General features: G+C 55.8%; 1 protein-coding gene across 1 annotated transcript; it reads right to left on the reverse strand.

Annotated features, from left to right (window-relative positions):
* Window positions 1–16,932: 16,932 nt before the first annotated feature.
* Window positions 16,933–55,448, reverse strand: LOC126285039 (uncharacterized). Its single transcript, XM_049984362.1, has 3 exons — window positions 54,298–55,448; window positions 17,702–18,752; window positions 16,933–17,073 (listed from the first exon to the last, which is right to left on the reverse strand). The coding sequence occupies exons 1-3, from the start codon at window positions 55,446–55,448 to the stop codon at window positions 16,933–16,935; spliced, it is 2,343 nt and encodes a 780-aa protein (XP_049840319.1).
* Window positions 55,449–68,975: the final 13,527 nt, after the last annotated feature.

Consider the following 68,975-nt stretch of genomic DNA (forward strand, 5'->3'; position numbering starts at 1 on the left):
AGTGCGAAGCGCGAATGTGCGGCGTTTGGCGGTTTCGGTGTGTTTTCTGTTTTTGCGGCGTGAGAGTGGGGCTGGCTGGCTGGCTGGCTGGCTGGCTGTTGTTGGTTGCCTTGTGTGTGTAGGTTGATGGCGCGACGCGGAGGGGACGCCGTTTGCTGCGTGCCTTGCCTCGCGTGTGTTGGCGCGCCGTGCATGTGTTTGGGTCGTGGGGGCGGTGTTTTTGTTTGTATTTGGATTTTCACTTTTTGGCGTGTTGTGTCGTGTATGGCAAGGGCGAGAGGAGTAGTGCGGTAGTGGTAGTGCAGTAGTGTCGTTGCGGCACGGGCGTCTGGTGGGGCTGTGCGTCGTGGCGGGGAAGGTGTGTAGGTTGCGGCGATGCGGCGAGCCCAGCCCGTCGTTTGACGGTGTGCCGGGTGAGTTGCGCTGCGAATCGAGTGTGGCGGGAAGGGAGCTGCGTGGCGCCTGCGTCCGTTGGCAGCAGGGGCTGTGCTTTTGAGAGTTTGTTTGATTTCGGGACGACGACGACGACGACGACGACGACGACTGGTTGGTTGGTTGGTGGGTGGGGTGGCGTGCGCGTTTGTCGTACTGGGCGAGTCGATTGCCTGCCGGCTGGCGAAAGGTGCGCCGCCGCCCGTCTCGCGCTCTGTGTTTTTTTTTTTTCTCTCTGTGTGTGTCGGCTGCGTTTTGTTTGCGGTGCGCGCGAAAACGGTGGTGCCGAAAGTGTGCCGGCGTGGCGTTGCGACCGCGACGGCGACCGCGACGAGCCGCGGGCGCGCCATTTGGCTGGTGTTGCGTGAAGAGCGGCTGTGTACGGGTAGTGGCTGTAGCCGTACGTGTACGTGCATCCGGCCCGGCCGCCAGCCCAGCCCAGCCCAGCCCAGCCCAGCCGAGTCGGGTGAGCGGAGGCCGACACGTGGTGGTGCTCTGTGCTCTCTCGGCTCGGGGGGGTTTGTGTGTGTGCGTGCGTGTCTCGTTCGCTCTCCGGAATCTGCTTGTTCTGCTGATCCCCGCCTGTCGGCGTCGTTTATTTTTACTTATTTATTTTTTACCTGTTGTTTGTTTTTCGACGTCGTCTTGCAGTTTTGTCCTTTGCGGCGTGCCGACGACCCGCCGCGCGACCTTATGAAACCCCAAAGCGTGGCGTGGCGTGGCCGAGCCGCAGCAGCTAAGGGGGTGCGGCCGCCTCGACGCCTTAACCTCCTAAACTTCTTTAAGCCCCCCTTAACGCAGCCACCTAAAGTAACGTAACCTAACCTAAGCTCTTAGGCCAACCCCCAAGTCGCCTTAACCTAACGTACGTGACCGCAACCTTAGCTTAACGCCTACGTTAAGACGTGACGTCACGTCAACGCTTAACCTAACCCTGACGCCTTCTTAGCCTAACCTGACGTAACCTAAGGTAAGGTAACCGTTGAAAGAAAGAAACCACCTTTGTTTTGACGTTGAGGCGTGTAAGGTCGGCTGTGAGGGCAGATTCGGTGTGTCTGTAGTTGGGGCTGGCTGGTAATTTATTTTGTTTGTTTGTTTATCGTTGTTTTGTTTTCGCCTGTGGCGGGGGGGTTGGCGCTCCGTCGGCCGGTGCCATGTTGCGCAGGCGGCGATCGTAAAAAAGTAAAAAAAAAAAAAAGAAAGAAAAGAAAAATGTGTTGGAAGGGCTGTGGGTGTTGGCGGGCGAGGCGAGAGGAGGAGGACGGCCCGCGGCCGTGGCCCGACGGCTGCGGGCCGATCGGGAAAACGGCGGAAGGCGATGGGGCGGCGGAGGTGCGTTTGTGCACGGCCGTCATCGCCGCACGACTCGGCTCGTGTGGCTGTGGCGCCGGCCGCGGTGGCCGGGCTGCCGCGGCGACGGTGTGGGAGTTTTGACGAAGGTTTGGCCATTGTGGCGGGTCGTCGGCTGGGGCTGTGGGGGCGGCATTTGGGCGGGGGCGGCGATTCTCGGCGGGCCGACCCAGGCTGTGGCGCGCGGTGGCTGCAGTTTGGCCGTGGTTTGCGGCGCCGCCGCGGCGACTGGTTGGCGACCGTGGTGTCGGTGTGTGTAGCCCCATCCTCGGTGGTTTGAATGGCGCGGGTGGTTGCGGCGCAGGTTGGGGGCTGCTCCGCGCAGGCTGTCGGACGTTGGGCGGTAGCAAGCGCGGGAGGCGCGGCGCGGCGGCGCGGCGGCGCGCCGAGTGGCGGCCGCTCTCTCGGCCGTCCGCGCCCGCCCGCGACACTGGCTGGGCCAGGCGCGTGCGCGGCTATTCTCTGCTGCGCGCCCCTCGCTGTTGTGCGTCGTCGAAGGAGAGAAGGAAGCGAAACCAAGGGGAAAAAAGAAAAGAGAACAAGCAAAAGATGGCAGACCAGGCGGCTACGAACGAGACTGCCGCGGCACCCGCCGCCACCGGCACTACGAAGAAGGCCAAGTCTGCGTCGTCTGCGAAGAAGCCGCGCGCCAAGCCTGCGCACCCGCGCACCTCTGAGATGGTGACGGCCGCCATCAAGAGTCTGAAGGAGCGCGGCGGGTCGTCGCTGCAGGCGATCAAGAAGTACATTGCCGCGCACTACAAGCTGGACGCGGAGAAGCTGGCGCCCTTTATCAAGAAGTACCTCAAGTCGGCCGTCGTGGCTGGCGAGCTGGTGCAGACGAAGGGGAAGGGCGCGTCGGGCTCTTTCAAGCTTGCCGGCGCCGGCGGCGGGGCGGCCGAGGGCGGCAAGGCTCGTGGTGGCGGCGGTGGTGCGAAGAAGAAGCGCGCCGCTCCGGCCAGCAAGGAGAAGAAGGGGGCCCGTGCGGCCGGCGCAAAGAAGGCTGGCGGCGTGAAGGCGGCGACCGGTCGGAAGGCGGGCGCCGCCAAGAAGGCGTCTGCGGCGTCGGCCGCTCCCGCGGGTGCGAAGAAGGCGGCTGCGGCCAAGCCGGCCAAGGCCAAGTCGCCGTCGAAGGCGAAGAAGGCCGCCAAGGTTCCGACGAAGAAGCCGAAGGCGCCGCGCCCGAAGAAGGCGACGGCGACGCCGTCTAAGGCGAAGGCTTCGCCCAAGAAGAAGAAGTAAAAAGGGCAGGGAAGGGTTGGCGGTTGACACCGTCGCCTGGTGGCCGGCGCGCAACCAGAGGCTGTCGCGCGGTCCCGGACAAAAACAAAAACGGCCCTTCTCAGGGCCATCAAAGCACGTCGGGAAGGTGTTGATTGTCGTGTCGTGGTCGGTCGGTTGCCTTGTTGTCTGTCTGTCTGTCTGTCTTGCTTGCTGGCGTTTGTTTGTTTCATGTGTGGATGGTGGTTGGATTGTGGGGTCGTTGGCGGGCGTGGGCGGCGGCGCGCGGTTGGTGTTACATAAAGTGTATTTTACTTTTATTGTTTTTACCTATTTATTTTGCGCCGCGTTTGTTTGTTTGTCTTGGTGGTGGTTTTGGAATAGTCTTTTTTGCTTTGCTTTGCTTTCCGGGCGTCACGTTTTGTGCCGTGGCCTGTGTGGGTGGCGCTATTGACGCTTGCGACTTGGTTCGGCCGGTGCGGTGCTTTTTTTTTTTTGGAAACGGCGGCGCCGGGCCGGGCCGGGGGTGGGACGACTGGACTGGAGAGTGAGTGGGGAACTAGTCGTTGCGACCGACAAAGTTTTGCTCGCGACGGAGAGACGTTAGTGGCCCTGAAAAGGGCCGTTTTGTTTGTTTGGCGGTGTGCGGGTTTAGGCGCGCTCGCCGCGGATGCGGCGCGCGAGCTGGATGTCCTTGGGCATGATGGTGACTCGCTTGGCGTGGATTGCGCACAGGTTGGTGTCTTCGAAGAGGCCGACGAGGTAGGCCTCGCTGGCCTCCTGCAGGGCCATGACTGCGGAGCTCTGGAAGCGCAGGTCGGTCTTGAAGTCCTGGGCGATCTCGCGCACTAGGCGCTGGAATGGCAGCTTGCGGATGAGCAGCTCTGTGCTCTTCTGGTAGCGCCTGATTTCTCGCAGGGCGACGGTGCCCGGCCTGTAGCGGTGGGGCTTCTTGACGCCGCCGGTGGCGGGCGCGCTCTTCCTCGCCGCCTTGGTGGCGAGCTGTTTGCGCGGCGCCTTTCCGCCGGTGGACTTGCGGGCCGTTTGCTTTGTCCGGGCCATGGCTACTGCGGATGCGGATGCGGATGCGGCGTGGAGGATATGCGTGCGCGACGGCGTCCGGTGCTGCCTTGACAACGGGCCCGCGCGTTTTTTTTTTTTTTTTTATTTTTTTTTTATTTTTTATTTTTTTTTTTTTTATACTTTTCATTCCCACACCTGAGGGGTGTTGGGCGGGCCACTTGAGAGCGTCTGGCTCTATTTGGCCTTAGCTTAACAATTTTATAGGTTTCTTTATTTTTCTTGACAATATACTTACAGCTATATCTTACATCTAATTACACATTTATATATATGTATGTATATATATTTTTTTCTGTTATACATTTACAGTTCACATTATCCATTTTGCGGATATTGACATTTTTGGTATTTCTTGTATATATATATATATATATATATATATATATATATATATATAGCAATTCGTATTTTTTTTAGTACAATTAATGATTACAATTGAGAATTAAAGATTAACAATGAAAATTGGGAATTAAGATAAAATTATAAAATTTATGACATAGGTGGCTGTGGAACATAATAAGATTAAGATTATGCGTGTTTCCGTGCAATGTGTAGCTTGCACGGGTTTGTGGGAGTTCACATTGGGTCAGGATCTGGGTCCAGTGCCAGAAGGTGCGATGGAGTTGGTGTCTCTTCTGCTATTACTAACATCTGTGCCGCAAGTTCGTGGTTGTGTATGGTGTCTGGTTGTGTTGTCAATATGTTATGTATTATTGTTCGTGGTGGATATGTGTATTTAAACTTAGGTTTGTTTTTATGTCTAGGTCTGTTTGTAAAGAGTTGTGTGAGGTCAGGGCGGCTTGTCAGTGTGCGTCTCCCATAGCGTGCGCGGAGAACGGCGAGTCTCGTCTGCAAGGGTGTGACCTTGGCTTCGTCGTAAGCTTCTTGTCTGGGGGTGGTGGGGGGGAGTCTTAGTGTGCTGCGTAAGATGCGTCTTTCCGTCTGATACAGTCTTTCTGCTTTTGCCTTCGACATACAGGCTAGGGGGGCCGCCGCATACTCGAAAAGGGGACGTACAAATGTTTTGTAGGTGTTGATAGCTGTTTTGTCGTTGCAGCCGCGGAATTTTCCCTGAACTCGTCTTATTAGGGACTGACGTTGCCTTGCCTTATTCAGTGTTTGCTTGACATGTTCGTCTAGGTTTAGGTACTTGTCCAGAGTCACTCCTAGGTACTTTGTTCTGTCGGTCAGGTGCAGTCTGGTTCCCCACAGCGTTAGTTTGATGTTTTCGGTATCATGTCTCGTCTTTTTGGGTATGTCGCGATGTCTGAAGAGGATTAACTGAGTTTTACTTGGGTTCGGTTTTATGCGCCATTTCTGCATCCACTGTTGTAGTTTGGTCAAGTATGTCGTTGTTTCTCGGTTGATTGTGACGGTTGAGGGTCCTGAGTTCCAGTAGGCTGTGTCGTCTGCATAGAGTTGTACTTGTTCATTTGGTCTGGTGGGGGTCGGTACGTCCGTGGTGTATAAGGAGTAGAGCAGGGGGGAGATTATTCCACCCTGCGCCACTCCCGCTTGTGGGGAGAAGGGGGATGATGTTTCGTCATTTACGTGTACTTTGGTGTGTCTGTCTTTAAGTAGGGAAAGTATGAGTCTAACGGTCTTAGGTGGAAACCCTAGTTTTAGTAGTTTGTACAGTAGTCCGTCGTGCCAAATCTTGTCGAATGCGCGCTCGATGTCTAAGAAGACAGCGAGAGTGCATTGTCCCAGGTTTTGGTGTCTGGTAATGTCTGTGGTCAGTCTTAGTAGGGGGTCGTTTGTTGAGTGTCTTTTCCTGAATCCTGACTGTAGGTGGGGGATTATTTGTAGTTTGTCTGTGTAGTTGGTCAGTCTGTCAGTGATTATTCTTTCGAATGTTTTTCTGAGTACGTCTATTAGGGATATGGGACGGTAGGATTTTGGGTCCGTTTTCGTTTTTCCCTGTTTATGTATCATTATGGTTTTAGTTTTCTTCCACGCTGTGGGGATGACTTCCTGCGTCATGCAGTAATTGTACATTAATGTCAGCAGGGGGACTATCGTTGAGAGGGGGCATTTCCTTAGGTGAATTCTTTGGATGCCGTTTTCGCCTGGGGCAGAGTTCTTGCCGGACATGATGGCATCGGCTACCTCGTTTTCTGTTATGTCCTTGAGTAGGTCGTGTTCGTTTTCAGAGGGCGCGGTGGGCATGTGGAGGAGGAGGGGGAGTTCGTCCGTGACTGTCTGTCGGAATTGATCGTCGAAGAGGTTGTCTCGGGGGAAACTGTGGGCATCTACCAGCACTTCTTTGAATGCCTCCGCAATTTCTTTGTCGTTGGTTGTGGGTGTGTTGTCAACTGTCAGCTTGAATTTCCTGTCTGTGTTTTGTCCTGTAAGTGTCTTGAATTTTGTCCAGAACTTGCGTCCTTGTCTGTGGTCAAGTTGTTTGCAAGTGTCGTCCCACTGTTTTTGGCGATGTTCTGAGACTTGTCGTTTTACTTTAGCGTTCAGCCTGTTCCATAGTGGTTTGAGTTCTGGATTATTTGTCCTTACTATTTCTGTGTGTAGTTGTCTTTTGCGTCTAATGAGTAGTAGTACGTCAGGTGGTAGATGAGGTTTCCAGTGCTCAACGGTCTTGGTGGGTATGGCTGTCTCAATGGCAGTTTTTATGGTGTCTACTATTCTGTCGTTTATTAAGTCTAGCTCTGAGTCGTTGGTGATCGTCAGTGGTGCCAGTAGTTCGTTGTTTATTGTCTTTTGGTATACTTTCCAGTCTGCTTTTGAGTATATTCGTATCGTTCTGGAGGTCTGTGGGGGAGGGGGAGGGTTGATGGCTGTAGTGCTGAAGAGGATAGGGAGGTGGTCGCTCGTAATGCTGTCTCCTACCGTCGCTGTGGTGAAAGTGTCAGTCAAGCTGGGACTATGTAGGATGTGGTCGGGAAGGGAGTTACCACCGTGTCCTATGAAAGTGTAGGTCGTCATCGGTAGTCTCGTCATGTTTTCTGTGGTCAGGAAGTCGAGGAGTGCCTCGCCGTTTCTATTGTTGCCAGTGTCCCCAAGGAGTTCATGTCTTGCGTTGAGGTCACCCATTACGATAAATTCTTGGAAGGTGGCTACATAACGGAGGAAGGCTCTCGGGATTTCTGAGCCTGGGGTGACGTAAAGGCAAACTATGAGTAATCGGCGGCGTCTGGGTCGTGGGACGGTGATCATTACCGCTTCAAGGTTATTGAATTGAATGGGGAGCGGGGTTTCTTGTGTCGCGAGAGATTTTTTTGCGAGTATTGCGACACCTCCCCTGCCATCTGGTCGATGTTTCACGTAGCAGTCATAGTCCCTGTTAATGTTGGTGTTGTGTGTCTCTTTGGTCCAGGTCTCGGCTACTCCGGCGATGTCTATGTTCTGTCTGGTTAGGGTGTCATTAAACATGGTTTTCTTGTTCCTGATGCCTCCTGCATTTACGAACATCAGGTTTGTGGTGTGCCTGTTGTGTCGTGTGTCCATAGTGCGTCTCGAGGGTGGGAGAGTTTCAGTCGGAGTCTTTATGATCTGAGTGACTGCGCGTACGAGCGGCGTGTTATGGTGGTCGTAACTTGTTGGCCGGTCTGGTTGTAGATTATGTCTTTGTCAAAAAAACGTTGGGCCACTTGTCTGACTGCATGTATTGCTTCATCTTTGCGCCCTTGGAATAGGTTTGTCAAAGTGAAGGTCATGGCCTTAAGGAAATCGTCAACGTTCAGGACTTCACCTTGTGAGGTGGGGGTGTCAGCGAGCTGAAGAGGCGCCTGAAGTGTCTCCTTTAAGGCTGTTGGAGGCCTCTCCTTACATCTGAAGGATCTCGCTGAGTGGGGTCCTCCGCAGTTTGCACAGGTCGGGGTGCATTGGTCGTCTGAGGGGCATACTGTCAGATGGTGGTTGCCGCCACATCGGCTGCATTTCGGGGTGGATGTGCAGTCCTTGGTGTGGTGATTGAATTGCTGGCATTTCTGGCACTGGATTGGTTGAGGTTTAGGGGGGTTAGAGGGCTCGACCCTGTGGTGTGATAAGAAGATGTGCACGCCATGCTCCAACATGTGGTCGATGTGGTTTTGGTTCTGTGAAACGACCCTGAACATCGGCCCATATCTCCCTGTTCTTCGGGACTTGATGCGCCAAGCTGCCTTAACCTCTAAACCCTGAAGTTTTAGCTCAGCTATGACATCGTCCTTATCAACGTCGAAGTAAACGTCTTTTATGACTGCGCTGAATGAAGGGGTTTTCGGTTTCAGAATAGGGCCAGCAATTGGCCGACTCGTCTTTCTCTCTACTGTAACCTTGGTAGGGAGAAATTGCCTTAGCGTCCTTTGCAGGTAGTTGACATCATAATGCCTATCTGAAGTTAGTTTCGCGGTCCTTCCGTCCCTGAAGACATTTAGGGAGCCGCTGAAGTCTCTGATGTGTTCCCTTATATGTAAGGACAGACTTTTGTTGGTCGAATTCTCAGGCAAATTTTTGAGAAAGTAAGTCACGATTGTTGGTGTTCTTCTCGCTACAGTATGCCTTTCCTGCTCGTTGTCCTCCTGACACCCGCTTTCGGGTGTGGCCGGTGCTGAATTTCTCCTGTGATGGGTTGCTGGAGACTGGGGACGCTGATGTAGCCTTCTCGGGTCTGATGGGTGGGGTGGGGTGGCAGTGTCGGTGTCTGATTTTCGCCTTCTTCTTCTGTGGCGTTGAACTGTCCAGCCCTCATTGTCGTCCTCTGCCGTGACTACGTCGCGAGAGTGATGGCTGGTGGCAGGGGACTCTGTGGGAGAGTCTGGTGAGTCTTGTGACTCGTGGACCGGAGGATCCTGTCTACCTATCTTCGCCATGTTGGTGGGTTGTAATGCAGTGTGCGGGCGGGATTGCTGCCTTGGGAGAGGATAGTTTACACCTCTCCTCGCGGGAATCCAGCCAATGACTGGGCCCTGAAGGAGCGCTTGCCCTAACAGAACTAGGGTGGAGCAGAGAGGGCCTCTGCGGCAGCGTGAGGGGTATATATTACCAGCTGCGCGCTCTGCGCTTTTGGGTGGTCCTCTTGGTCCGCGCGGCGAGAGGATGATGGTGATGGTGTGTGTGGCGGGTGGTACCTGCCAATTGCAACGCTGGGACTTTGACGACAGTTTTGCTTTTTACGAGACACAACAATTTGCTAGTCCCAGCGCATTGCAATCGAGTGGTCAGGCACCCATCAACTTGTTTTGGTGTGGTGAATCCCGCGCCGTGGTAGCCGGTTAGCGATTGCTGCGGCGGGGCTGCTCCGCCTCTCTAGGTGGAAGGGAGTTTAGACGTGGCCGTCCTCTCGCGGTGGTCGCCGGTCGGCGACTGCTGCCGGTGAGCTGCTGCGCCGCTCGACGTGGAGGGGGGGAAGCTGGAAGCCCCTCTCCGCTACTGCGCTGCCGCTCGGCCCGTCCGCTGCTGCTGCCCGTCCGTCGCTGCTGCGCTGCCGCTCCACCTTCCGCTACGGCGTCCCAGGCTCGAGTGGCCCGCGCGCCCCGGTGCTGCGCTTATATGCCCTCGGTGCGCGGTGGTGGGGGGAGGGGAGGGCGGGCCGCGGGGCCCCAGAGTCTATATAGGGGGGCGGCGCGCGCGCTGGGCGCCACCACGACGCAAGAGCGCACGCACTGCGGACGGACGCTCGCTCACACGGTGCTACTTCTTCGCTGGCACACGCTACGAACATGGCTCGAGGCGGAAGAGGAGGCAAGATTGCGGCTGCATTAGACTTCCTGGTCGCAGCGATCGGGAAGGCCCGCGGACGCAAACGACGCCCGAAGAAGCATCAGGAGCAGCAGTGCTTCAAGTGCCAGAAGTTGGGGCACATCGCGAAAGCCTGCAGGGGCACGGTAGCGTGCCTGAAGTGTGCTGAGGCGCACGACACACGTGCGTGCACCAAGCCACGTGGCGCGGCTGCCAAGTGCGCGAACTGCGGCGGCACGCACGCCGCAAACGCGCGCAGCTGCGCCTACCTAAAGGACTGCAGAGCCAAGAAGGCTGCTCAACAGGTAGAAGCGGCCCCCGGTAACAGGACGGCCGTCCCGCCCCCCCGCCCCGGCGGGGACGGTGGGCCGTGGCGAACTGAAGCCGAGACAGACAACGCACTGGCGTCCTTCCGTGCTGCCATCGCGGCCGAGAGGGCCGCCACGAAGGAGGAGCTCGTGGCAGTACACCGCCAGCTGCAACAGCTGCGCGAGGAGCTGCGAGTCCTGAAGAAGATGTCTGCACCCACCGCCGTTTCCACAGCGAGACGTCCGGCGGGGGTGGACGCGTCCACCCAAACGGAGCCCGCCGCGCCGCCTGCCAACGTGCCGGACTTCGCGGCGTCTCCTATGGACGTGGAGTCGCCTGCTCTCCCTCCTGACGGGGAGGACAAGATGCTGGCGCAGGACGAAGGGGCGCACAACGAGACTCCTCCAACTCCCGCGGCAACGACAGCATGCTTACCGCTTCCCATGGAGCAAAGTGTGCAACCTGTGCTGCGGAAGATCGCTGCGTCCCTTCGTGACGGGTCCTACCCGCACATGGACAACCCCTACCCCTTCACACCTCCCGATAGGCTGAAACCTTCCCTTCCCCACCAGCCATACGGACCAGTGAGGCAAAACCAGGTCCTCAGGAGGCTGGTATCAAAGAAGGACCTATATGTCATCAACAAGTACCCCGTCTTCACGCCCTCTGACTGGGAACACATTTTTGTGGTCTCAGGCGGGGGCGCGGAGACGGAGTCTTCGACGGGTCGCGAATCACCACCGCGAGACCCGACTGAGGCCGAGGAAACAATCCCACCATCACCTTTACTCTCTCCGGAAATAATGACATTCCTGAGACAACAACCACCCATCAATTTCGATTTACGAGCCTAAACCACTCGTAACCCCATAGGATGCAATGCATCCGAGAGGACGGTTCATCAAGATAGGACTCTCCGTTTTCAGAAAACCATTTTATCAGCAGGAATAGCGCTAGATCGCTTATACTGCCAACACTCGAGCATAGGACTGCTCGATAGTTATAGCGAGCGAGCGAGCGAGCGAGCGAGCGCTGGGCGCCACACACTGCCGACACACCTACAGTCGACAGAGTACACCTGGCCCTATATGCAGACGACACTGCCCTGTACTCCCGAAGCACCAACGCCAACCACCTGCAAAGGAGGCTGCAAAACGCCTGCAACACATTAACAGAATGGGCCACAAAGTGGAGACTAACCTTCAACGCCACCAAAACCCAAGCCATCCCGATAGGGAAAAAACAAATACGAGCAGACTACCAGCAAATCCAAGTCAGGGGCACCCCAGTCCCATGGGGGACAACAGCAAAATACCTGGGTGTCACAATCGATCGACGACTCACATGGGCCCCTCACATTGAAGAGGTCCGGAAGAAAGCACTCAACAAACTACAGGCGCTGTACCCAGTGATGAACCCAACGTCGACACTACCACCAAGAATCGGGGTAATACTATACCTCACGCAGGTGAGGCCCATCCTCGAATACGCCGCAGTTGTGTGGGGCAACGCCGCTGCAACCTCACTCAAAAAGCTGCAAACCGTGCAAAACCGCGCACTAAAACGTGCCCTAAAGCTGCCACACCGCTTTTCCACAGAAGAACTACACCGTATGGCGGAAGTCCCACAACTAACAAAGAGATTCCGACAGTCGGCGAGGAATTTCTACGAAAAGACGAGGGAATCCCCAAACCCCCTCATCCAGCAGCTGGGAAGAAAAGTACACCGCATGGCCACGACCAGATGGCCAGACCTACTACAGGTGGAGGACGAATAGATAACAATGCACATGCCTCCACCACCACCACCCTATCATTCATATCCATCACAGCACAGACAGCGATATTGTCCGCTGTAATCGTCCGAACTTTGTAAAGCCTAGAGCTACATGGACACCTCATATCCATCCTAGTGTAAGCACAAACCTCCCCCCCTAGGCATTAGTATCACATCACAACCAATCACTCACATCCATCCAAGCACAGACAGCGATATTGTCCGCTGTAAAGGTCCGACAATTGTAAAGCATCATGCTCTAAGGACCAACCACCTCATGCACATACTGGTACGTAAGGCCACATCAAAAAAAAAAAAAAAAAAAAAAAAACCGCTACTGCAAGTAGCACCCTATGAAAATCACAGCAGTAAGAAAACATCATCTATGCTTCCACAAAAATTATGTATATTATTTTATTCATATAATGTAAAGAATTTCTATGTTGAAGGCGAAGCAGGAATGCTAATACTTCACAGCCACCGAGGACATCACAGAAGTCTTCGTCGATGAGCTGCAGCGAGCTGGGCGCCACAACCGTAGCCGACTCGCTAGCGCCGGGTGAGGAGCTTGCCTTGCTTTCTGTTTTTTATATTATTGTGGTTGAGACGCTTGAAGAAGAAGAATGACAGGCCGCGGCAAGGGAGGAAAGGGGCTCGGCAAGGGTGGCGCCAAGCGGCACCGCAAGGTGTTGCGCGACAACATCCAGGGCATCACGAAGCCCGCGATCCGCCGCCTGGCGCGCAGGGGCGGCGTGAAGCGCATCTCTGGTCTGATCTACGAGGAGACGCGCGGAGTGCTGAAGGTGTTCCTGGAGAACGTGATCCGCGACGCGGTGACGTACACTGAGCACGCCAAGCGCAAGACTGTGACGGCCATGGACGTGGTGTACGCCCTGAAGAGGCAGGGGCGCACCCTGTACGGTTTCGGCGGTTAGGCGGTGTGAGACCGAAGGAAGGAAAGAGAGATTGAAAAACGGCCCTTTTCAGGGCCACCACAGTGTTCGGAAGTTGAAAAGTGCGAAAGAGTCTGTGTTGCTGGTTTTTCTTTTCCTTTTTAGTCTACTTGGCCTTTTAGTTTTGTTTGGAGTTTTTTTTGACGTGGTGTGCGGTGCGGTTGGGAGGGAAGGAAGCGTGCCCTTGCGTTGTGTGAGCTCCTTCCTTCCTTCCCCTCCCTCTTTGCTTGTATGCTTCTTGTCGGTGGATGGGCTGTGTGTTGCGGCGCGGCTGAGTGCCGAGGGGTTATTTTTGAGGTGTGTTGTTGTGCGCCACGTGTGCTGGTTAATGGTCGCGAGACTGTGCGTGCGTGGAGTGGAGTGGAGGAGGTGGCCAAGTACGTGTGTACAAGATGGCGGCGCCTGTGTGTGTAAGAAGGAAAAAAAAAAAAAAAAAAACCGTACACAGAAAGAGAGAGAGAGAGAGAGAGAGAAAAGTGGTGCGACGAACGACTGGAATTCTGCTTTGGACGTAGGTTTGTGTGGTGGCCCTGAAAAGGGCCGATTGTGTTTTGTTTTTTGAGCCGAGGCGGCAAATGGCGCGCTGCGTGCCAAGGGAGCACGCGGCGGTTGCCGATTGCGCTGTCTCTCTTTTAGGCCTTCTTCTCGGTCTTCTTTGGCAGCAGGACGGCCTGGATGTTGGGCAGGACACCTCCCTGTGCGATGGTGACGCCCGACAAGAGCTTGTTGAGCTCCTCGTCGTTGCGTATGGCGAGCTGCAGGTGGCGCGGGATGATGCGCGTCTTCTTGTTGTCGCGGGCCGCGTTTCCGGCCAGCTCGAGCACCTCAGCCGCGAGGTACTCCATGACGGCGGCGAGGTAGACGGGCGCCCCGGCGCCGACGCGCTCGGCGTAGTTTCCCTTGCGCAGGAGGCGGTGGATTCTGCCGACCGGGAACTGGAGCCCAGCCCTGCTTGAGCGGGACTTTGACTTGCCCTTGACTTTGCCTCCCTTTCCGCGTCCGGACATGGCGATGGGCTAGTTTGGAAAGAAGCGAGAAAGAAAAGCACAACGCCCCAAACGGTGCGAGCCGCAGCGAGTCGAGCAGCGGAGTGCGTGCCGGCGCCGCTTCGCTTCGCTTCTACCTTACGAGCTTTCCTTTGCTCGTGTAGGAGCAGGGTAAACAATATTTTGTTGTTCCTGCTAAGCCTGTGGATTTTGGTTCAGTGCCTGGCTGATTGAATCGTCCTATGGGGATGCAGTTGCATCCTGCCTGCTGAGGGTTGTTAGTCCCTCAGTAGGTCAGGCCAACGCGTGGTTGGCCTGTGGTGTATGTTTTGGCCCAGGTCCTGTATGAGCCGGTTTTCTGAGTTCTCGGCCTTGGCGTAGAACAGTCTTGCAGACTGTCTGAAACGGTCCCGCAGTTGCAGGATGCCGGTTTGTTCGTGTAGCAGAGTGGAGGAATATCTTCTTGGAAGGCGCAGGGCGAGCTTTAGGGCTCTGTTCTGCACCCTCTGCAGCGTGCCTATTTGAGTGTCGGCTGCCATGCCCCACACCACGGCTGCATACTCTAGTACTGGTCTGACCAGCGCTAGGTACAGGGTGATGCCGTGTTGGGGGGCCAGCGTCGACGTGGGGTTAAGCAGGGGGTACAGGGCGTGAAGTCGCCCTATAGCCTTGCTCCTAACTTCCTGGACATGTGGTCTCCATGTAAGCCTCTGGTCGAGTGTGACCCCGAGGTATTTGCCGGTTTTACTCCATGGCATGGGGCTTCCCATGATAGTAACCGGCGGCAAGTCAGGAGGCAGCAGTCTTCTAGTGAATACTACTGCCTGGCTCTTTGCAGCGTTCTGCTTGAGCCGCCACTTGGTTGACCACGCGCCCAGGGTGTCGCAGCCAATCTGGAGGAGGCGTCGCATTTCCCTCACGTTCATGCTCCGCACGAATAGCGCGGTGTCGTCAGCGTAGAGTGCTAACTTCACCGGCGCCACTCGTGGGGCATCCGCGGTGAAAATGGAGTACAGCAGGGGGCCAAGGACGGACCCCTGTGGCACTCCTGCTCGTATCAGCCTGTGGGTCGAGGTGCCATCATCTAGCCGGACGTGGAAAGTCCGGTCGGCCAGGTAGGAGCGGATGAGGACTCCGTGTGATGTCGGTACCCCATGCACAAAGAGTTTGTACACGAGGCCGTCGTGCCACACGGAGTCGAAGGCTCTGGAGACATCGAGGAACACCGCCCCAAGGTATTCCCTGGTCTCCAGGGCGCGCATGGCTTCTTCCACCAGCCGCAGAAGCTGGTGGGTGGTGGAGTGACCGCTCCTGAATCCGAACTGTTCGTCTGGGATGATGCCCTCGACCATCACATGTCGGAGTAGCCTCTTGGCGTACAGACGCTCGAACACCTTGGAGAGGGACGAGAGGAGGCTGATTGGCCTGTAGTTTTCAGCCTGCCGAGCATCCTTATTTGCTTTGGGTATGGCTACCACCTCTGCGTGTTTCCACTCAGAGGGGTAGATCCCAGAGCGGAGGACCTGGTTGAAGATGCCTATAAGGAGCTGGTAGGCCCCTTCCGGCAAGTTCTTAAGCAGGTGATTGTTGACGCCGTCGGCGCCTCCCGCCTTTTTGGTGTTGAGCGTCTGTATCTGTTCTGCCACTTCCTCCTCCGAGATGGGGTCGATCCTGTCGCCTTCTTCTCTCGCTGCTAGGAAGATGGGGAGCTCTTCCTCCACTCTGGCAATGTGGGCCACATCGAGATTGTCATCCACTGGGGTGAACGACGACTCGAAGTGGTCGGCCAACAATCCTGCTTTCCCATCTGGACTGCAGACGACCATCTGCCCAGCCTGCAGCGGTGGGACTCGCTGCCGCCGGCGCAGGAAGGACTTGACGACTCGCCAAGCGCTGCCGTCCTGTGGGTTAAGGGTGGCAACTAGGTCGGCCCAGTCGTGGTTTCTATGTTCCTCAACCGCCGCCTTGATCTCCCTCCTCATCCTGTTTAGGAGGCGTTTGGTGGCAGGTTGTCGCGTGAGTTGCCATTCACGGAACACTCTGTTCTTCTCCCGTATGGTCTCTCGTATGTGCAATGGGAGACTACGGGCGAAATCCTTTGGCTGGCGTGGGGGAGGAGGTGACGCTTCTTCTGCTGCAAGTAGCAGCTGGCGGTTGAGGTATCGTAGTACATTGTCTACCCCCACTTCCGTAGGGTCTGGGGCATCTGAAAGAAGTTCCAGGACATTCTCCTGAAACCTTTCGCCATCCATTCGGTGGAAGTTCCTACGACGGGGTGGGAGGGTGGCTCCCCTTACGTCGATGTCGTAGACCACTGGTAGGTGGTCTGACGACAGTGCACACCGAGTGGTGGCGGTCATGTAGTTCCCGATGCCCTTAATAAGGGCGATATCGAGAACATCTGACTGCCCTCGGTGTGGATAGATGGTGTGGTCCTGAGGTCCGAGCGCTATGGCGCCATTGCGGAGGGCGGCACGGAGGAGTCGACGACCGCTGACATTGGTAAGACGGGAGTTCCACTCCGTGTGCTTAGCGTTAAAGTCGCCAGCCAGGAACACCCGTCCCCCGATCGTTAGTAGCGTGTCAAAGTCTGCCTCCAGGAGATTGCCGCGTGGCGGCCTGTAGGCGGCCACGAAGGTGATCTGTCCCACCATGGAGGAGACATTGACCCCTGTGGCTTCAAGGGTTGCCAGGGCTGGGAGATGGATCTGGTGGTGTCGTAGGGAGGTCCTGATATATATGGCAGTTCCTCCTCCGGCAGTTGGTCTGTCGTGGCGGTAGCATGCGTAGTTCGCTACCTTTACATGGACTCCTGGTTTCAGGTGAGTCTCGCACACTAGACACAGGTCGACTGCCTCGTCCTGTATAAATTGGCGAAACTCACCTTGTTGTTTTACCAGTCCATTTGCGTTGAATACACATACCGATAGACCATGGATCTGCTGTCTAGCCATGGTGAGTTGCTGAGGGAACGGTGACGGCCTGGAGGGCCCCCGTTACTGCCGTGACGAGTACTGGCAGTTGGGTGAGTAGGGTGTTGAGTGAGCGTAGTAGCTCACCCAGACTGGTTGCGTCGGTACCTGGAGAAGTTGTGGCTGTGTGGGTGGGCGCCGGGGAGGCAGCTACGGCTTGCGGCTGTGACGCCACTACCGGTCGCCGCATGGGGCGTTCCGCACTTTGCAGTGGGATGCTGGTGGTGGGGGGCACTTGGCGATGTCCACACGCTGAGCTGTTGGACAAGGGCAAGTCCGGAATTCCAGAGTCCTCTGGAACAGTGGGGTTGGTCTCTGCATTTTGGAGATGGAGCAGAGAGTTCTGTGCTTGCTGGCGCGATGGGATGGCAGTTGTCCCCTTGGCAGCGGCTGCGTAGTTGGTGCCTGACTGTGCTTTGCGCGAGGGGGGCTTTTTGCCTTGGGGTCTGCTTGTTCGCTTAAATATCGTGCAGCCCCTGTAGCTTGCCACATGTGGCTCACCACAGTTACAACACTGCGGGGATTCTTCCCTCTTTTTCGCGCAATCCCGGCTTTGGTGTTCTCCTGCACATTTGACACAGCGGGATGGCATGCTGCAGTAGTATGCGACATGATCCAGGCCCTGGCATGAGTAACACTGGGCCCTTCTACGTTTTGCGCGTAGTGGCTCGACCGCCACCGTCACCCGCGCTACCCTCTCTACCTGGAATATTTTCCTGTTATCCAGGTTGTCAGGGAGGATAGCCAGGAACAGTGGCATATCTCGCTTGGTCCGCGGTGACTTCATGAGTGTCACTGAGCTGACTGGGTAACCCATGGCAACCAGTTCTTCTTTGAGGTGATCTGTCGCCATCTTCATTGGTAGGTGGCGAAGGACCACCTTTAGTTGTTTCTGGGGGTCGGCGTTGTGGGTGAAGCATTTGAGCTTCTCCTGCGCGATGACATTCATGGCTCGACGGTAGTCGTCCATCGAGCGGACAGTTGTTCTCAGCAGATCGGGTCCCTGAGTCTTAACAGAGAGGGAGGGGACGTCTTTAAACAACTGTAGGAAGGAGTTGTAGTCCTCCTTCCACTGGATTGTGATCGGAGGCGGTGCAGGCGCTTGCTTTATGGGCACCTGCCCTGTCTCTGTGTCCTCATTGTCGTCTTGGACAGCAGCGAAGGAGTTAGTCGTCTGCAGAGGCGTCACGGTTTCGAGCATCTTTGCCCGAGCCGTGTGTCTCCGCTTAGGGACGACGAACTCGCCCTCTTCTTCTTGGGCGGCCTCCTCGTCTTTGGCGCCCTCTGGCGCGTGTTGTTTCTTCTTCTGGGTCAGCCTGTGGACAGAAGAAAGCGCGCTTGCTGGTGGTTCGTCCTCGTCCGTCGTCGCTGGCCTCTTGCGAGACGGCAGCGCGACGTCCATTGCTTCTTCATGTAGAAGAAGCTGTTCCAGGTTCGCTTCTGGAATCGTTGTGACCTTTTGTGCTGTGGACGGCAGGTCAGCAGCCTCTTGATTGGTCTGGACCGGAGAGGGGGCCGACAGAACATTGGTTGTTTGGGGAACCAAGCCTGGCGGCACTGCTCCCTTCAGGGCCGCCTCCGGCAGGGCAGTGTCCTCTTGATTGGACACGCCTGGCAGGGCTCCTGACGGTAAACAGACCTCTTCTTTGGCTGTGCCTGGCGACGTAGCGGCAAGTTCGAATTTTTTAAACCGCTCGTAAGCCTTCTCTGCAGCCTCTCTTTCAGAGGCTGTGGCGGCTTTGGCCATTCTGTTCATTATGGCGAACAGTTGTAGCCCGGTTAGCGGGACATATCCTGGGGGTGCAGCGGAGGGAACGACCGTGGTCGTGGCCTCGTTTACTGCAGGTCGCGGGGCAGGTGCAGCCGCCGCCTGAGCGTGCTCAGACGGGGTGGCAGCCGCCGTGTCAGTCATTTGTGCTTCCATGCGGAAGGCCGAAGAGGAAGAGACAGAGTCTAAACGAGTGACCGCGGACTGGTCCCACGTGAAGGGGGTCCTGGCTCACAGCGTGCCCTATCGGTCCCTAAGCGCAATACAAATTGATCCTGATCAATTTGTATTGCAGCTGAAATAACGTGGAACACGTCAATATTGCTGCTAGCGCACTCGCGAACGAGTCGTTAGCTGTAGCAGTTCGCTGTTGCTTCCGCCACGTGGCCGCCGTCGACCAGCGTGCCTTCACAAAGGCGCGCGGACAAAGGCGCACGAGGACAAAGGCGCGAGCGAGACAATGCGCAGCGGCGAGCCCGAGCGACCTGACGCTACGGAGGCTCAGCGCAGAGTGTCGTGCCGGCGCCGGCGGGGTGGGGGTCCTTTATGGGCTCGGGTGCGGCGGCCGGTTGCGCGCGCGCCCCATTGGTCGGCGGCCGCAGCAGGGCGAGCTGGTAAAGGTGCGGCGTCGGCGTGCGGCGGGTGCCACTGTGTGGGGAGACGCTGACTGGAGCGGAGCGCTTGACTGACTGACTGCGCGTGCCTGCCTGCCTGTTTGTTCGTGATGCCGCCCAAGACTAGCGGGAAAGCCGCCAAGAAGGCTGGCAAGGCGCAGAAGAACATTTCGAAGGGCGACAAGAAGAAGAAGCGCAAGAGGAAGGAGAGCTATGCCATCTACATCTACAAGGTGCTGAAGCAGGTGCACCCTGACACGGGCATCTCTTCGAAGGCGATGAGCATCATGAACAGCTTCGTGAACGACATTTTCGAGCGCATTGCGGCCGAGGCTTCTCGCCTGGCGCACTACAACAAGCGCTCGACCATCACGTCCCGCGAGATCCAGACCGCTGTGCGGCTCTTGCTGCCTGGCGAGCTGGCCAAGCACGCGGTGAGCGAGGGCACGAAGGCGGTGACCAAGTACACGAGCTCCAAGTAAGGAGGTGGCTCTTGGAAATGGGAGGCTCGTCCGCGGCGCGGCGAAGAAAAGAAAAAAAAAACGGCCCTTTTCAGGGCCACCAAAATGCCTTTGCGGGAAGGGCGGAATTGTTGTTGTTGTTGTTGTTGTGAGCGGGTGGACGGGCGGCACAGCTGTAGCTGTAGCTTGTGGTGTGGTGCGGCGCCGGCGCCTTTGGTTTTGGTGTGACGTTGGGATACGCACTTTAGCCACAGCCGGGTCGTGGGCGTGGGTGTTTCGAGACGTGTTGGTGTTAGGGGGGCGGATCGCTGGAGTTGGCTTGTTTGATATATTTTTTTTTTTTTTTGTCCCCTTTGTATGGTATGGCCGGAGGTGTGGAACGGAAAGCAAACCGCGACTGTCGGATGTCACACCGTTGGTGGCGAGGGTGAGAAACACGTTGCCGCCTACAGCTGCTTCTACGCCGAGCGGGTGCGTTAAGTTAGTTGGTTGGTTGGGCGACGTAAAAGTGGAGCGTGGAGGTGTGTGTGAACGTGAGGTGACACGCATTGCATTGTATTGTATTTGTACGCGCGAGGTGAGTTAGGAGACCACGCGCCACGACGTACGGTGCCCTCTTTCGACCTGACGTCTGACGTCTGGTTTTTGTTTGTGGAGGCGGTGTCGTCATTCTGGATGTACGTGTATTTTCCGCTCAGTTGAGTGAGGTGACGCGAGACGACGGCGTCGGTGGTGTTTTTGTTTTGTTGTTGGCGCCCCGGGGATGAAGAGGGGCACCCGACGGTAACGAGAGGTTGCACTTTGTGATCGGTCGAATGTCCGGGGAGCGAGGAATAGGGTGGGGGGTTGAAAAGAAACGCCAGTGTAGGGCAACGGGACGGTGAACGTTCCCGTGGTGTCGGAGGTGTGCAGTGGGGGGGAGGAAAAAAAAAAAAAAAGCGCGTAACGGCGCGGCTGCCGTGGTGGAAACGTTCTCTCCAACTGTGGTGGTGTCCCCTGTGTGTTTTGTTGTTCTCTATATCGTGTGTCCCCTCGCACAAGACGCTCTCTGGGCGGGTTTGATTCATTCATTTTTGCATTGTCACGTAGCGTAGAATGGTGGAATGCGCAAGAGTTGAGTGAGACTGGCGACGGTATATGGTCTGAGCAGCGTCAGCTGCACTGCACTCCCCGGAAAAGAATCTTGGATGCCGTGCTAACTGAAATTTGGTGGACGGGGTTCTCAAGGCCTGTTTTCCTATTTTGTTGTCTGTCTCTAGTTAAGATGGTGAAATGACGTCGAAGAAGCAGTATTGTGCTCACAGAAACGGAAACAAACTGTTATGGAAATGCCCTAGTTTGATGAAAGGAAATGTGTGTTGAATATACAGGATGGTAAAGACCAAGTGCGTTGAAAGAAACGTTGTGAAGGAACGAACGTTCCCTGAATTGGTTTCTTTTTGTTCCCGAGTTGTGTACAATGGACGACGGTTGTGCCATATCGCAGCATTGCATCATCCCCAGGTTTTATTTCAATTGAGCGATAAAAAAAGGAAAAAGAGAAGAACAAGAACACTATCGAAATGGTCTATGGTGTGTGACCCACAATTGTTGTCTTTAAATCACTTACCCAACCATGTCGTAAATATATTTTTTTTTTTTTTTTTTTTTTTTACAGTGGCTGCCCAATGACCTAGATATAACAGAGAGAGAGAGAAACACATGGCGTGTCAGATGTTTGTTTTGTTTTCTTTTCCCCCCCCCCGTCAAGTGGCAAATGCGAACACCGTGAGCTGTAATTGACGATCGACACTAGTATGGCGCGAAAAGGGGGTGCGACGTGTGCAGTTGTGGGTGAAACTTTGGGTGATGGGCTGTCATGCGGCATCGCGTGCGTTCGTTACCCCTCGGCGGCGGCGCCGCAGCTCCGTCCAGCTCGCGCTCTCGGAAACAACCCTCTCGTAATGCCGCGTCTCCTCCGTCACTGCAATTTTCAAAGGGAAACCTGTGTGGCCGGTGGGGGTGTGTCAACCGTTGGCCTCAAGCTCCGCCGACAAAAAGTGTTGAGTGTATCCAGTGTGAGAGAGGTTGACGCTTTTCGTGGTGTGTGTGTGGCAATGTTTTGAAAAGTTTGCAACGTACGTTAAGAAGTGTTGACGCTGAAACTTGCGGGCTGTGTGGCCCTGGTGGTTGGCTGGCTGGAGACGCGGGCGTGTCCAGTCGGTCGGTTGTTGTGGCTGAAAGGTACGTATACGGTTCCGCCGTCCCGTCGGAACTGCGTCTGTCTGGAAGGTATGACGTGACGTGCAGTTTTTATTAGGTCAGCCTTGTTGTGTATTGTTCCATTTGTTGCTCACTCGTCACCCGTATTTGGTGTGGCGATGTATGTGGACGTACTGCTGGATCAGTGTCAGGGTTTCCGTGGGAGGTGTTGGTTGGGTTGGATTTGCCTGACACGGCTGAGTCCGCAATTGGCCTGCCGTTCGTTGATGTGATATGTGGGTTCTGAGGAAGAGATAGTTGCCCTGCCCTGCCCTGCCCTGCCCTTTCTTTCGCGTTCGTGTGTGCCCCCCTTGTTGTGTAGTGTGGGTTGAACATGGTTCTTTACCGAGTGGGGGGGGAATGGGATGGACGGATCCGTTGCTGTTGCTGTCACCGTCAAGACAACGCACGCACGCACGCACGCACGCACGCACGCACCCCTGTCCTACGAGAAGGTGTGTCAACCGGGGTTTCGGTAGTCGTGTGTGTAGGGGACGGGGAGAAGCAAAGTGGAGAGTGCGGCACGGGCAGAGAGTGGAATTGGGGCGCGTTGATGTTGGGAAACATCCCCCAAGGGTTGCGGGATGATGTGGCGGTGAGAGCGGGGGGCGGGGGAGAAAAGAAAAGCGAAAAAGAACTAAGGAAGAGGAGGAGGCGTGCGTGTGCGCAGTGGCGGGGCCCCAAAGACCTGTCGTGTGGTGTCGGCCGAACGCGAGCGCGAACGCGTGTGCGGGGCAGCGTCGGCACGGAGAGAGAGAGAGAGAGAGCGAGCTGGTCTGATGGGTATTTTTTTTACCCCCTGTACTCGAAGGACCGGATCTGTCCTTGATCCCTGCCTTCTGTCTGATTATGTTGGGTAACAAAATGATGGGATGATAGGGTCTCTTGGGTGTGTGTAGATGTTTGTTGTTTGAGTGAGTGTTATGGTGTTTGTATTTTATTTTTGTTTATCATGGTATGTTGTAGTTTGTGGTGTTTTGTCGTGATGGGAAATGTCGTTCTTGGGTCAGGTGGATTTTGTCCCAGATTTCTGATGAGTGGGTGGTTCGAATCCGTGGTTTGGTGGAAAAAAAAAAAAAAAAAAAAAAAAACTTTATGGATTTATCTTTGGATGATTTCCGGGATTTTGAGTATGTTATGGTTTGTGTATATGTCTCGGTTTGTCTGGTACCGGCCGGCATCAGCAGCAATTCTGAAGTATTTGTTGTGCACCCTTTTTTTTTACTCTTGTTATGTTGGTGTCTGCGGCCATTGACCAGATTTTCAGAGCCGTAAGTGATGGCTGGTTCCTATGACGGTTTTGAAGATTTTCTTTTTGGCGCGCATATTTATTCTGTTTCCTTTGATGATTGGGTACAGTCTGAATATTGCTGCTGCAGCCTTGTTACAAACGTGTGTAACATGGTCTCTAAATGTCAACCTCTTGTCCAGCTTGATGCCTAGATACTTTATTGTGCCTGACCATGGAAGATTGTTATTTCTGAGGCGTATATGCAGGTTAGGAGGTATTCTTTTTGAATGTGAATCGTATTGTATTGCTTGGGTTTTCTCCGCGTTTATTGTTTTTTTCTTTTGTTTCCATTGGTTAGCCCATTTCTGGATGGATTGTAGGTGTTGCTCTATTTTTGTGACTCTATATTGCAGGTTAGAACTGCTGCGGTAGACTGCAGTGTCGTCTGCAAATAGTGACAAGTGTCCTCCCAGCTGTTTGTTTGTGTATATTGAGTAGAGAATGGGCCCCAGCACTGAGCCTTGCGGGACTCCAGCCTCTATGGATCTAGTGTTACTTGCCGCTCCTGGTACATGGACATAGAATGCTCTGTTGCGGAGAAAAGAAGCAATAATGTGGATGGGGCAGTTGTACTGGTGGAGCTTGTAGATAAGGCGTTATCCGAATGCTTTTCCAATGTCAAGCAGGACTGCTCCAGTACTGTGTCTAATGTTTCTGGCCTGACATATGTGCTCGACTAGTCTGGTCACCTGGTGGGTGGTGCTGTGTTCTTCGCGGAATCGGAATTGTTGTGCGATGATTATGTTGTTATCCTTTAAGAATTGAATTTCTTCAGTTCAGTTTGAATGAGCTTTCCGAGGACCTTTCCAAGGAAGTTGGCCTATAGTTTTGCGGAAATAATAAGTCCTTGTTTGGCTTTGGTAATGTGATGACTCGGGCCTGTTTCCAAGTAGTTTAGTCTGAAGCAAGCATTATATATTGATGTTAGATAGATAATTGATAGTTGCTGGAGGTAGGTGATGTAGTAGTTGCGGTTTGATGGAATCTGGGCCTGATGCCTTCTTAGGATGTGTGTATGTTTGTGATGTGATAAGATACGGGGGTTTCTGCGTTTATTGGATTGTGAAAGATGTTCTGATCGGGGCACTTAGGATGCGGTTTTACCCTTCTGAGTACCATTTCCTGGTGGTCACCAGTTTCGTCATCTACCGCTTCTGGTGCTTGGAATTGCCTTTTCTAGTGAATCCGCCAGTGCTTCAGCTCGGTCTGTGGGGTCGTTCCTTCCCCATGTAGATGTAGATGTTTCGTGTTTAGTTTACGAGTTTTAAGAAATTTCCAGAATTTTTCCTGGTCCCTTTCTGCTTCTCGTAACGTTTCCTCCCACGCCTCGCTACGGTGGTTTTCGGAGCTCTCTTTTTGATCCTCCCGGCCAATTGCTCTGATTTTCGTCGGTCGGCTGGGTCCCTGTAGTTTCTGGCGCGCGCGGGCTGCGGTTGGCGCCTTTGGTGGCAACGGCCGGGGCAAGCAGCGGTGTGTGGTGTGGTGCGGGGCGGGCAGGGGCAGGGGCAGTGGCAGTGGCAGTGGTGGTTGACGGATGGCCTGGGGGCCGAAAAACGGGCCGGCCGGCGGACGGCGGACGGATGTTGAGAGAGGCGGCGCGCACGCGTCTCGCGCGGACACAGGCGCCACAGCGTTGATTGGAAGGAGGTGCGGTGCGGGGATGGGCCCAGGAAAAAAGACGGTCGTGGCCCCTGTCTTGGGTGCGTGTCGACGTCAGCACCGTCGGTGTGGTGTGGTGTGGTGTGGTGTGGGCAGGGAGGGGGGGAAAAGCGGGCTGCGGGCTGCGGGCTGCGGGCTGCGGAGGGAATGGTGGTGGGGAGTAGGCACACATGTGGGCGGGCGCAAAATCGGCCGGTGCCCGTAAACCGCGGCGGGATATTGGGTGGAAAAGAGGGAAATTGTAGAAAGGAAAACAAGCGGAGGGGGCGAATATGGTGTGGTGGGGGGACGGGCGGGGGCGAGGCGACAGCTTGCTTTTTCTTTTTCATTTTATTCTGTTGTAGTGTTTTTGTTTTTTTGTTTTTTTGCGTGTGTGTGGCCTCGGAGAGGCTGGTCTTGTCTGGCTTACGCTTTGGGTGCGTGTGTTGGTACTTTTTCGTTTTTTCTTGTTCTGCAGAGCAGGGGCGGGGCGGTGGGAACGGCTGGCTGGCTGTGCCCAGAGGAGGAGGAGACGCTGGCGGCGGGCCCGGCTCCTGGGGCTGCTGTTGCATGCGCTGTGCAAAGAAAGGAAGAGTGGGTTTGTTTGGCTGGTGAAGTGCATTATTTAAGTGTGGGCTTGCCGGCCTGGCTCCGATGCGCAGGTAGATAGATGCCGGCGGCGACCGCAGGCAGGCGCGTTGTGTGTACAGAGGGACGAGCCATGTGTTTTGCAAGCAGGACGTGGCGTGCCGAGTGGAGAGGAGGCGGCGGCTCGGCTCGGCTCGGTTCGGCCCGGCCCGGCCCGGCCCGGCCCGGCGGTGCCGCGCTGTTGTCGCGGACGTGAGCGCCCCCTGGCGGGCGGGTGGTTGGCGGCGGCGTGGTGGACGCGTGTGGCAGTTGTGTGCACGGGTTGCTTGGGCGAGTGAGCAGTGGCTGGCGGTGTTGGCGCGTCGTCGGGGAGGTACGTGTTGCGGCCGCGTCTGCTGCGCGCTGCGTCGTTGTGTCGACTGTGTGTGGGCGTGGGCACGTGTGCTCTGCCGAGGGCGTCGTAAGAAAGTGGGTCGCGGTGTGCGTGCGTAGCCCGTGATGATGTATTGTGCGTCGCGTCGTTGTGTGCGAAACGGATGCCGAGAGGTGTGTGGTAAGTGCGAAGCGCGAATGTGCGGCGTTTGGCGGTTTCGGTGTGTTTTCTGTTTTTGCGGCGTGAGAGTGGGGCTGGCTGGCTGGCTGGCTGGCTGGCTGTTGTTGGTTGCCTTGTGTGTGTAGGTTGATGGCGCGACGCGGAGGGGACGCCGTTTGCTGCGTGCCTTGCCTCGCGTGTGTTGGCGCGCCGTGCATGTGTTTGGGTCGTGGGGGCGGTGTTTTTGTTTGTATTTGGATTTTCACTTTTTGGCGTGTTGTGTCGTGTATGGCAAGGGCGAGAGGAGTAGTGCGGTAGTGGTAGTGCAGTAGTGTCGTTGCGGCACGGGCGTCTGGTGGGGCTGTGCGTCGTGGCGGGGAAGGTGTGTAGGTTGCGGCGATGCGGCGAGCCCAGCCCGTCGTTTGACGGTGTGCCGGGTGAGTTGCGCTGCGAATCGAGTGTGGCGGGAAGGGAGCTGCGTGGCGCCTGCGTCCGTTGGCAGCAGGGGCTGTGCTTTTGAGAGTTTGTTTGATTTCGGGACGACGACGACGACGACGACGACGACGACTGGTTGGTTGGTTGGTGGGTGGGGTGGCGTGCGCGTTTGTCGTACTGGGCGAGTCGATTGCCTGCCGGCTGGCGAAAGGTGCGCCGCCGCCCGTCTCGCGCTCTGTGTTTTTTTTTTTTTCTCTCTGTGTGTGTCGGCTGCGTTTTGTTTGCGGTGCGCGCGAAAACGGTGGTGCCGAAAGTGTGCCGGCGTGGCGTTGCGACCGCGACGGCGACCGCGACGAGCCGCGGGCGCGGCATTTGGCTGGTGTTGCGTGAAGAGCGGCTGTGTACGGGTAGTGGCTGTAGCCGTACGTGTACGTGCATCCGGCCCGGCCGCCAGCCCAGCCCAGCCCAGCCCAGCCCAGCCGAGTCGGGTGAGCGGAGGCCGACACGTGGTGGTGCTCTGTGCTCTCTCGGCTCGGGGGGGTTTGTGTGTGTGCGTGCGTGTCTCGTTCGCTCTCCGGAATCTGCTTGTTCTGCTGATCCCCGCCTGTCGGCGTCGTTTATTTTTACTTATTTATTTTTTACCTGTTGTTTGTTTTTCGACGTCGTCTTGCAGTTTTGTCCTTTGCGGCGTGCCGACGACCCGCCGCGCGACCTTATGAAACCCCAAAGCGTGGCGTGGCGTGGCCGAGCCGCAGCAGCTAAGGGGGTGCGGCCGCCTCGACGCCTTAACCTCCTAAACTTCTTTAAGCCCCCCTTAACGCAGCCACCTAAAGTAACGTAACCTAACCTAAGCTCTTAGGCCAACCCCCAAGTCGCCTTAACCTAACGTACGTGACCGCAACCTTAGCTTAACGCCTACGTTAAGACGTGACGTCACGTCAACGCTTAACCTAACCCTGACGCCTTCTTAGCCTAACCTGACGTAACCTAAGGTAAGGTAACCGTTGAAAGAAAGAAACCACCTTTGTTTTGACGTTGAGGCGTGTAAGGTCGGCTGTGAGGGCAGATTCGGTGTGTCTGTAGTTGGGGCTGGCTGGTAATTTATTTTGTTTGTTTGTTTATCGTTGTTTTGTTTTCGCCTGTGGCGGGGGGGTTGGCGCTCCGTCGGCCGGTGCCATGTTGCGCAGGCGGCGATCGTAAAAAAGTAAAAAAAAAAAAAAAGAAAAAAGAAAAGAAAAATGTGTTGGAAGGGCTGTGGGTGTTGGCGGGCGAGGCGAGAGGAGGAGGACGGCCCGCGGCCGTGGCCCGACGGCTGCGGGCCGATCGGGAAAACGGCGGAAGGCGATGGGGCGGCGGAGGTGCGTTTGTGCACGGCCGTCATCGCCGCACGACTCGGCTCGTGTGGCTGTGGCGCCGGCCGCGGTGGCCGGGCTGCCGCGGCGACGGTGTGGGAGTTTTGACGAAGGTTTGGCCATTGTGGCGGGTCGTCGGCTGGGGCTGTGGGGGCGGCATTTGGGCGGGGGCGGCGATTCTCGGCGGGCCGACCCAGGCTGTGGCGCGCGGTGGCTGCAGTTTGGCCGTGGTTTGCGGCGCCGCCGCGGCGACTGGTTGGCGACCGTGGTGTCGGTGTGTGTAGCCCCATCCTCGGTGGTTTTTTTTTTTTTTTTTTTAAAAAAAAAAAAAAAATCTTTATTAACCAATGTTATATTATGATACAGAATAACCCACCACCTGAAGCATTAGTGGGTCTTTGCTTACATACAATAATACAATTACTACAGCATTCATTGCTTAATATTATTACCTACTTTTTAGTGTTAGTTTTTTTGTTTTCACTATGGGCATTTCTACTTCTAATATTAACCTACTTAATCTAACTGCAACGTTACACACGTGCCAGCGTGAGTATAAACCTACTGTTTGTGGCCGGGCCCACTGAGCTGATCCCAGTGGGCATGCCCCTGGCACCGGGCTGGCCTAAGACGTTTGAACCGCTGCAGTTTATGCTAAGGTATTATCCTAACTTATCCTACTTCTTATCCTATTCCTACGCTACTGTCAATTTCGGTGTGTTGGTCAAATCCGGTAGAAATGTGCACCCTCCTCCTGGTCCAGGAGCGTGGCGGATCCCAGCCGTGAAACGGCTGGCCAATTCCACGTCTGGCGGAAAGGGACGGGTGCACTTAGGTCTGGTCAGGTGTTTGTCAGTTTCGGGTTAATTTTGATTGTTCCTAAGAAAGTCCTTTAATATTTTGCCCGAGATCTCATTCGCAAGATTATTTAAAGTTTGAAAGTGATCCTCGCGCCTGAGTAAGTGGTACGTGTCTTGATTTGGTAGTTGGAGTCTGAGTTGTGATGCTACTTCGTCAAAGAGATGGCACTCATACACCACATGGTCTGGGGTGCCCTGTGGGGCCCCACAGTCGCACGCTGGTGTAGCCCGTTTCCCAAATCTGCATAAGTATGCTGGATAGGGTCCATGTCCAGTGAGGAAGTGTAGAAGTCCTCTTGATGGCTTGAAATATCTGAGCTGTAAGCGCTCCTTAATATTTGGCAGCAGTTCATGCGTTCTCCGACCTGCGTCGTCCGCATCCCATTGCTCTTGCCAAAGTTCTTCCCCCCTATTTCTAATTTCCGATTTAGAGCCCGTGTAGATCCCCATTATTTCTATCATTTTATCCCTGTTGCCTTTCTTGGCCCAGTACCATGCCGCCTGTTCTCTTATTTTAATGTCCAGAGGACACAGCCCCATGAGTACTAATAGCGCCCCCCCAGGTGTTGTTCTATATGCTCCTACAGAGCGCAGGAGCATATTCCGCTGCACTCTCCTCACGGCCATGGCAGGCATGACCCTCGTGAGCCTGTGAGCCCAGACTCCTGACGCGTATCCCACAATGGAGGTCAGTATGCTGTTATGATATAGTTTGATTAGGTCTGGTGGTAAGTGAAACCGCTTGTGTCCTATGCCAATGAGTTTATTTAGTGTTTCTAGGGATCTCTGTGTTATTGTGTCAACATGCGATGTATAGTTCCATCTCTCATCGACGATTACGCCCAAGTACCGGGCCTCACGTCGCCGAAGCACTGGCGAGCCGTCTATTCTCACCGTCGGGTTCCTAACTAGTTGTCCCTTGAGCAACAGATATGTAGACTTACTGGGTGATATAGTCATTTTTGTTCTGTGACACCATGTGGTCAAGATAGAAATTGCTCTCTCAATTTTCGGTTCCAGTTCTTCGCGGCTGCGGCCGCCAACCAGCAGAAGGAGGTCGTCTGCGTAGGCTATGCCCTCTAGCACATCCTCGCTATTCTGCAGATCTTCTAAGAGTGGTTCCATTGTTATGTCCCAAAAGAGTGGCCCAAGGACAGAGCCCTGTGGACACCCCTTTGTAATCTTCTTTCTAACCCTCCCGCTAGGGGACGATAGCCAGACCTCCCTTCCCTCACAGTAGCTCCTAAAACAACCATATAGCGGCCCTGGACACTCTTTCTCTCGCAAGCGAGAGAAGAGCGAGGGCCACCACAGATTGTCGAAGGCGCCGCTGATATCCACCATGATGCCAACAATGTATTTGTGCGGGGCTGAGCCACAGACCTCCGCGGCAAGGGCGATAGCGTCAGACGCTGATCTCCCCGACCGGAAACCGAATTGCCTGTCGCACATCCCACACAACACACGATGTGCAGCCAGTCTGTCTGCCAGCAACCTCTCAAAAAGTTTCCCCAGTATGTCTAGTAGGCAGATGGGCCTGTATGATTTGGCTTCTTTTGGGTCCTTATCTGGGCCTTTCTTAAGTATTACAGCATTTGCCTTCTTCCAGGTGTTAGGGAATTTTCTGAGTCTCAAGCACTCATTGTACAACTTGGTGAGAGGTGCCACCAGCTGGGGAGCCAGGAACTGCACTACTTCCGTTGTGATACCGTCTGGTCCAGGAGCCTTCCCCTTTTTGAGGGCTTTTATCTGGGCTTCGACCTCCTCTTCTGAGAAGGGATAGACCATACTGTTGTTTTCATAATCTTGTCGGTCTTCCTCCCTGATCAGCCTTTGTACTTCTGTATCCTCTTCTTCCACATCATCAGGCAGCAGGACCCGGAGAAGGACCTCGGCAGTTTCCTGCCAGGTCTCTGTCATCCGGTCCCCGCTCCTGACGGTGGACAGCACCATGGGCGATCTTATTTTCTCCCGTACTAGTTTGTAAGGGGTACCCCATGGGTCTGTGGCGAGTTGATTTAAAACAAATTTTTCCCAGCTTGCAAGTCGGACTGCCCTGAGCTCCTGTTGAAAATGGTCCTTCGCCTCTCTGTAAATTTGTAGCCATCGTTGTTTTTCCCTCCAGACGGCACACCGCTGGTAGTACCTCCTAGCCCTCCTTACAGACTGGCGCATCTGTTCTAGTTCTGTCGACCATGGTGTTGGGGAGGCCGCGACGGCTCTCCTCCTGGTTGGTACAGCTGCTTTCACCGCTCTGTTGACTGCACTCACCAGTTCTTCGGCGTATAGCTCCACGTTTACGTCACCCTCCGGCCATGTCGGAATGTCACACTCTCTCGCCAGGCGATCCCAGTCGGCCTTATTGTAGTTGAATTGCATCTCCCACCCCATGTCCCAGCGGCACTCCTTGTCTCCCAGTGAAAAGGTAATCAGATTGTGGTCACTTGTTGTCATGTGTTCCCATACTTTCCAATCAATTACCTTGGTTGCGGCGTTGGGCGTTACCAAGGTAATATCAATATTGGTACCTTCTCCCCCGCCACCTGCATAGGTAGGGGGGTGCCCTTGCTTGTTAACAACCATGAGTTGTAGGGCCATGATGGTCTCTTCAGCCTTTTCTCCACGTTCATCTCTTGTGCCGCTGAACCACAGGGGGGACTTTGCATTTATGTCTGCTGTGACTATTATTCTCCGCCCCTGCAGTGCCGTGGTTATCTGAGTTAGTTTGTCTAAGAACTCGTCAATCTCCCTTCCGTACTGGAAGTACATATTAATGATGTACAGTACCCCGATGGGTGATTGCAACTCCACGACATTGCAGTGGTCATCAGAAAGCTGTGTAAGCACTGTAACTCTCAGTGCCTTGTTGATAATTATGATTGCAGCTTTTGGCTCACCTGTGCTATGAGTTATTTGCCAGTTGGCAGCTGTAAAGGGGATCCGTCCAGCTTGAGAGTATGGCTCCTGTAGACAGAGTATGTCAAGTCTCCTCTCCTCCACCACCTTCCGGAGTTCCTGCGTGACTAGTCTGCTGTTATGACAGTTAATCTGCCCTACGTTTATAAGGCTCAGTGGAAAAGTATGTTCTAATATGCGATTCTGGCCAGGTCTTATTCCAGTCGTGTGCAAGCCTTCCATTTGTAATTACAGACTGGTGATATAGTTCTTCCAGATCAAATTTTTCGTTTCGCCTTTCGAATACTTTTTTCACCAAGTCACGCAGGGCTCCAAAGTCAGTGGGGAGATTCATTGTCTTGAGCTGTATTCTATCTACAGCCTCCATTACCGAAAAGGTGACGTCTCTACCATATTCATGGCCAACACGCACCACATGCCTTAAAGCGGTGGTGAGGACAGCCGGCTCCTCCAGGCGCGATAGCTGCAATGCCTGTTCCAAATTTGGGTAAATCCTCCTTGGATCCACGCCCATGCCTCCAAAGGAGGGTGGGTCTTTCAACGTACTCGTACTGCTCACATCATTGATTTGTATTTTCCCTTCATCAGCTGTGTTGTCTTTGATTGTCGGGAAAGTCAAACTCCCTACCACAGGATGCCCTTTTGGTCGCTCATGATCTGTAATCGACCTTCTTCCCCAGCTTGGAGGAGAGGGTGCGTCCTTCTGCCCACTAGGGTCTGTTTGAATCCCTATGTCTACCATTTGCACTTTTCCAGTAGTTGCATTGTTGAACTTCCGCAGAAGTTCTCTAAATCTGCTTGCTCTCAACGCATCCCTTATCCTCTTACTGGGCGACTTCCTTTTGGGCTTCCTGGATGCAGGAACAGACTCAGCCATAGTCTATTCTTGCTATAAGCCGTTGCTCGAGCATCCTGTATGTAGGGCAGTTCCTTCCAGTAGCATTGCAACTTTTCTTTCCTCTTCTCACACAAGGGATACATATCCCTGTTTTACAACAGGTTTTCCTTGTGTGGTTTTCTGCCCCACACCTGGAGCAGGCCGGCTTCCTCTCGCAATGCTTGTGGACATGGTCCAGATCACCGCAGTTATGACATCTGGGAACCACCAGGTAGTCCCTCACATTGATTGCGTGAAACCCCATATAGATTCTGCCCATAGCGGTCAGTTTGCGCCACATACTCCCCGAGACTTCCGCGACGTGATGGACAACATCACGATCGCGGGGTCCCGTTCTGAAGCGCAACTTAAACTCATTTTTGAAGGCTTCCATATTCATTTCCTCGAAGTTCTGTTCTTTTATGGCTTCGTATATCTCATTTTCCTCTATTGCCACAGGTACATCATATAATATCACCAGCGGATTCCGCTTTTTAGGCGGTTCGCATTTCACTACCTTATTAAGCTTTGTGTGATTAAGTATTTTTTCCCTGTCTTCTTCTGTAGCAACATTTACAATAACCACATTTTTTGTTGCCTTAACTTTGTTTATTTTAATTTTTTCTTTTGCAGGGTTCACCGTTGTGGTGAATATTTCTTGTACTTTCTTAGTATCATGTCCGGACAGGGGTCTCAAGAAGACCGCCGTGTCCGGCCTTTTCGACACCTTGGCGATTGTCTCTTTTGTGGTTTGCGTTTTTGGAGCCGCTTGCGCAGCTACACCAGCCCATGTTTTTGTCGGCTGTTTACGTAGACGCTCGTTTTCTTTTTCTAGTTCTTCAAGCCGCCCCTCGAGCTTTGCGCTAGCGATCGCCCAGGCGGCAAGCTCCTTTTTGATCGACAGGACAGCAGTATTGCTTATTTTGCCGTTCTTTATACTAGAGTCCAATAATTGATTTATTCTGTTGTGCCAGTCAGTTACATTCTCCACGTTTTGCCCCAGGCCCTCTTCTGGGACAGGAACAATAGGCATCGAACACCTCGAATGCACACTCGAGTCACTCGTCTCTTGTTCAGCCATGATGATGTAGACGAGTGAAAAAAGTTGGGAGCCCGTCTCTTACCCCGGACCGGCTCCTCTGGCATGGGGGGGGACTTCTTGCAGCTCGCCCACCGACCTCGCCCCAAGGTCAAGGGCCTTCTCGAACTGCTGGGTTCAGCGCGCCGTCGCCAGCGCACTGGTCCCCATCGATGGCTTCATCATCGGCGATTTCACGCGACGCTCCTCGGCAACTGCACCCCGCACTCCGGAGAGGCGGATGCACCTCTCGTCCTTCGCCGCCTACTAGCCCGAGTTTCCACCTTTCGGCCAAGGACCCACTCCTACTCAGGTGGCGGGCCGGTCCCCCAGACGTTCGGCGGTCTGGACCCAGTTAACCTGGCCCAGGCGATGTCACCACCTCCTGGGTTTGGCAGAACACGCCCCGGTTACCCAGGGGCGCGGCGAGGCACCCTTGCCGACTCGCGCCGCGATCCCACGCCGACAAACGAAGTCGCCGGCATGCAGAGTTCCTGCTGGTCTGGGCCCTGCGAACAGAAGGGACAGATGTTCGTCCCTCGACACAGCTCCCACTGTGCCATGCACCCTTCGCTTTCGCATCGGGTTGGGTCGCAGCTCTCCCTTTTGTCGCAAGGCAAAACGCCAAGCTTAACGTCTGGCACCACGGGAAGGCGGAGAGAGCCACTTGGGAAGGAGAGGCTATAGGAGACGCGTCACTTCCCCTGTGAGGACTGCCGCGGCACGCCCGTCTGGAAGCGATACGCCCCAGTGCGAGCCTCCGTGCCTTACGGCGCGCCGGCTACGGGTGGGCCCGCGCCGAACGCGCCGTCGAGCGACCGACCTCACGCCAGACAGCCTCGGTGGTTTGAATGGCGCGGGTGGTTGCGGCGCAGGTTGGGGGCTGCTCCGCGCAGGCTGTCGGACGTTGGGCGGTAGCAAGCGCGGGAGGCGCGGCGCGGCGGCGCGGCGGCGCGCCGAGTGGCGGCCGCTCTCTCGGCCGTCCGCGCCCGCCCGCGACACTGGCTGGGCCAGGCGCGTGCGCGGCTATTCTCTGCTGCGCGCCCCTCGCTGTTGTGCGTCGTCGAAGGAGAGAAGGAAGCGAAACCAAGGGGAAAAAAGAAAAGAGAACAAGCAAAAGATGGCAGACCAGGCGGCTACGAACGAGACTGCCGCGGCACCCGCCGCCACCGGCACTACGAAGAAGGCCAAGTCTGCGTCGTCTGCGAAGAAGCCGCGCGCCAAGCCTGCGCACCCGCGCACCTCTGAGATGGTGACGGCCGCCATCAAGAGTCTGAAGGAGCGCGGCGGGTCGTCGCTGCAGGCGATCAAGAAGTACATTGCCGCGCACTACAAGCTGGACGCGGAGAAGCTGGCGCCCTTTATCAAGAAGTACCTCAAGTCGGCCGTCGTGGCTGGCGAGCTGGTGCAGACGAAGGGGAAGGGCGCGTCGGGCTCTTTCAAGCTTGCCGGCGCCGGCGGCGGGGCGGCCGAGGGCGGCAAGGCTCGTGGTGGCGGCGGTGGTGCGAAGAAGAAGCGCGCCGCTCCGGCCAGCAAGGAGAAGAAGGGGGCCCGTGCGGCCGGCGCAAAGAAGGCTGGCGGCGTGAAGGCGGCGACCGGTCGGAAGGCGGGCGCCGCCAAGAAGGCGTCTGCGGCGTCGGCCGCTCCCGCGGGTGCGAAGAAGGCGGCTGCGGCCAAGCCGGCCAAGGCCAAGTCGCCGTCGAAGGCGAAGAAGGCCGCCAAGGTTCCGACGAAGAAGCCGAAGGCGCCGCGCCCGAAGAAGGCGACGGCGACGCCGTCTAAGGCGAAGGCTTCGCCCAAGAAGAAGAAGTAAAAAGGGCAGGGAAGGGTTGGCGGTTGACACCGTCGCCTGGTGGCCGGCGCGCAACCAGAGGCTGTCGCGCGGTCCCGGACAAAAACAAAAACGGCCCTTCTCAGGGCCATCAAAGCACGTCGGGAAGGTGTTGATTGTCGTGTCGTGGTCGGTCGGTTGCCTTGTTGTCTGTCTGTCTGTCTGTCTTGCTTGCTGGCGTTTGTTTGTTTCATGTGTGGATGGTGGTTGGATTGTGGGGTCGTTGGCGGGCGTGGGCGGCGGCGCGCGGTTGGTGTTACATAAAGTGTATTTTACTTTTATTGTTTTTACCTATTTATTTTGCGCCGCGTTTGTTTGTTTGTCTTGGTGGTGGTTTTGGAATAGTCTTTTTTGCTTTGCTTTGCTTTCCGGGCGTCACGTTTTGTGCCGTGGCCTGTGTGGGTGGCGCTATTGACGCTTGCGACTTGGTTCGGCCGGTGCGGTGCTTTTTTTTTTTTGGAAACGGCGGCGCCGGGCCGGGCCGGGGGTGGGACGACTGGACTGGAGAGTGAGTGGGGAACTAGTCGTTGCGACCGACAAAGTTTTGCTCGCGACGGAGAGACGTTAGTGGCCCTGAAAAGGGCCGTTTTGTTTGTTTGGCGGTGTGCGGGTTTAGGCGCGCTCGCCGCGGATGCGGCGCGCGAGCTGGATGTCCTTGGGCATGATGGTGACTCGCTTGGCGTGGATTGCGCACAGGTTGGTGTCTTCGAAGAGGCCGACGAGGTAGGCCTCGCTGGCCTCCTGCAGGGCCATGACTGCGGAGCTCTGGAAGCGCAGGTCGGTCTTGAAGTCCTGGGCGATCTCGCGCACTAGGCGCTGGAATGGCAGCTTGCGGATGAGCAGCTCTGTGCTCTTCTGGTAGCGCCTGATTTCTCGCCGGGCGACGGTGCCCGGCCTGTAGCGGTGGGGCTTCTTGACGCCGCCGGTGGCGGGCGCGCTCTTCCTCGCCGCCTTGGTGGCGAGCTGTTTGCGCGGCGCCTTTCCGCCGGTGGACTTGCGGGCCGTTTGCTTTGTCCGGGCCATGGCTACTGCGGATGCGGATGCGGCGTGGAGGATATGCGTGCGCGACGGCGTCCGGTGCTGCCTTGACAACGGGCCCGCGCGCCCCGGTGCTGCGCTTATATGCCCTCGGTGCGCGGTGGCGGGGGGAGGGGAGGGCGGGCCGCGGGGCCCCAGAGTCTATATAGGGGGGCGGCGCGCGCGCTGGGCGCCACAACCGTAGCCGACTCGCTAGCGCCGGGTGAGGAGCTTGCCTTGCTTTCTGTTTTTTATATTATTGTGGTTGAGACGCTTGAAGAAGAAGAATGACAGGCCGCGGCAAGGGAGGAAAGGGGCTCGGCAAGGGTGGCGCCAAGCGGCACCGCAAGGTGTTGCGCGACAACATCCAGGGCATCACGAAGCCCGCGATCCGCCGCCTGGCGCGCAGGGGCGGCGTGAAGCGCATCTCTGGTCTGATCTACGAGGAGACGCGCGGAGTGCTGAAGGTGTTCCTGGAGAACGTGATCCGCGACGCGGTGACGTACACTGAGCACGCCAAGCGCAAGACTGTGACGGCCATGGACGTGGTGTACGCCCTGAAGAGGCAGGGGCGCACCCTGTACGGTTTCGGCGGTTAGGCGGTGTGAGACCGAAGGAAGGAAAGAGAGATTGAAAAACGGCCCTTTTCAGGGCCACCACAGTGTTCGGAAGTTGAAAAGTGCGAAAGAGTCTGTGTTGCTGGTTTTTCTTTTCCTTTTTAGTCTACTTGGCCTTTTAGTTTTGTTTGGAGTTTTTTTTGACGTGGTGTGCGGTGCGGTTGGGAGGGAAGGAAGCGTGCCCTTGCGTTGTGTGAGCTCCTTCCTTCCTTCCCCTCCCTCTTTGCTTGTATGCTTCTTGTCGGTGGATGGGCTGTGTGTTGCGGCGCGGCTGAGTGCCGAGGGGTTATTTTTGAGGTGTGTTGTTGTGCGCCACGTGTGCTGGTTAATGGTCGCGAGACTGTGCGTGCGTGGAGTGGAGTGGAGGAGGTGGCCAAGTACGTGTGTACAAGATGGCGGCGCCTGTGTGTGTAAGAAGGAAAAAAAAAAAAAAAACCGTACACAGAAAGAGAGAGAGAGAGAGAGAGAGAAAAGTGGTGCGACGAACGACTGGAATTCTGCTTTGGACGTAGGTTTGTGTGGTGGCCCTGAAAAGGGCCGATTGTGTTTTGTTTTTTGAGCCGAGGCGGCAAATGGCGCGCTGCGTGCCAAGGGAGCACGCGGCGGTTGCCGATTGCGCTGTCTCTCTTTTAGGCCTTCTTCTCGGTCTTCTTTGGCAGCAGGACGGCCTGGATGTTGGGCAGGACACCTCCCTGTGCGATGGTGACGCCCGACAAGAGCTTGTTGAGCTCCTCGTCGTTGCGTATGGCGAGCTGCAGGTGGCGCGGGATGATGCGCGTCTTCTTGTTGTCGCGGGCCGCGTTTCCGGCCAGCTCGAGCACCTCAGCCGCGAGGTATTCCATGACGGCGGCGAGGTAGACGGGCGCCCCGGCGCCGACGCGCTCGGCGTAGTTTCCCTTGCGCAGGAGGCGGTGGATTCTGCCGACCGGGAACTGGAGCCCAGCCCTGCTTGAGCGGGACTTTGACTTGCCCTTGACTTTGCCTCCCTTTCCGCGTCCGGACATGGCGATGGGCTAGTTTGGAAAGAAGCGAGAAAGAAAAGCACAACGCCCCAAACGGTGCGAGCCGCAGCGAGTCGAGCAGCGGAGTGCGTGCCGGCGCCGGCGGGGTGGGGGTCCTTTATGGGCTCGGGTGCGGCGGCCGGTTGCGCGCGCGCCCCATTGGTCGGCGGCCGCAGCAGGTGCGGCGTCGGCGTGCGGCGGGTGCCACTGTGTGGGGAGACGCTGACTGGAGCGGAGCGCTTGACTGACTGACTGCGCGTGCCTGCCTGCCTGTTTGTTCGTGATGCCGCCCAAGACTAGCGGGAAAGCCGCCAAGAAGGCTGGCAAGGCGCAGAAGAACATTTCGAAGGGCGACAAGAAGAAGAAGCGCAAGAGGAAGGAGAGCTATGCCATCTACATCTACAAGGTGCTGAAGCAGGTGCACCCTGACACGGGCATCTCTTCGAAGGCGATGAGCATCATGAACAGCTTCGTGAACGACATTTTCGAGCGCATTGCGGCCGAGGCTTCTCGCCTGGCGCACTACAACAAGCGCTCGACCATCACGTCCCGCGAGATCCAGACCGCTGTGCGGCTCTTGCTGCCTGGCGAGCTGGCCAAGCACGCGGTGAGCGAGGGCACGAAGGCGGTGACCAAGTACACGAGCTCCAAGTAAGGAGGTGGCTCTTGGAAATGGGAGGCTCGTCCGCGGCGCGGCGAAGAAAAGAAAAAAAAAACGGCCCTTTTCAGGGCCACCAAAATGCCTTTGCGGGAAGGGCGGAATTGTTGTTGTTGTTGTTGTTGTGAGCGGGTGGACGGGCGGCACAGCTGTAGCTGTAGCTTGTGGTGTGGTGCGGCGCCGGCGCCTTTGGTTTTGGTGTGACGTTGGGATACGCACTTTAGCCACAGCCGGGTCGTGGGCGTGGGTGTTTCGAGACGTGTTGGTGTTAGGGGGGCGGATCGCTGGAGTTGGCTTGTTTGATATATTTTTTTTTTTTTTTTTTTTGTCCCCTTTGTATGGTATGGCCGGAGGTGTGGAACGGAAAGCAAACCGCGACTGTCGGATGTCACACCGTTGGTGGCGAGGGTGAGAAACACGTTGCCGCCTACAGCTGCTTCTACGCCGAGCGGGTGCGTTAAGTTAGTTGGTTGGTTGGGCGACGTAAAAGTGGAGCGTGGAGGTGTGTGTGAACGTGAGGTGACACGCATTGCATTGTATTGTATTTGTACGCGCGAGGTGAGTTAGGAGACCACGCGCCACGACGTACGGTGCCCTCTTTCGACCTGACGTCTGACGTCTGGTTTTTGTTTGTGGAGGCGGTGTCGTCATTCTGGATGTACGTGTATTTTCCGCTCAGTTGAGTGAGGTGACGCGAGACGACGGCGTCGGTGGTGTTTTTGTTTTGTTGTTGGCGCCCCGGGGATGAAGAGGGGCACCCGACGGTAACGAGAGGTTGCACTTTGTGATCGGTCGAATGTCCGGGGAGCGAGGAATAGGGTGGGGGGTTGAAAAGAAACGCCAGTGTAGGGCAACGGGACGGTGAACGTTCCCGTGGTGTCGGAGGTGTGCAGTGGGGGGGAGGAAAAAAAAAAAAAAAAAAAAGCGCGTAACGGCGCGGCTGCCGTGGTGGAAACGTTCTCTCCAACTGTGGTGGTGTCCCCTGTGTGTTTTGTTGTTCTCTATATCGTGTGTCCCCTCGCACAAGACGCTCTCTGGGCGGGTTTGATTCATTCATTTTTGCATTGTCACGTAGCGTAGAATGGTGGAATGCGCAAGAGTTGAGTGAGACTGGCGACGGTATATGGTCTGAGCAGCGTCAGCTGCACTGCACTCCCCGGAAAAGAATCTTGGATGCCGTGCTAACTGAAATTTGGTGGACGGGGTTCTCAAGGCCTGTTTTCCTATTTTGTTGTCTGTCTCTAGTTAAGATGGTGAAATGACGTCGAAGAAGCAGTATTGTGCTCACAGAAACGGAAACAAACTGTTATGGAAATGCCCTAGTTTGATGAAAGGAAATGTGTGTTGAATATACAGGATGGTAAAGACCAAGTGCGTTGAAAGAAACGTTGTGAAGGAACGAACGTTCCCTGAATTGGTTTCTTTTTGTTCCCGAGTTGTGTACAATGGACGACGGTTGTGCCATATCGCAGCATTGCATCATCCCCAGGTTTTATTTCAATTGAGCGATAAAAAAAGGAAAAAGAGAAGAACAAGAACACTATCGAAATGGTCTATGGTGTGTGACCCACAATTGTTGTCTTTAAATCACTTACCCAACCATGTCGTAAAAATATTTTTTTTTTTTTTTTTTTTACAGTGGCTGCCCAATGACCTAGATATAACAGAGAGAGAGAGAAACACATGGCGTGTCAGATGTTTGTTTTGTTTTCTTTTCCCCCCCCCGTCAAGTGGCAAATGCGAACACCGTGAGCTGTAATTGACGATCGACACTAGTATGGCGCGAAAAGGGGGTGCGACGTGTGCAGTTGTGGGTGAAACTTTGGGTGATGGGCTGTCATGCGGCATCGCGTGCGTTCGTTACCCCTCGGCGGCGGCGCCGCAGCTCCGTCCAGCTCGCGCTCTCGGAAACAACCCTCTCGTAATGCCGCGTCTCCTCCGTCACTGCAATTTTCAAAGGGAAACCTGTGTGGCCGGTGGGGGTGTGTCAACCGTTGGCCTCAAGCTCCGCCGACAAAAAGTGTTGAGTGTATCCAGTGTGAGAGAGGTTGACGCTTTTCGTGGTGTGTGTGTGGCAATGTTTTGAAAAGTTTGCAACGTACGTTAAGAAGTGTTGACGCTGAAACTTGCGGGCTGTGTGGCCCTGGTGGTTGGCTGGCTGGAGACGCGGGCGTGTCCAGTCGGTCGGTTGTTGTGGCTGAAAGGTACGTATACGGTTCCGCCGTCCCGTCGGAACTGCGTCTGTCTGGAAGGTATGACGTGACGTGCAGTTTTTATTAGGTCAGCCTTGTTGTGTATTGTTCCATTTGTTGCTCACTCGTCACCCGTATTTGGTGTGGCGATGTATGTGGACGTACTGCTGGATCAGTGTCAGGGTTTCCGTGGGAGGTGTTGGTTGGGTTGGATTTGCCTGACACGGCTGAGTCCGCAATTGGCCTGCCGTTCGTTGATGTGATATGTGGGTTCTGAGGAAGAGATAGTTGCCCTGCCCTGCCCTGCCCTGCCCTTTCTTTCGCGTTCGTGTGTGCCCCCCTTGTTGTGTAGTGTGGGTTGAACATGGTTCTTTACCGAGTGGGGGGGGAATGGGATGGACGGATCCGTTGCTGTTGCTGTCACCGTCAAGACAACGCACGCACGCACGCACGCACGCACGCACGCACCCCTGTCCTACGAGAAGGTGTGTCAACCGGGGTTTCGGTAGTCGTGTGTGTAGGGGACGGGGAGAAGCAAAGTGGAGAGTGCGGCACGGGCAGAGAGTGGAATTGGGGCGCGTTGATGTTGGGAAACATCCCCCAAGGGTTGCGGGATGATGTGGCGGTGAGAGCGGGGGGCGGGGGAGAAAAGAAAAGCGAAAAAGAACTAAGGAAGAGGAGGAGGCGTGCGTGTGCGCAGTGGCGGGGCCCCAAAGACCTGTCGTGTGGTGTCGGCCGAACGCGAGCGCGAACGCGTGTGCGGGGCAGCGTCGGCACGGAGAGAGAGAGAGAGAGAGCGAGCTGGTCTGATGGGTATTTTTTTTACCCCCTGTACTCGAAGGACCGGATCTGTCCTTGATCCCTGCCTTCTGTCTGATTATGTTGGGTAACAAAATGATGGGATGATAGGGTCTCTTGGGTGTGTGTAGATGTTTGTTGTTTGAGTGAGTGTTATGGTGTTTGTATTTTATTTTTGTTTATCATGGTATGTTGTAGTTTGTGGTGTTTTGTCGTGATGGGAAATGTCGTTCTTGGGTCGGGTGGATTTTGTCCCAGATTTCTGATGAGTGGGTGGTTCGAATCCGTGGTTTGGTGGAAAAAAAAAAAAAAAAAAAACTTTATGGATTTTTCTTTGGATGATTTCCGGGATTTTGAGTTTGTTATGGTTTGTGTATATGTCTCGGTTTGTCTGGTACCGGCCGGCATCAGCAGCAATTCTGAAGTATTTGTTGTGCACCCTTTTTTTTTACTCTTGTTATGTTGGTGTCTGCGGCCATTGACCAGATTTTCAGAGCCGTAAGTGATGGCTGGTTCCTATGACGGTTTTGAAGATTTTCTTTTTGGCGCGCATATTTATTCTGTTTCCTTTGATGATTGGGTACAGTCTGAATATTGCTGCTGCAGCCTTGTTACAAACGTGTGTAACATGGTCTCTAAATGTCAACCTCTTGTCCAGCTTGATGCCTAGATACTTTATTGTGCCTGACCATGGAAGATTGTTATTTCTGAGGCGTATATGCAGGTTAGGAGGTATTCTTTTTGAATGTGAATCGTATTGTATTGCTTGGGTTTTCTCCGCGTTTATTGTTGTTTTTTTTTTTTTTTTGGTTTGCCCATTTCTGGATGGATTGTAGGTGTTGCTCTATTTTTGTGACTCTATATTGCAGGTTAGAACTGCTGCGGTAGACTGCAGTGTCGTCTGCAAATAGTGACAAGTGTCCTCCCAGCTGTTTGTTTGTGTATATTGAGTAGAGAATGGGCCCCAGCACTGAGCCTTGCGGGACTCCAGCCTCTATGGATCTAGTGTTACTTGCCGCTCCTGGTACATGGACATAGAATGCTCTGTTGCGGAGAAAAGAAGCAATAATGTGGATGGGGCAGTTGTACTGGTGGAGCTTGTAGATAAGGCGTTATCCGAATGCTTTTCCAATGTCAAGCAGGACTGCTCCAGTACTGTGTCTAATGTTTCTGGCCTGACATATGTGCTCGACTAGTCTGGTCACCTGGTGGGTGGTGCTGTGTTCTTCGCGGAATCGGAATTGTTGTGCGATGATTATGTTGTTATCCTTTAAGAATTGAATTTCTTCAGTTCAGTTTGAATGAGCTTTCCGAGGACCTTTCCAAGGAAGTTGGCCTATAGTTTTGCGGAAATAATAAGTCCTTGTTTGGCTTTGGTAATGTGATGACTCGGGCCTGTTTCCAAGTAGTTTAGTCTGAAGCAAGCATTATATATTGATGTTAGATAGATAATTGATAGTTGCTGGAGGTAGGTGATGTAGTAGTTGCGGTTTGATGGAATCTGGGCCTGATGCCTTCTTAGGATGTGTGTATGTTTGTGATGTGATAAGATACGGGGGTTTCTGCGTTTATTGGATTGTGAAAGATGTTCTGATCGGGGCACTTAGGATGCGGTTTTACCCTTCTGAGTACCATTTCCTGGTGGTCACCAGTTTCGTCATCTACCGCTTCTGGTGCTTGGAATTGCCTTTTCTAGTGAATCCGCCAGTGCTTCAGCTCGGTCTGTGGGGTCGTTCCTTCCCCATGTAGATGTAGATGTTTCGTGTTTAGTTTACGAGTTTTAAGAAATTTCCAGAATTTTTCCTGGTCCCTTTCTGCTTCTCGTAACGTTTCCTCCCACGCCTCGCTACGGTGGTTTTCGGAGCTCTCTTTTTGATCCTCCCGGCCAATTGCTCTGATTTTCGTCGGTCGGCTGGGTCCCTGTAGTTTCTGGCGCGCGCGGGCTGCGGTTGGCGCCTTTGGTGGCAACGGCCGGGGCAAGCAGCGGTGTGTGGTGTGGTGCGGGGCGGGCAGGGGCAGGGGCAGTGGCAGTGGCAGTGGTGGTTGACGGATGGCCTGGGGGCCGAAAAACGGGCCGGCCGGCGGACGGCGGACGGATGTTGAGAGAGGCGGCGCGCACGCGTCTCGCGCGGACACAGGCGCCACAGCGTTGATTGGAAGGAGGTGCGGTGCGGGGATGGGCCCAGGAAAAAAGACGGTCGTGGCCCCTGTCTTGGGTGCGTGTCGACGTCAGCACCGTCGGTGTGGTGTGGTGTGGGCAGGGAGGGGGGGAAAAGCGGGCTGCGGGCTGCGGGCTGCGGGCTGCGGAGGGAATGGTGGTGGGGAGTAGGCACACATGTGGGCGGGCGCAAAATCGGCCGGTGCCCGTAAACCGCGGCGGGATATTGGGTGGAAAAGAGGGAAATTGTAGAAAGGAAAACAAGCGGAGGGGGCGAATATGGTGGGGTGGGGGGACGGGCGGGGGCGAGGCGACAGCTTGCTTTTTCTTTTTCATTTTATTCTGTTGTAGTGTTTTTGTTTTTTTGTTTTTTTGCGTGTGTGTGGCCTCGGAGAGGCTGGTCTTGTCTGGCTTACGCTTTGGGTGCGTGTGTTGGTACTTTTTCGTTTTTTCTTGTTCTGCAGAGCAGGGGCGGGGCGGTGGGAACGGCTGGCTGGCTGTGCCCAGAGGAGGAGGAGACGCTGGCGGCGGGCCCGGCTCCTGGGGCTGCTGTTGCATGCGCTGTGCAAAGAAAGGAAGAGTGGGTTTGTTTGGCTGGTGAAGTGCATTATTTAAGTGTGGGCTTGCCGGCCTGGCTCCGATGCGCAGGTAGATAGATGCCGGCGGCGACCGCAGGCAGGCGCGTTGTGTGTACAGAGGGACGAGCCATGTGTTTTGCAAGCAGGACGTGGCGTGCCGAGTGGAGAGGAGGCGGCGGCTCGGCTCGGCTCGGTTCGGCCCGGCCCGGCCCGGCCCGGCCCGGCGGTGCCGCGCTGTTGTCGCGGACGTGAGCGCCCCCTGGCGGGCGGGTGGTTGGCGGCGGCGTGGTGGACGCGTGTGGCAGTTGTGTGCACGGGTTGCTTGGGCGAGTGAGCAGTGGCTGGCGGTGTTGGCGCGTCGTCGGGGAGGTACGTGTTGCGGCCGCGTCTGCTGCGCGCTGCGTCGTTGTGTCGACTGTGTGTGGGCGTGGGCACGTGTGCTCTGCCGAGGGCGTCGTAAGAAAGTGGGTCGCGGTGTGCGTGCGTAGCCCGTGATGATGTATTGTGCGTCGCGTCGTTGTGTGCGAAACGGATGCCGAGAGGTGTGTGGTAAGTGCGAAGCGCGAATGTGCGGCGTTTGGCGGTTTCGGTGTGTTTTCTGTTTTTGCGGCGTGAGAGTGGGGCTGGCTGGCTGGCTGGCTGGCTGGCTGTTGTTGGTTGCCTTGTGTGTGTAGGTTGATGGCGCGACGCGGAGGGGACGCCGTTTGCTGCGTGCCTTGCCTCGCGTGTGTTGGCGCGCCGTGCATGTGTTTGGGTCGTGGGGGCGGTGTTTTTGTTTGTATTTGGATTTTCACTTTTTGGCGTGTTGTGTCGTGTATGGCAAGGGCGAGAGGAGTAGTGCGGTAGTGGTAGTGCAGTAGTGTCGTTGCGGCACGGGCGTCTGGTGGGGCTGTGCGTCGTGGCGGGGAAGGTGTGTAGGTTGCGGCGATGCGGCGAGCCCAGCCCGTCGTTTGACGGTGTGCCGGGTGAGTTGCGCTGCGAATCGAGTGTGGCGGGAAGGGAGCTGCGTGGCGCCTGCGTCCGTTGGCAGCAGGGGCTGTGCTTTTGAGAGTTTGTTTGATTTCGGGACGACGACGACGACGACGACGACGACGACTGGTTGGTTGGTTGGTGGGTGGGGTGGCGTGCGCGTTTGTCGTACTGGGCGAGTCGATTGCCTGCCGGCTGGCGAAAGGTGCGCCGCCGCCCGTCTCGCGCTCTGTGTTTTTTTTTTTTCTCTCTGTGTGTGTCGGCTGCGTTTTGTTTGCGGTGCGCGCGAAAACGGTGGTGCCGAAAGTGTGCCGGCGTGGCGTTGCGACCGCGACGGCGACCGCGACGAGCCGCGGGCGCGCCATTTGGCTGGTGTTGCGTGAAGAGCGGCTGTGTACGGGTAGTGGCTGTAGCCGTACGTGTACGTGCATCCGGCCCGGCCGCCAGCCCAGCCCAGCCCAGCCCAGCCCAGCCGAGTCGGGTGAGCGGAGGCCGACACGTGGTGGTGCTCTGTGCTCTCTCGGCTCGGGGGGGTTTGTGTGTGTGCGTGCGTGTCTCGTTCGCTCTCCGGAATCTGCTTGTTCTGCTGATCCCCGCCTGTCGGCGTCGTTTATTTTTACTTATTTATTTTTTACCTGTTGTTTGTTTTTCGACGTCGTCTTGCAGTTTTGTCCTTTGCGGCGTGCCGACGACCCGCCGCGCGACCTTATGAAACCCCAAAGCGTGGCGTGGCGTGGCCGAGCCGCAGCAGCTAAGGGGGTGCGGCCGCCTCGACGCCTTAACCTCCTAACCTTCTTTAAGCCCCCCTTAACGCAGCCACCTAAAGTAACGTAACCTAACCTAAGCTCTTAGGCCAACCCCCAAGTCGCCTTAACCTAACGTACGTGACCGCAACCTTAGCTTAACGCCTACGTTAAGACGTGACGTCACGTCAACGCTTAACCTAACCCTGACGCCTTCTTAGCCTAACCTGACGTAACCTAAGGTAAGGTAACCGTTGAAAGAAAGAAACCACCTTTGTTTTGACGTTGAGGCGTGTAAGGTCGGCTGTGAGGGCAGATTCGGTGTGTCTGTAGTTGGGGCTGGCTGGTAATTTATTTTGTTTGTTTGTTTATCGTTGTTTTGTTTTCGCCTGTGGCGGGGGGGTTGGCGCTCCGTCGGCCGGTGCCATGTTGCGCAGGCGGCGATCGTAAAAAAGTAAAAAAAAAAAAAAGAAAAAAGAAAAGAAAAATGTGTTGGAAGGGCTGTGGGTGTTGGCGGGCGAGGCGAGAGGAGGAGGACGGCCCGCGGCCGTGGCCCGACGGCTGCGGGCCGATCGGGAAAACGGCGGAAGGCGATGGGGCGGCGGAGGTGCGTTTGTGCACGGCCGTCATCGCCGCACGACTCGGCTCGTGTGGCTGTGGCGCCGGCCGCGGTGGCCGGGCTGCCGCGGCGACGGTGTGGGAGTTTTGACGAAGGTTTGGCCATTGTGGCGGGTCGTCGGCTGGGGCTGTGGGGGCGGCATTTGGGCGGGGGCGGCGATTCTCGGCGGGCCGACCCAGGCTGTGGCGCGCGGTGGCTGCAGTTTGGCCGTGGTTTGCGGCGCCGCCGCGGCGACTGGTTGGCGACCGTGGTGTCGGTGTGTGTAGCCCCATCCTCGGTGGTTTGAATGGCGCGGGTGGTTGCGGCGCAGGTTGGGGGCTGCTCCGCGCAGGCTGTCGGACGTTGGGCGGTAGCAAGCGCGGGAGGCGCGGCGCGGCGGCGCGGCGGCGCGCCGAGTGGCGGCCGCTCTCTCGGCCGTCCGCGCCCGCCCGCGACACTGGCTGGGCCAGGCGCGTGCGCGGCTATTCTCTGCTGCGCGCCCCTCGCTGTTGTGCGTCGTCGAAGGAGAGAAGGAAGCGAAACCAAGGGGAAAAAAGAAAAGAGAACAAGCAAAAGATGGCAGACCAGGCGGCTACGAACGAGACTGCCGCGGCACCCGCCGCCACCGGCACTACGAAGAAGGCCAAGTCTGCGTCGTCTGCGAAGAAGCCGCGCGCCAAGCCTGCGCACCCGCGCACCTCTGAGATGGTGACGGCCGCCATCAAGAGTCTGAAGGAGCGCGGCGGGTCGTCGCTGCAGGCGATCAAGAAGTACATTGCCGCGCACTACAAGCTGGACGCGGAGAAGCTGGCGCCCTTTATCAAGAAGTACCTCAAGTCGGCCGTCGTGGCTGGCGAGCTGGTGCAGACGAAGGGGAAGGGCGCGTCGGGCTCTTTCAAGCTTGCCGGCGCCGGCGGCGGGGCGGCCGAGGGCGGCAAGGCTCGTGGTGGCGGCGGTGGTGCGAAGAAGAAGCGCGCCGCTCCGGCCAGCAAGGAGAAGAAGGGGGCCCGTGCGGCCGGCGCAAAGAAGGCTGGCGGCGTGAAGGCGGCGACCGGTCGGAAGGCGGGCGCCGCCAAGAAGGCGTCTGCGGCGTCGGCCGCTCCCGCGGGTGCGAAGAAGGCGGCTGCGGCCAAGCCGGCCAAGGCCAAGTCGCCGTCGAAGGCGAAGAAGGCCGCCAAGGTTCCGACGAAGAAGCCGAAGGCGCCGCGCCCGAAGAAGGCGACGGCGACGCCGTCGAAGGCGAAGGCTTCGCCCAAGAAGAAGAAGTAAAAAGGGCAGGGAAGGGTTGGCGGTTGACACCGTCGCCTGGTGGCCGGCGCGCAACCAGAGGCTGTCGCGCGGTCCCGGACAAAAACAAAAACGGCCCTTCTCAGGGCCATCAAAGCACGTCGGGAAGGTGTTGATTGTCGTGTCGTGGTCGGTCGGTTGCCTTGTTGTCTGTCTGTCTGTCTTGCTTGCTGGCGTTTGTTTGTTTCATGTGTGGATGGTGGTTGGATTGTGGGGTCGTTGGCGGGCGTGGGCGGCGGCGCGCGGTTGGTGTTACATAAAGTGTATTTTACTTTTATTGTTTTTACCTATTTATTTTGCGCCGCGTTTGTTTGTTTGTCTTGGTGGTGGTTTTGGAATAGTCTTTTTTGCTTTGCTTTGCTTTCCGGGCGTCACGTTTTGTGCCGTGGCCTGTGTGGGTGGCGCTATTGACGCTTGCGACTTGGTTCGGCCGGTGCGGTGCTTTTTTTTTTTTGGAAACGGCGGCGCCGGGCCGGGCCGGGGGTGGGACGACTGGACTGGAGAGTGAGTGGGGAACTAGTCGTTGCGACCGACAAAGTTTTGCTCGCGACGGAGAGACGTTAGTGGCCCTGAAAAGGGCCGTTTTGTTTGTTTGGCGGTGTGCGGGTTTAGGCGCGCTCGCCGCGGATGCGGCGCGCGAGCTGGATGTCCTTGGGCATGATGGTGACTCGCTTGGCGTGGATTGCGCACAGGTTGGTGTCTTCGAAGAGGCCGACGAGGTAGGCCTCGCTGGCCTCCTGCAGGGCCATGACTGCGGAGCTCTGGAGGCGCAGGTCGGTCTTGAAGTCCTGGGCGATCTCGCGCACTAGGCGCTGGAATGGCAGCTTGCGGATGAGCAGCTCTGTGCTCTTCTGGTAGCGCCTGATTTCTCGCAGGGCGACGGTGCCCGGCCTGTAGCGGTGGGGCTTCTTGACGCCGCCGGTGGCGGGCGCGCTCTTCCTCGCCGCCTTGGTGGCGAGCTGTTTGCGCGGCGCCTTTCCGCCGGTGGACTTGCGGGCCGTTTGCTTTGTCCGGGCCATGGCTACTGCGGATGCGGATGCGGATGCGGCGTGGAGGATATGCGTGCGCGACGGCGTCCGGTGCTGCCTTGACAACGGGCCCGCGCGCCCCGGTGCTGCGCTTATATGCCCTCGGTGCGCGGTGGTGGGGGGAGGGGAGGGCGGGCCGCGGGGCCCCAGAGTCTATATAGGGGGGCGGCGCGCGCGCTGGGCGCCACAACCGTAGCCGACTCGCTAGCGCCGGGTGAGGAGCTTGCCTTGCTTTCTGTTTTTTATATTATTGTGGTTGAGACGCTTGAAGAAGAAGAATGACAGGCCGCGGCAAGGGAGGAAAGGGGCTCGGCAAGGGTGGCGCCAAGCGGCACCGCAAGGTGTTGCGCGACAACATCCAGGGCATCACGAAGCCCGCGATCCGCCGCCTGGCGCGCAGGGGCGGCGTGAAGCGCATCTCTGGTCTGATCTACGAGGAGACGCGCGGAGTGCTGAAGGTGTTCCTGGAGAACGTGATCCGCGACGCGGTGACGTACACTGAGCACGCCAAGCGCAAGACTGTGACGGCCATGGACGTGGTGTACGCCCTGAAGAGGCAGGGGCGCACCCTGTACGGTTTCGGCGGTTAGGCGGTGTGAGACCGAAGGAAGGAAAGAGAGATTGAAAAACGGCCCTTTTCAGGGCCACCACAGTGTTCGGAAGTTGAAAAGTGCGAAAGAGTCTGTGTTGCTGGTTTTTCTTTTCCTTTTTAGTCTACTTGGCCTTTTAGTTTTGTTTGGAGTTTTTTTTGACGTGGTGTGCGGTGCGGTTGGGAGGGAAGGAAGCGTGCCCTTGCGTTGTGTGAGCTCCTTCCTTCCTTCCCCTCCCTCTTTGCTTGTATGCTTCTTGTCGGTGGATGGGCTGTGTGTTGCGGCGCGGCTGAGTGCCGAGGGGTTATTTTTGAGGTGTGTTGTTGTGCGCCACGTGTGCTGGTTAATGGTCGCGAGACTGTGCGTGCGTGGAGTGGAGTGGAGGAGGTGGCCAAGTACGTGTGTACAAGATGGCGGCGCCTGTGTGTGTAAGAAGGAAAAAAAAAAAAAAAAAAAAAAACCGTACACAGAAAGAGAGAGAGAGAGAGAGAGAGAAAAGTGGTGCGACGAACGACTGGAATTCTGCTTTGGACGTAGGTTTGTGTGGTGGCCCTGAAAAGGGCCGATTGTGTTTTGTTTTTTGAGCCGAGGCGGCAAATGGCGCGCTGCGTGCCAAGGGAGCACGCGGCGGTTGCCGATTGCGCTGTCTCTCTTTTAGGCCTTCTTCTCGGTCTTCTTTGGCAGCAGGACGGCCTGGATGTTGGGCAGGACACCTCCCTGTGCGATGGTGACGCCCGACAAGAGCTTGTTGAGCTCCTCGTCGTTGCGTATGGCGAGCTGCAGGTGGCGCGGGATGATGCGCGTCTTCTTGTTGTCGCGGGCCGCGTTTCCGGCCAGCTCGAGCACCTCAGCCGCGAGGTACTCCATGACGGCGGCGAGGTAGACGGGCGCCCCGGCGCCGACGCGCTCGGCGTAGTTTCCCTTGCGCAGGAGGCGGTGGATTCTGCCGACCGGGAACTGGAGCCCAGCCCTGCTTGAGCGGGACTTTGACTTGCCCTTGACTTTGCCTCCCTTTCCGCGTCCGGACATGGCGATGGGCTAGTTTGGAAAGAAGCGAGAAAGAAAAGCACAACGCCCCAAACGGTGCGAGCCGCAGCGAGTCGAGCAGCGGAGTGCGTGCCGGCGCCGGTCGCATACGCATATTTTGACATGCTCGGACTTTGAGCAGTCTTGTGGTGGAGGTTTGTTGTCCTTTGACATTTGCTCCAAACAAGTATGTTCTTCGTTTTTGCATTTGTCATGCACCTTACTTTTTGATTTTGGCCTAACTTTTGATGCGATTTTTAATAAACCACTGTTGTCTGTTGGTGTTTGATTGTTAATCGTTTTTTAGTGTAGGATGCACTTTGGCCTCCTGTATTTGAGATTATCGGTGGGATAATTCCCGAGGCTATTTATCAGGTCGTTTTCAGAGTGACTCGCGGTTTGGTAGAATGCTACCGCGAGTTCTCTGAATCTTTCGGTTAGTGCTTTCACTTCCGTTGCTTCGTGGGTGTCTGCAGTGGGGAAGCGCGTCCTGACATGAATTGCCCGTCTGAGTGCTCTATTTTGTACTCTCTGCAGTCTCAGCAGGTGAGATTTGGCTGCATAGCCCCAGACTGGGCAGGCATACTCAATGATAGGGCGGACAAGCGTACAGTACAGCCTTACTCCTGTAGTTGCCGCCAAGCTGCTTTCAATGTTGAGGAGGGGGTAAATGTTGTTGAGTCTGGCGCTGGTCTTCCTCCTAATGTCTTCGATGTGTGTGCGCCAAGTCAGTCTTTTGTCAAGGGTGACACCCAGGTATTTGGCCGTGGCCCTCCATGGGATGTCACGTCTGTGCAGTCTTAGTGGTCTGTTGTCACGTAGGCGGTGGGCAGGGTTTCGTTTGCCTTTTCTTTGGGTGAGCATCAATGCTTGTGTTTTCTCCCCGTTTATTGTTATTCGCCATTTCCTGGCCCAAGCTTCTGTCTGATGTAGTATGTTTTGGAGTCTCGCTGTAACCACCCTCCTATTTGTACTGACGGCGAAGAATGCCGTGTCGTCGGCGTATTGGGCTGTATGGGTCTGTGGGGCAGACGGTGTGTCGGCCGTGTATAGGTTATACAGTACTGGGCCTAGCACCGAGCCCTGTGGTACTCCGGCCCTGACGGTGCGTTTCGAGGACCTCGCAGTGTCCACTTTGACACAAAATGTGCGGTTGGCTAGGTAGCTCTTCAGGAGCTTAACGACATGGCCAGGGAAACCTAATGTGTACAATTTGTACAGTAGTCCAGTGTGCCACACACTGTCGAACGCCTTGGCTACGTCTAGCAGCACTAGACCACAGTAGCCTTTCCGGTTAAAGGCTTCTGTGGCGGCTTCGACCACTCGCATGAGTTGTTGGGGTGCTGAGTGTTGGTTGCGAAATCCGAACTGGAATTTGGGGAGCATGTTCTCTCTTTTTATGTGCCTGTCAATGTGCACTAAGAGGAGGCGCTCGTACAGCTTACTCAGCGTTGGGAGTAAGCTTATGGGGCGATGGTGCTGGGGAAAGATGGGGTCTTTTCCAGGCTTGGCGATCGCGACCACTTCCGCGTGTTTCCACTGTTTCGGGAATTTTTGTGATCGCGTGATTTCATTGAACGTTTCTGTCAGTTTTTCTATCGCTAGCTGGGGCAGGTGCTTAAGCAGTTCATTGGTGAGGAGATCGTGACCTGGGGCTTTCTTGTTGGGCAGCGATTTGATGGCTACCGCTACCTCCTCCGTTGAGAAGGTAGGTGGAACTTCATCGACGTCATCGTCTGCTGCCAGAAATGCGGTTAGTTGTCTGCGGACCATTCTTTCATGTTCGTGGTCCTGCGCCTCTGCTGGTGTGAATTGCTTCTCGAAGACGTCGGCGAGTGCGTTGGCTTTGTCTTGAGCGCTGAACACTAGTCCTCTCTCGCCGTGCAGAGGCGGCATCCTTGCGCGTCTTTTAGTGAACTGCTTAGTTGCTTGCCAAAGGCTGTTGTCCTGCACTTTGAGAGATGTAAGGCGGTTTGACCATTGCTGGTTTCTGTGCTCAGTGAGCGCGACCTTAAGTTCTCTCTGTAATCTATTGAGCAGCCTCCTGGTGTCCGGGTTTCGCGTAAGTTTCCATTCCTTCGCGGTCCTGTTTTTGTGCCTAATCTGGGCAAGCAGCTGGGGTGGCAGTCGCTGTGTGGGGGGTGGAAGGGTTGGGGGTTCTGGTGTTGCGCCCTGAGCTGCTTGGAGGACCGTGTCGGTGAAACTACTCAGCGTTTGTTCGGTGTCCTCTGTCGGGAGCGGGGTGTTGGTGAATTCTTCCATTACATGTGTTTGAAATTTTTCCCAGTCGATGCGTTTGTACGAGGTTGGGCGCTGGATTGGCGGTAGCCAGCCGCCCACGTCAATCTCGAATGTAACAGGATTGTGATCAGACGACATTCTATTTAGTGAAATCGCCGTCACGAATCCTGCGAGACCTTTGGTGATTGCTACGTCGATTACGTCCGGGTTATTCCCATTTCTGGGAAAGTGTGTGGGCTCCTCTGGGGCCCATACGTGCATGTGGTGGATGCGCGCGATGCTTTTTAATTGTCGGCCAGCTTGGTTCGTCCTCCTGGAGTTCCAGTCAGAGTGCTTGGAGTTAAGATCTCCTCCAAGTATCAGCTTGCCTCCAATTTGTCCTAATTTGACGATGTCGTCTTTAACTAACCTGTGGGTGTTGGGTTGTCGATATGCTGACACCACAGTTACCGGACCTGTGGATGTCTGTACCTCTAGTGCTACTGTTTCCAACTGTGTCATTTCTGGCGTATGAATCTGGTGGTGCGGAATCCCCCTTTTTATGTATATTGCTACCCCGCCCCCTGCAGTTGGTCGGTCTCGTCTGTAGCAGAGGTAGTTTGGTGCAGAAACTCTGATTCCCGGTTTCAGGTTGGTCTCCTGCACCATGCATATGTCTATTTCTTCTTCCGCCAGGAATTGTCTGAATTCTAGACCCTGGGGGAAGAGGCTCATGGCATTAAACGTGCATAGTTTAAAACCCTGAATTGCTGGCCTAGCCATGATGAGGTGTTGTGACACTTGTTGTCGCAGTGGGCTGCGAGGGCCTAACTGCCGATGAAATTTCGGCGGATAATTTATCGAAGTTTTTTGTCATGGTCTGCATCAGCTTGTCCATGAGCTTGATTACTTCCGTCAGGGCTTGGGAGAAGTGGTGTATTGGTGTGTCTTGTGAGTTGCTTGTTTGTGTTGTTGTTGCTGGCTTTGTTGTTTCTTCTTTGGGGGTCTGTGTGGGGGATACTGCTCTTGCATAGGATCTTGTAGCGTCCTGTGTTCGTGTGCTTGTGCCGGGTGTTTGCGTGTTTGTGTTGTCGTCTTTCTCTTTGTTTCGTGTTTTTGTTTTGGTGTCTTCTGTTTGCATGTTTTGAGTGGTGTTGGTTGGTTTTTTGGTGTTGTTTCGTGTTTGTGCTTGGTTTACGTTTTTTGTGTTTGTGATCTGCCCAGTTTGTCGGGCCTTGGCTCTTTTGTGTGCTGGACAGCCTCGGTAACTGGCCGTGTGGGCGCCGCTGCAGTTAGCGCATTTTGGCTTGTCCTGGGGTGACATTTTGCACTCCCTGGACGCGTGGCCTCCAGCGCACCGCACGCAGCGTGGCGGCATGTCGCAGTAATAATTTACGTGGCCGATCACTTGACAGTTAAAGCACTGTGGTGCTCTAGCTCTTTGTTTCAGTGGTTCGGTCGTTATTCCAAGGCCCATTAGTCGGGTCTCCTGGAACAACTTCCGATGCTGTGGTGTGTCGATTAACGTTGCACAATACAGTGGGTCTCTGTTGTTCGAGCCCTGTTTGCGCACCGACCTTACGTCGTATCCTTTCGCCGTTATGGCGTCCTTGATGTCGGCGGGGTCGGTGCGTGTGGGGAAGCCTCTTAAGACGACTTTCAAAGTCTTTTGTGCGCCTGTGGGGTACGTGTAGTGCGGTATATGGTGTTGTTTTAATGTGTTTTTTGTTGTGTTGTAGTCGTCTATCGTTTTCAGTGTGATTTTGATCTTATCACCGCCGGCAGATTTTGCGTGGAAGCGTTCGTCGCCTATGGCGGCAGTGATAAGATCGTACATTTTTTTGTATGTATCTGGATACGTGGCGACTATGGGTGGTAGTCTTTCATGTTTGGGATGTTGCGTGTTTTGTTGTGTCTTTGGTGGTGGTGGGGCTGGGGGTGTTTGCGCGTCTTCATCGAGCGCGTCGTATTTGTTGCTTGTGGCGCAGGCAGTGCCGGCCGCGGCTGGTGGCGGCTTGACCTTGGCCGTGCGCCGCGCCAGCTCGAAGGTACCGTTAGCTTCCGGCTCCTCGGCTGTGGCGGGCGCGTGCTCGGCTGCTGCGGTGACGTTTGCGTGTGCCGGCTCTGGGCTCTGGGGCGAGTTCGTGGGTGGTGCGTCTTGCGTGTCGTGTGTAGCGTCTTGTACTAGGGAGGACGTGCTAGGTTTGGGATTTTCGTTTGTTGTTACTGCTGGCGTTGACGCTTCTGCGGGAGACCCGTCCGTCACGATCGTTTCTCCCGCAGATGCGTTGCTTGGGCCTGGAGTGGCCGTCTCTGCAGCTTCGTCCGCCGTATCTGTGGTCGGGTGTGTATCAAATAGTAGGGGGAGAGGCTCTGATGTTCCGGGTTTGCGCTTGGGTGACTTCGCGCGCTTTCTTTTCTCCCTGACGAGCAGTTTGGCTGTCGTCTTTGGGAGAATTTTCCTGTCTGCTTTCCTGCCTATTTCCCTGATGAATTTGGTCTCCTGTTTTATCTGTTCCCTTTTTTGCTCCATTCTCCTCATTTCCCTACGTTTTTCTGTTCGCACGACCGCCTGCATCAGTTTTCTCTCGTCTTCTGGGTCGAGGTGTGGAAGCACATTTTGTATTAGTGGGTTGCGTAGTATGGTGCCCAGTCCCCTGTGGTCCCTCCTTTCCACTGTGAAGCTCGTCCCTGCTCTCCTGACATCGATTTCCACCGAGTCCTCCATGTCTATACGCGGTGTGGGGGCGGCAAAGTCAAGGGCTGCCAAGTGATTGCTGAGTGCGGCCTTTGTTGTCACCGTTACACGTTTCCGGCCAACACTCAGCCCTAACGCCTGACGTGCGCGGGTATACTGACCGGCGAGCAGTTCCTTGCGGATCTGGTCGTCTTCCAGGCCCTGACACGCAATTGCCCTAACTCTCGGGGGGGCAGGGAGATTCCCTGCGGCAGCTGTGGCGCTCGATCCGGCCGGAAAACCGGCCCACGGCAACAAGAAGACGCGCCTCGCGTCGCGGCAGTAGTAACTGCTACGACTCCCAAGGCGCTGCTCCAACTCGCTGGGCACAACGACGATTTGCTCAACGGCTCCCGCTGGCGCTAAAAAGCTCAGGGTGCCGCCTTGTGCAACTCTAATTTAACCCGCTGGCCCTACAAGGCCCGTTTGCGTCCTAATAAGAACACAACCGGGACACTTCTCACTCGGGGCTTACACGAGGAATTTCACCAGGTGCTCCCGCAGTGTTCCTCGCAAGCGAGGTTCCTAAGGCTTCACAGTCAGCGCGGTCGGTGGAACTAGCGTAGCATAACACGCGTGCGTTCGCACCGGCTGCTGCTCAGCGTATGCCGGCGCCGGCGGGGTGGGGGTCCTTTATGGGCTCGGGTGCGGCGGCCGGTTGCGCGCGCGCCCCATTGGTCGGCGGCCGCAGCAGGGCGAGCTGGTAAAGGTGCGGCGTCGGCGTGCGGCGGGTGCCACTGTGTGGGGAGACGCTGACTGGAGCGGAGCGCTTGACTGACTGACTGCGCGTGCCTGCCTGCCTGTTTGTTCGTGATGCCGCCCAAGACTAGCGGGAAAGCCGCCAAGAAGGCTGGCAAGGCGCAGAAGAACATTTCGAAGGGCGACAAGAAGAAGAAGCGCAAGAGGAAGGAGAGCTATGCCATCTACATCTACAAGGTGCTGAAGCAGGTGCACCCTGACACGGGCATCTCTTCGAAGGCGATGAGCATCATGAACAGCTTCGTGAACGACATTTTCGAGCGCATTGCGGCCGAGGCTTCTCGCCTGGCGCACTACAACAAGCGCTCGACCATCACGTCCCGCGAGATCCAGACCGCTGTGCGGCTCTTGCTGCCTGGCGAGCTGGCCAAGCACGCGGTGAGCGAGGGCACGAAGGCGGTGACCAAGTACACGAGCTCCAAGTAAGGAGGTGGCTCTTGGAAATGGGAGGCTCGTCCGCGGCGCGGCGAAGAAAAGAAAAAAAAACGGCCCTTTTCAGGGCCACCAAAATGCCTTTGCGGGAAGGGCGGAATTGTTGTTGTTGTTGTTGTTGTGAGCGGGTGGACGGGCGGCACAGCTGTAGCTGTAGCTTGTGGTGTGGTGCGGCGCCGGCGCCTTTGGTTTTGGTGTGACGTTGGGATACGCACTTTAGCCACAGCCGGGTCGTGGGCGTGGGTGTTTCGAGACGTGTTGGTGTTAGGGGGGCGGATCGCTGGAGTTGGCTTGTTTGATATATTTTTTTTTTTTTTGTCCCCTTTGTATGGTATGGCCGGAGGTGTGGAACGGAAAGCAAACCGCGACTGTCGGATGTCACACCGTTGGTGGCGAGGGTGAGAAACACGTTGCCGCCTACAGCTGCTTCTACGCCGAGCGGGTGCGTTAAGTTAGTTGGTTGGTTGGGCGACGTAAAAGTGGAGCGTGGAGGTGTGTGTGAACGTGAGGTGACACGCATTGCATTGTATTGTATTTGTACGCGCGAGGTGAGTTAGGAGACCACGCGCCACGACGTACGGTGCCCTCTTTCGACCTGACGTCTGACGTCTGGTTTTTGTTTGTGGAGGCGGTGTCGTCATTCTGGATGTACGTGTATTTTCCGCTCAGTTGAGTGAGGTGACGCGAGACGACGGCGTCGGTGGTGTTTTTGTTTTGTTGTTGGCGCCCCGGGGATGAAGAGGGGCACCCGACGGTAACGAGAGGTTGCACTTTGTGATCGGTCGAATGTCCGGGGAGCGAGGAATAGGGTGGGGGGTTGAAAAGAAACGCCAGTGTAGGGCAACGGGACGGTGAACGTTCCCGTGGTGTCGGAGGTGTGCAGTGGGGGGGAGGAAAAAAAAAAAAAAAAAAAAAAAAAAAAAAAAAAAAAAAAAGCGCGTAACGGCGCGGCTGCCGTGGTGGAAACGTTCTCTCCAACTGTGGTGGTGTCCCCTGTGTGTTTTGTTGTTCTCTATATCGTGTGTCCCCTCGCACAAGACGCTCTCTGGGCGGGTTTGATTCATTCATTTTTGCATTGTCACGTAGCGTAGAATGGTTGAATGCGCAAGAGTTGAGTGAGACTGGCGACGGTATATGGTCTGAGCAGCGTCAGCTGCACTGCACTCCCCGGAAAAGAATCTTGGATGCCGTGCTAACTGAAATTTGGTGGACGGGGTTCTCAAGGCCTGTTTTCCTATTTTGTTGTCTGTCTCTAGTTAAGATGGTGAAATGACGTCGAAGAAGCAGTATTGTGCTCACAGAAACGGAAACAAACTGTTATGGAAATGCCCTAGTTTGATGAAAGGAAATGTGTGTTGAATATACAGGATGGTAAAGACCAAGTGCGTTGAAAGAAACGTTGTGAAGGAACGAACGTTCCCTGAATTGGTTTCTTTTTGTTCCCGAGTTGTGTACAATGGACGACGGTTGTGCCATATCGCAGCATTGCATCATCCCCAGGTTTTATTTCAATTGAGCGATAAAAAAAGGAAAAAGAGAAGAACAAGAACACTATCGAAATGGTCTATGGTGTGTGACCTACAATTGTTGTCTTTAAATCACTTACCCAACCATGTCGTAAAAATATTTTTTTTTTTTTTTTTTTTTTTTTTTTACAGTGGCTGCCCAATGACCTAGATATAACAGAGAGAGAGAGAAACACATGGCGTGTCAGATGTTTGTTTTGTTTTCTTTTCCCCCCCCCGTCAAGTGGCAAATGCGAACACCGTGAGCTGTAATTGACGATCGACACTAGTATGGCGCGAAAAGGGGGTGCGACGTGTGCAGTTGTGGGTGAAACTTTGGGTGATGGGCTGTCATGCGGCATCGCGTGCGTTCGTTACCCCTCGGCGGCGGCGCCGCAGCTCCGTCCAGCTCGCGCTCTCGGAAACAACCCTCTCGTAATGCCGCGTCTCCTCCGTCACTGCAATTTTCAAAGGGAAACCTGTGTGGCCGGTGGGGGTGTGTCAACCGTTGGCCTCAAGCTCCGCCGACAAAAAGTGTTGAGTGTATCCAGTGTGAGAGAGGTTGACGCTTTTCGTGGTGTGTGTGTGGCAATGTTTTGAAAAGTTTGCAACGTACGTTAAGAAGTGTTGACGCTGAAACTTGCGGGCTGTGTGGCCCTGGTGGTTGGCTGGCTGGAGACGCGGGCGTGTCCAGTCGGTCGGTTGTTGTGGCTGAAAGGTACGTATACGGTTCCGCCGTCCCGTCGGAACTGCGTCTGTCTGGAAGGTATGACGTGACGTGCAGTTTTTATTAGGTCAGCCTTGTTGTGTATTGTTCCATTTGTTGCTCACTCGTCACCCGTATTTGGTGTGGCGATGTATGTGGACGTACTGCTGGATCAGTGTCAGGGTTTCCGTGGGAGGTGTTGGTTGGGTTGGATTTGCCTGACACGGCTGAGTCCGCAATTGGCCTGCCGTTCGTTGATGTGATATGTGGGTTCTGAGGAAGAGATAGTTGCCCTGCCCTGCCCTGCCCTGCCCTGCCCTTTCTTTCGCGTTCGTGTGTGCCCCCCTTGTTGTGTAGTGTGGGTTGAACATGGTTCTTTACCGAGTGGGGGGGGAATGGGATGGACGGATCCGTTGCTGTTGCTGTCACCGTCAAGACAACGCACGCACGCACGCACGCACGCACCCCTGTCCTACGAGAAGGTGTGTCAACCGGGGTTTCGGTAGTCGTGTGTGTAGGGGACGGGGAGAAGCAAAGTGGAGAGTGCGGCACGGGCAGAGAGTGGAATTGGGGCGCGTTGATGTTGGGAAACATCCCCCAAGGGTTGCGGGATGATGTGGCGGTGAGAGCGGGGGGCGGGGGAGAAAAGAAAAGCGAAAAAGAACTAAGGAAGAGGAGGAGGCGTGCGTGTGCGCAGTGGCGGGGCCCCAAAGACCTGTCGTGTGGTGTCGGCCGAACGCGAGCGCGAACGCGTGTGCGGGGCAGCGTCGGCACGGAGAGAGAGAGAGAGAGAGCGAGCTGGTCTGATGGGTATTTTTTTTACCCCCTGTACTCGAAGGACCGGATCTGTCCTTGATCCCTGCCTTCTGTCTGATTATGTTGGGTAACAAAATGATGGGATGATAGGGTCTCTTGGGTGTGTGTAGATGTTTGTTGTTTGAGTGAGTGTTATGGTGTTTGTATTTTATTTTTGTTTATCATGGTATGTTGTAGTTTGTGGTGTTTTGTCGTGATGGGAAATGTCGTTCTTGGGTCGGGTGGATTTTGTCCCAGATTTCTGATGAGTGGGTGGTTCGAATCCGTGGTTTGGTGGAAAAAAAAAAAAAAAAAAAAAACTTTATGGATTTTTCTTTGGATGATTTCCGGGATTTTGAGTATGTTATGGTTTGTGTATATGTCTCGGTTTGTCTGGTACCGGCCGGCATCAGCAGCAATTCTGAAGTATTTGTTGTGCACCCTTTTTTTTTACTCTTGTTATGTTGGTGTCTGCGGCCATTGACCAGATTTTCAGAGCCGTAAGTGATGGCTGGTTCCTATGACGGTTTTGAAGATTTTCTTTTTGGCGCGCATATTTATTCTGTTTCCTTTGATGATTGGGTACAGTCTGAATATTGCTGCTGCAGCCTTGTTACAAACGTGTGTAACATGGTCTCTAAATGTCAACCTCTTGTCCAGCTTGATGCCTAGATACTTTATTGTGCCTGACCATGGAAGATTGTTATTTCTGAGGCGTATATGCAGGTTAGGAGGTATTCTTTTTGAATGTGAATCGTATTGTATTGCTTGGGTTTTCTCCGCGTTTATTGTTTTTTTTGGTTAGCCCATTTCTGGATGGATTGTAGGTGTTGCTCTATTTTTGTGACTCTATATTGCAGGTTAGAACTGCTGCGGTAGACTGCAGTGTCGTCTGCAAATAGTGACAAGTGTCCTCCCAGCTGTTTGTTTGTGTATATTGAGTAGAGAATGGGCCCCAGCACTGAGCCTTGCGGGACTCCAGCCTCTATGGATCTAGTGTTACTTGCCGCTCCTGGTACATGGACATAGAATGCTCTGTTGCGGAGAAAAGAAGCAATAATGTGGATGGGGCAGTTGTACTGGTGGAGCTTGTAGATAAGGCGTTATCCGAATGCTTTTCCAATGTCAAGCAGGACTGCTCCAGTACTGTGTCTAATGTTTCTGGCCTGACATATGTGCTCGACTAGTCTGGTCACCTGGTGGGTGGTGCTGTGTTCTTCGCGGAATCGGAATTGTTGTGCGATGATTATGTTGTTATCCTTTAAGAATTGAATTTCTTCAGTTCAGTTTGAATGAGCTTTCCGAGGACCTTTCCAAGGAAGTTGGCCTATAGTTTTGCGGAAATAATAAGTCCTTGTTTGGCTTTGGTAATGTGATGACTCGGGCCTGTTTCCAAGTAGTTTAGTCTGAAGCAAGCATTATATATTGATGTTAGATAGATAATTGATAGTTGCTGGAGGTAGGTGATGTAGTAGTTGCGGTTTGATGGAATCTGGGCCTGATGCCTTCTTAGGATGTGTGTATGTTTGTGATGTGATAAGATACGGGGGTTTCTGCGTTTATTGGATTGTGAAAGATGTTCTGATCGGGGCACTTAGGATGCGGTTTTACCCTTCTGAGTACCATTTCCTGGTGGTCACCAGTTTCGTCATCTACCGCTTCTGGTGCTTGGAATTGCCTTTTCTAGTGAATCCGCCAGTGCTTCAGCTCGGTCTGTGGGGTCGTTCCTTCCCCATGTAGATGTAGATGTTTCGTGTTTAGTTTACGAGTTTTAAGAAATTTCCAGAATTTTTCCTGGTCCCTTTCTGCTTCTCGTAACGTTTCCTCCCACGCCTCGCTACGGTGGTTTTCGGAGCTCTCTTTTTGATCCTCCCGGCCAATTGCTCTGATTTTCGTCGGTCGGCTGGGTCCCTGTAGTTTCTGGCGCGCGCGGGCTGCGGTTGGCGCCTTTGGTGGCAACGGCCGGGGCAAGCAGCGGTGTGTGGTGTGGTGCGGGGCGGGCAGGGGCAGGGGCAGGGGCAGTGGCAGTGGTGGTTGACGGATGGCCTGGGGGCCGAAAAACGGGCCGGCCGGCGGACGGCGGACGGCGGACGGATGTTGAGAGAGGCGGCGCGCACGCGTCTCGCGCGGACACAGGCGCCACAGCGTTGATTGGAAGGAGGTGCGGTGCGGGGATGGGCCCAGGAAAAAAGACGGTCGTGGCCCCTGTCTTGGGTGCGTGTCGACGTCAGCACCGTCGGTGTGGTGTGGTGTGGTGTGGTGTGGGCAGGGAGGGGGGGAAAAGCGGGCTGCGGGCTGCGGGCTGCGGGCTGCGGAGGGAATGGTGGTGGGGAGTAGGCACACATGTGGGCGGGCGCAAAATCGGCCGGTGCCCGTAAACCGCGGCGGGATATTGGGTGGAAAAGAGGGAAATTGTAGAAAGGAAAACAAGCGGAGGGGGCGAATGTGGTGGGGTGGGGGGACGGGCGGGGGCGAGGCGACAGCTTGCTTTTTCTTTTTCATTTTATTCTGTTGTAGTGTTTTTGTTTTTTTGTTTTTTTGCGTGTGTGTGGCCTCGGAGAGGCTGGTCTTGTCTGGCTTACGCTTTGGGTGCGTGTGTTGGTACTTTTTCGTTTTTTCTTGTTCTGCAGAGCAGGGGCGGGGCGGTGGGAACGGCTGGCTGGCTGTGCCCAGAGGAGGAGGAGACGCTGGCGGCGGGCCCGGCTCCTGGGGCTGCTGTTGCATGCGCTGTGCAAAGAAAGGAAGAGTGGGTTTGTTTGGCTGGTGAAGTGCATTATTTAAGTGTGGGCTTGCCGGCCTGGCTCCGATGCGCAGGTAGATAGATGCCGGCGGCGACCGCAGGCAGGCGCGTTGTGTGTACAGAGGGACGAGCCATGTGTTTTGCAAGCAGGACGTGGCGTGCCGAGTGGAGAGGAGGCGGCGGCTCGGCTCGGCTCGGTTCGGCCCGGCCCGGCCCGGCCCGGCCCGGCGGTGCCGCGCTGTTGTCGCGGACGTGAGCGCCCCCTGGCGGGCGGGTGGTTGGCGGCGGCGTGGTGGACGCGTGTGGCAGTTGTGTGCACGGGTTGCTTGGGCGAGTGAGCAGTGGCTGGCGGTGTTGGCGCGTCGTCGGGGAGGTACGTGTTGCGGCCGCGTCTGCTGCGCGCTGCGTCGTTGTGTCGACTGTGTGTGGGCGTGGGCACGTGTGCTCTGCCGAGGGCGTCGTAAGAAAGTGGGTCGCGGTGTGCGTGCGTAGCCCGTGATGATGTATTGTGCGTCGCGTCGTTGTGTGCGAAACGGATGCCGAGAGGTGTGTGGTAAGTGCGAAGCGCGAATGTGCGGCGTTTGGCGGTTTCGGTGTGTTTTCTGTTTTTGCGGCGTGAGAGTGGGGCTGGCTGGCTGTTGTTGGTTGCCTTGTGTGTGTAGGTTGATGGCGCGACTCGGAGGGGACGCCGTTTGCTGCGTGCCTTGCCTCGCGTGTGTTGGCGCGCCGTGCATGTGTTTGGGTCGTGGGGGCGGTGTTTTTGTTTGTATTTGGATTTTCACTTTTTGGCGTGTTGTGTCGTGTATGGCAAGGGCGAGAGGAGTAGTGCGGTAGTGGTAGTGCAGTAGTGTCGTTGCGGCACGGGCGTCTGGTGGGGCTGTGCGTCGTGGCGGGGAAGGTGTGTAGGTTGCGGCGATGCGGCGAGCCCAGCCCGTCGTTTGACGGTGTGCCGGGTGAGTTGCGCTGCGAATCGAGTGTGGCGGGAAGGGAGCTGCGTGGCGCCTGCGTCCGTTGGCAGCAGGGGCTGTGCTTTTGAGAGTTTGTTTGATTTCGGGACGACGACGACGACGACGACGACGACGACTGGTTGGTTGGTTGGTGGGTGGGGTGGCGTGCGCGTTTGTCGTACTGGGCGAGTCGATTGCCTGCCGGCTGGCGAAAGGTGCGCCGCCGCCGCCCGTCTCGCGCTCTGTGTTTTTTTTTTTTCTCTCTGTGTGTGTCGGCTGCGTTTTGTTTGCGGTGCGCGCGAAAACGGTGGTGCCGAAAGTGTGCCGGCGTGGCGTTGCGACCGCGACGGCGACCGCGACGAGCCGCGGGCGCGGCATTTGGCTGGTGTTGCGTGAAGAGCGGCTGTGTACGGGTAGTGGCTGTAGCCGTACGTGTACGTGCATCCGGCCCGGCCGCCAGCCCAGCCCAGCCCAGCCCAGCCCAGCCGAGTCGGGTGAGCGGAGGCCGACACGTGGTGGTGCTCTGTGCTCTCTCGGCTCGGGGGGGTTTGTGTGTGTGCGTGCGTGTCTCGTTCACTCTCCGGAATCTGCTTGTTCTGCTGATCCCCGCCTGTCGGCGTCGTTTATTTTTACTTATTTATTTTTTACCTGTTGTTTGTTTTTCGACGTCGTCTTGCAGTTTTGTCCTTTGCGGCGTGCCGACGACCCGCCGCGCGACCTTATGAAACCCCAAAGCGTGGCGTGGCGTGGCCGAGCCGCAGCAGCTAAGGGGGTGCGGCCGCCTCGACGCCTTAACCTCCTAACCTTCTTTAAGCCCCCCTTAACGCAGCCACCTAAAGTAACGTAACCTAACCTAAGCTCTTAGGCCAACCCCCAAGTCGCCTTAACCTAACGTACGTGACCGCAACCTTAGCTTAACGCCTACGTTAAGACGTGACGTCACGTCAACGCTTAACCTAACCCTGACGCCTTCTTAGCCTAACCTGACGTAACCTAAGGTAAGGTAACCGTTGAAAGAAAGAAACCACCTTTGTTTTGACGTTGAGGCGTGTAAGGTCGGCTGTGAGGGCAGATTCGGTGTGTCTGTAGTTGGGGCTGGCTGGTAATTTATTTTGTTTGTTTGTTTATCGTTGTTTTGTTTTCGCCTGTGGCGGGGGGGTTGGCGCTCCGTCGGCCGGTGCCATGTTGCGCAGGCGGCGATCGTAAAAAAGTAAAAAAAAAAAAAAGAAAAAAGAAAAGAAAAATGTGTTGGAAGGGCTGTGGGTGTTGGCGGGCGAGGCGAGAGGAGGAGGACGGCCCGCGGCCGTGGCCCGACGGCTGCGGGCCGATCGGGAAAACGGCGGAAGGCGATGGGGCGGCGGAGGTGCGTTTGTGCACGGCCGTCATCGCCGCACGACTCGGCTCGTGTGGCTGTGGCGCCGGCCGCGGTGGCCGGGCTGCCGCGGCGACGGTGTGGGAGTTTTGACGAAGGTTTGGCCATTGTGGCGGGTCGTCGGCTGGGGCTGTGGGGGCGGCATTTGGGCGGGGGCGGCGATTCTCGGCGGGCCGACCCAGGCTGTGGCGCGCGGTGGCTGCAGTTTGGCCGTGGTTTGCGGCGCCGCCGCGGCGACTGGTTGGCGACCGTGGTGTCGGTGTGTGTAGCCCCATCCTCGGTGGTTTGAATGGCGCGGGTGGTTGCGGCGCAGGTTGGGGGCTGCTCCGCGCAGGCTGTCGGACGTTGGGCGGTAGCAAGCGCTCCAGTCCACGTCTTCAAACTACTGCAAGTGAGGCAAGGTAGCTTTTACCCGAAGGCATTTACTACGGCTTCGATGGATAGGAAGTAGATTGACTTCAGGAGTGGTGTATGTCTTCGTTATGTGTGGGATAGGTCATTGCATCCTGGGTTTCTGGTTTGTTTAGCCGCGCTTCAGGCTAAGTGCTTGTTACCTGTTTAGCAGCGCAACAGGGTTTTTGTACACATCTCTGTCGTCCGAAGGAGCTCCGAGCGCCCGCAGTAGGGGATTAGCAGAGGCGGCGACCTGGTGATAAATCTTGCGTGCTGTTGCTTGAAATCTGGCGAGGACTTCGAGTTCCGACGCCGCGTCATGGAGGTACCGTGATGGGAACTGCGGGTGCACATGAAAAATTCTTCGGAGCGCTTTATTTTGGAGCGCTTGGAGGCGGTGGAGATGGCGGTTTGCCGCATTACCCCATGCAGCACAGGCATAATCCATGACTGGATGGATGAACATCCGGTATATCAGGAGCCCGTTGTTGATGGACAGGGAAGACCGTTCATTAATGAGCGGGTACAACATTCCCAGTCGTTGATCCACCTTCCGGCGAACGTTGGCTACCTGTAAGTGCCAGATGAGTTGGCTGTCCATGGTCACCCCAAGATAGGTGGCTGACGGCGTCCACTGGATAGCATCACCAAAGAGCAGAAGCTGGTGGTCTGGAGGCTTAACCCGCTTCCTGGTGAAGATGACAGCTTGAGTCTTCCTAGCGTTGAATCCAACGCGCCAAAGGGTGGCCCAGGTTTCAAGGGCGGCACAGGCGTCCTGGAGGCGTCGATACAGCGCTTGGGACCAGCGGCTCCGCGTGAAGAGAGCGGTATCGTCAGCGTAGATGGCCAGTTCTATGCGTGGAGGCCGAGGGAGGTCAGACGTGTACAGGGAATAGAGTGTGGGGCCCAACACCGAACCCTGCGGCACGCCAGCAGCGATGGGTCGAACCGTGGAGAGGGCATCATCGATGCGAACAGCGAAGGTCCGTCCTTGCAGGTAGGAACGGAGCAGCTTGATGACAGATCGCGGGAATCCCTGCAGAGTCAGCTTCCATAGTAGCCCATCATGCCAGACGCTGTCGAAAGCCTTACTGACATCAAGAAACAGGGCCCCACAATATTCCCTGTTGTTGAAGGCCTTCGTAATTTCTTCAACCACGCGAATGAGTTGAAGTGTCGCGGAGTGCCCGCTGCGGAACCCAAACTGTTCCGGGGGTAGCAGCTGCCGGCGATCAATAATCCGCTTGAGGCGATGAAGTAGCAGCCGTTCAAAGACCTTGCTTAACTGCGGCAGGAGGCTGATCGGCCGGTAATGAAGCGGATTTTTCCTGTTGCGTCCCGGCTTGGGGACAGCCACAATGATAGCGTGCTTCCACGCCGCAGGAAAAACCTGCAGTTGAAGTATAATGTTGAAGAGCAGCGCGAGATAGGTAAACGCTGCATGAGGGAGTTCCTTAAGCGCCCTTCCTGGTATGTCGTCCGCTCCTGGTGCTTTGTTGGTGCCCAAGGCCCGTATACAGGAAGAGACTTCGTCCGTGGTAATAGGTGGAAGTCGGTCATCTGCGTCCTCTGCAGTAAGATACGCTGCAAGGCTGCCTTCGACGTGTTGCACATGCTGGGCGTCAATGGGATCCGCTACCGGAAGGAAGTTCTCCTGAAAAACGTCAGCGAGGGCGTTGGCTTTACCCGACGGTGTGTATGCCACTCCGGCTGCAGCGTCCAAAGGTGGAATAGTGGCCCTCCTCTTGGTGAAAAACCGCACCGAGTCCCATGCATCAGGATCAGGAGTGAACGATTCGAGCTTCTGCGCCCATTGGCTATTCCGGTACTCAATTGTGGCGGCCTTGATGTCCCGGCGGAACTGATTGATCCTTCGCTTAAGCTCCACATTGCGAGTTAAGCGCCATTCCTTGAGTAGGCGGTTCCGGGCTTTGATGAGGTCGAGGATATCGGCAGACAGTCCTGGGCGCGGGCGAGAGGGGCCGCGCGATGGCGGAGTTGACGAGTGCAGAGCAGCTGTGACGGCATCAGTAAAAACTGCCATGCCAGCATCGACGGCAGGAGGATCCGCGTCCAGATGGGGCGCCAGCATGGCCGTGATGTCGGTGCGATATGCTTCCCAGTCCGTACGGCGGAGGTTGTACTTCCGCGGCCTGGCGGTAGCGCCGACCGCCAAGTCGAACAGGACAGGCAGGTGGTTGGAGTTTAACTCGTGAATGACGTCAGCCGTCAGAAACTGGTGCAATCCCTTCGTGATGGCGATGTCGAGGATGTCCGGCGTGCCTCTGGAAGGATAGCACGTCGGCTCCTCAGGGCCACAGGCGTAGGCATTCGCGCGTTCAAGGACCTGGAGAAGTCGTCTGCCACTGTAGGTGGTGTGGAGAGAATTCCACGCCGCATGCTTAGCATTGAAGTCCCCAGCAAGGAAGAGCTTGCCAGGGAGCCGGAGCAGCGCTGCGGCATCGTCAGCGTCGAGATGATATTTCGGCGGACGATAAACGCAGATGAAGGTGATGAGCCCCGCCGACGTCTCAACTGCGACAGCCGTGGCTTCCATCTGCCGAAGGGCTGGAAGAGGGACAGCGTAATGCCGTATGGAACGTTTGATATAGATGGCCGTGCCGCCCCCTCGCGTCAGGCGATCAGTACGATGGCAGCTGTAGTTGGAGATGTTTGCCCTTAGAGCAGGCTTCAGGTGCGTCTCGGTTACCATCATGATGTCGATGTTATGGTCCACAAGAAAGTGCTTGACTTCTTGGAGATCGTGATACAGCCCATCAGCATTGTAAGTGACAATGCGAAGATCTTCAAAACGACGCGCTCTATTCATGTTGATGTGTGGTAGAGCCGCTCGCCGGTCGAAGGACACTTCGAATCGTGGCCTCCACAGTTGCTGCAAGAGTCGTGGGGAGAGCCTGGATAGCTCTACTCATCTCGGTTACTGCAGTCATCATGGTCTTGAGCAGGTCAACAAGATCAGTGGAATCAGCCGGAGACGTACGACGCTGCTGGCGGTCAGGCGCAGTAGAGGGCCATCTGGGAGCAGTCGGGAAAGCAGCTGTATCAGCCACAAAACCGTCCTGAGGCGACGCTGAAGGGGCAGCGTCGTGCCGAATGACGTAGGGAGTCGAACGGCGTTGCTGGGGAGCCGCATTGCGACTCTGCAGCGGCGGCACTTGTTCCTGTGGAAATACTGCAGCGCCGCGAGAGCTTGCTGGGATTCCTCGGACGACGTTGGTCCTCCTATTCCTCTCCTTGGCAGTAAGCGGTGGGAGCCCGCGTTGCCGACGACTAGCTTCCTTGTGCTTGGGGCACGATCGGAAGTTAGCTGTATGATTTCCTCCGCAGAGACCACACTTAGCTGGGTCTTGTTTCGGCACAGGGCACAGTCGGCTGTCATGAGGCCCGCCACATTTCACACACACAAAGGGCATGGTGCAGTGTCGAGCCACATGACTGAACCCTTGACATCTGAAGCACTGCGTAACACCACGAGATTTTCGTAGTGATTCTACAGTGATAGACAAGGCACAGAGTCGGGTCACATTGAAGATCTTCCGATTATCAGGCGTGTCCGGCAGGATGACGACGCGAAGTCCAGATCTCTTGTTCGTGCCAGGCATCTTGTGGTAGTCCACGATGGAAGCATGGAAGCCAAGTTCCGCCAATTCGTCCTTGACATCTTCATTGGAGAGAGACTGCACAACTCCACGCAGGACGATCTTCAGCGTCGGTGGCCGCACCATAGGGAAGGTGTAACTTGGTATCCCGCGCGCCCCAGCCATGTCCATGACCGTCATATAGTCGTCAGTAGTGGCAACAGAAAGTTTTAACTTGTCGCCGCCAGCCTGTTTTGCCGTAAAAGGTTG

This window comes from Schistocerca gregaria, chromosome 8 (genome assembly GCF_023897955.1).
Source record: "Schistocerca gregaria isolate iqSchGreg1 chromosome 8, iqSchGreg1.2, whole genome shotgun sequence".
Classification (NCBI taxonomy): domain Eukaryota; kingdom Metazoa; phylum Arthropoda; class Insecta; order Orthoptera; family Acrididae; genus Schistocerca; species Schistocerca gregaria.

Bases quoted from the DNA above. Each gene is read 5' to 3' on its own strand.
- LOC126285039 (XM_049984362.1), bottom strand. From the start codon at position 55,448: ATGGAGGACTCGGTGGAAATCGATGTCAGGAGAGCAGGGACGAGCTTC. The intron at 18,753-54,297 runs GTCGGTGCGCAA...GCTGTGAGCCAG, and splicing joins GCGAAAGGATACGACGTAAG to GACCCCCTTCACGTGGGACC. The intron at 17,074-17,701 runs GTCATCGCGCAG...TCCAAAATGCAG, and splicing joins ACTACCGTCGAGCCATGAAT to AGACCAACCCCACTGTTCCA.